The 72,089-nt window shown below is 47.3% G+C and overlaps 1 protein-coding gene across 1 annotated transcript; it reads right to left on the reverse strand.

Annotated features, from left to right (window-relative positions):
• Positions 1-7,706: 7,706 nt before the first annotated feature.
• Positions 7,707-46,647, reverse strand: TUBB1 (tubulin beta 1 class VI). The gene is made up of 4 exons (XM_069651052.1): positions 46,460-46,647; positions 36,114-36,222; positions 19,438-19,548; positions 7,707-9,285 (listed from the first exon to the last, which is right to left on the reverse strand). Exons 1-4 carry the CDS (start codon positions 46,514-46,516, stop codon positions 8,183-8,185), a joined length of 1,380 nt encoding a protein of 459 aa, XP_069507153.1. The 5' UTR covers positions 46,517-46,647; the 3' UTR covers positions 7,707-8,182.
• Positions 46,648-72,089: the final 25,442 nt, after the last annotated feature.

Raw genomic sequence — 72,089 nt, forward strand, 5'->3', positions numbered from 1 at the left:
GTAGTCTAAGTCGGAGAGGATGATGGAGTTGATGGCGTAGAAACAGTGAGGGTAGGTGAGGTAAGGGAAGATACGCCTGAGGATCCGTAGCTATAAGAAACAGGTTTTGGATGCGGAATTGATGTATTGGGAGAGGGATAAATCTGTGTCCAGTGTGCATCTGAGATTTTTACCGAGGTGGAGGTTGCCGGCTGCAGGCCTAGGGAATTGCGGCCATGCAATCGGTTGGGGGAGAGCACTGTTTTCCCACAAACTCAGATTTCGGTTTTCCGAGGATTGAGAATGAGGTGGTTGTTCATCATCCAGTAGTCAATATCCAAGAGGCATGAGGACAGATCTGGACGGTTGGAGCATGGCGATTTTCGGATTTTAAGGATGATCTGGGTGTCGTCTGCATAGTTGTAGCAGGTAAGATTGTGGGAGCGGATGAGTGTGGGCAGAGGGTTTAGGTAGATGGTGAAGAGCAGGGGGGATAGGGATGCTCCTTGTGCGACCCCTTTTGTTACTGGTCATGAGGTGGAGGTGAACGGGTGGAGGAGCAAGATTTGTGAGCAATTAGAGATGAAAGAGAAGTTCCAAGAGAGTGCAGTATCTTCGATTCCTAGTGTTTGTAGCCTGTCTAGTAGGATGGTGTGATCGATGGTATCAAAGGCAGCAGAGAGATCAAGAAGGATAAGTACAGTTAAGCCTTCTGCATCAGCTGTTCTTTTTAGGTCATCCCAGATGGACACTAGGGAGGATTCTGTTCCTCTGAGCGGTCTGAAGCCAGATTGCGCAGGGTCCTGGAGGTTGTTGGCTTCAGTGAAAAGGCTTAGCTGTTTGTAGGTTGTGCGGTCCTTGAGTTTGGCCATGAAGCGGGTATTGGAGATCGGCCATTAGTTCTGGGGGAGGAGTGGGTCCAGGGACGTCATTTTACCAAAATGCCAGAGTTAGCAGGAGTGAAATCCCATGACCCTTAACTTCTGATGACATCACATGAAGTGATGTCATTTGACCCCAACCCAAAGTGACATCACGGGAAGCGATGGAACACAACCTTTTACCCATTGATAAAACAGGAAGTGGTATCACATAGCATTGTTCCTAAGTACACTATGAAAAATATGGTTACAATATTGCTGTAACGTGATAAACATTTCATACAAGAATAAATCACCATATGTATTGGCAGAAAAAAACGTGCTATAACTGCAATTGGCGAAAAGCAAAATGCATAGTCTGAAATGGATCCTTATTCTACTCTCAATGCTTTTGGGAGTATTTTGTCTGCATTGTGAATTTGAGGTGTTTAAGAACAGACGAAATCAGTGACTCACCCCCTGAAGTGTGCCTGAAATAAACTTTTAATGAGTCTAGCAATTATCTAATAGAATTCCAGAAAGACAAATTATTTATATTCCTATTATTTCTTATTTAGGGTCACTGCTCAAAGTGTTACACTTGTGGAAACCACTGTGTTTTTAAGAAACCTGATCAAGAAAGCCAGCCACTCTAGAAACAAAGAGACACATGGCATTGGCCACAGCCCAGGATCTTCAATTTGTAAAAGAAATAAAAATAAAGGTAGCAAGGGAGACCGCAGGGGTAGCAAGGGAGATCTAAGGGGTCGCAAGTGCATAAATGTGGTCCCTGAGTGGGTCGAGTGTAGGTTTTTTGAGGAGGGGTTTGACGTTGGATGTTTTTAGGGCTTCAGGGAAGGATACCCATGTTAGGGAGTGGTTGAGGGTTGCGTGTGCGATACTGCCCACACAGGTTGATGCTAGGATGTTTTTGAGGAGGCTGGGCTGGCAGGGGTCCTCCAGGGACCCTACTTCCCGTAGAACTGAATGTACTCAGTGAACTTCATTCCGTTCCACCCTTTTTGGATGTTTTTAAGTCCAGAAAAAGACACACATGTCCATAACATAGGGCTGGGAAGCCAAAGACCTGTATAGATATCAGTGTGTTTATAATATGACTTCCAGTTATTGGGCATCAGAAATGTTGACGCTACTGCGATTATTTATTTTCCTTGAACATGTCCCAAAGTGCCTCCTTTCATTCCCTTTTGCCAGATTTGAGCTTTACAAATCCAATTGCTTTATTTGTATTTATTTTATTTCATAGTTCAATTGCTGATTTTTCTTCTGTGTTTTTCTCAGTCTTGAAAACAGGAAACAGGAGAATTCTACCTGTTTTCTTACCTAACTATCCACTTTAACATTTTGGCATGGAAGTAATTTACTCCCAAAACGAAGGCATGGAATTAGTTAGACTTCCAAAATCATGGATTGACGACCACATTTTGAGCCATGTAGTTTTCCTGTGTCGAGTATTGCCAGTAATCTCTTTTGTCGTTAATCATGGATGAAGGTTCTGGAATTACAAGGCGCTATCCTCGTTGGTAGTAAGCAAAGTCACCATGGCAGCTGGCTCGTTCCACTCTATAGTGCAGCTGAGCTCGTTGACACAACAACTAGTAAAATTTGTCAGGTTTTTGGTACGAGACACAAAATAGATGTTTGAAAAATGTACCTGCAATGGTAATGGTTGAAATGATTTGCAGGTTTCATGGCCAGTCCGAGAACACCTGAATGGATAACTTAGTGAGTCAAGTGCTTGCCTCAGCTTTATAGCCAACCTACAATTCTCAGGTTTGAATGCCAGCCTTACATCTTTCCGAAGTTTATACATTGAGGACCATTACATTGGGACCATTAAATAACATGAATGTGAAATTCCTGTGGGCCAATCAGGATCATCAGCTTCCGGCCAATAATAACTGGTAGCTGCCTCTCTCCATTCCTATGTGCCCCACTGCCCCCATCCTGCATTCCCGTCTCTTGCTCTGCCACTCGCCCCATAGCTTCTCAATTGCCCTTCTGCCATCTCTTTCCGAGCTGGCACCACTCTCCCTCGCTGTCTCCACTGCTGGCTCCTCCCACCAGTGCTTCATCAGCAGAAGACCTGCAAAATGGATGACAAACTGCAGAGCAACTGTTGCTTGGCGGCTATTTCCGAATGGTTTTTCTTTTCTTTTGTTTTTCTTCTGGCATTTGGGGCCCGCTTCAGGCACCCAGTCCTGCACCCCGGTGATAGTTGTAATACTGGCCAGACTCCCAGAGCCAGATCAGCATTGCCTGGAGGGACTATAGTCCAGTGTCTTTTGGTTCTAGCCACAGATAGACGCTCATGGGCTACAACCAAAGGCTAGGTAGCCCCGAGTCCCGACAGTCTCTACATTAGCGTAGCTTCTGATCTTTCCCAGCCTTAGCAATACCCCGGCCCAGAGCTGTGAGTCAATATAGGATCTTACTATCCCATAGCCCTGTTTATGCTCTCTTGCTTCACTCTGGCCCATACACGGGGCTTGAAGGCCCATATGTTCCTGCATTGTTTGCAGAGTCAGACAGTAATGCTTAATTATTACAGGAATCGGCATCATATACAATGCAATATTCTTCCTTGGGTCGATAAACCCAGCCTTATTGGCCACTCTCCAGGAGGAAAGGTGGGGGAAGGGAGGAGTGTGAGGAGCCAATCTTAAACTCTGTCATTCTTCTGGACCCCGTGGAAAGATGGGGTTGCATGTGAGATGTTACCTGCGTGCAACCGGCACCCTCAGTCTCGTCTTTGGACACAGGTGTACCAGTGTAATGAGCAAGTTCAAGCAAGCCGTTTGCAAAAGGACAGGTTTGCGCTAGCTAAGGACTCAAAAGCAATACATGACGTGGCATTGCAATGAGCATGCATGCCAACATTCTGAAGCACCTGGGAAGGAGATTTTGTCAGAGAAAGCCGCAGACAATAATTTTCCATCGGATTGCATTGCGGGGTTAGAATTATTTTAGGGATGAGAAAGTGAAAAATAGCAATATTTTTTATTGAAGAAATTGGAGTCCCTACTGCCTAAATCGGTGGTGGGGAGGGCAGGGGTTGGCATGTATGATTGGGTGTCGCAGTTCCTATGCTCTCAGTATAGCAGTGATGGATGAGGGTGTGGCCTACAAGCTACTATTGACAAAGATATTTTGAAATGTTTGTGAGCGTGCTCACTGAACACTTGGCGAGACCATTTACAAACCGTGCGCACTCAGTAGTTGGCCAGGCGGCCATGTTAGCAGTCCTCCTGGGACCGAGCCAGCCCATCCTACTTACAGGTCTGATACGGGCTTGTAAAATGCGTACCGTTGCATTGGGTTCCAGTAACACTGGCTATGTACAGCGCTAGAATTCTCCTAGTCAGGCAGCCAGAACTACATTAAAAACACACATCTTTAATATCGTTTTTATTTGAAAGCCCAGCACCTGGCAAGACTGGAGGCCAGAGAACAATCTACCCTGCAACACCCTCTACCCCCTTAGCACTTCTAGCCCCCAGCCTTAAGTTAATAAAAACATGCATAAAATCCACCAATGGTTTATATTAAATACACACTGTCCCAAGTTCATATACTCCACAGTATCGTCTACTAAAAGAAACAGAAAACAGCATCACACTTTACATAGTCAGCACCGAAATCATCCTATCTTTAAAATGTTCTTCTTTGACAAAAGCAACACACGTCCCATTCGAGACACGATCCTTTGAAGAAACATAGCATTCGCATGATCACAGTGCAACCATGAAGCACTGCCCACCCCCGGGAAAGGGCGATCCAAAACATGAAAAAAGGCATTCTCTTTTTTGTATAAAGGCACTACATTCCTGTACTATACATGACATTTTAAAAATATATATGTTTAAACCAAACGCATTACAAGGACACTCGGAGAAAATAACATCAAACCAATATAAACTTAGCCCATGAAAATGGGGTACTTGATTCCCCGCTTCAGAAGGGTGGGATTGGTGATGCTACAGAAGAATGGGGACAGGGAAGGAAAGGAATGAGTGTGATGTGTATGTGTTCGATGGCATGAGTTCTAAGCAGAGTGTGATACGCGGGAGGAGAAATTGAGGGGGCGCTAATGGTTCATGACCATAGGCGTAATTTTAGTGGGGGACAGGGGTGTTTGTCCCCCCCAACTTTCATGGCACACCATTTTGTCTACACTCCTTTTCTTCAGCTGTCATGTCCCACCCAACTTTTTCAGAAAAGTTACTCCACTGTTCATGACGCATTGTTTGGCGTCGGGCCGAAAAGGTGTCGGACATGACCTAAAAAGTGCGCATTGTTTAGGAACTTTTGCAAAAGCATCCTATTTATTGAAAGAAGAGGTCTCACTTACATGGTGGAGGTTCACATCTGTTCCCACATATACCGGGCAACAATGGGAGAAAAATATTTTAATAAATATAATCAGAAGTCAATCAAAATACAAATATTTACATTAAAGAAATCCAATAAGAATAGGTCAGTGCAGTATTCAATGCCCATAATATAGCTCAGGGAGTTAAAGTGCCAGCTGCAGGGACATGTTTGTTCCCTGAAGGCCAGAATTTACAATCCCAGTGAAATAAGTCAAGGGGTTAATGGCCTGCTGCAGAGATCTGGACTAATATGTAGGGCGCAACTCCCTCTTCCTGTGGTCTTGCTAAGCCCTGCCCCATGAAAAAAACCTCCACGTTGCTGCTCATGACCAAAAACATGTCAAGGTGCCTTCTCTGAATTGCTGCCTTGGTGTTTCAATGTATCCTGGGATTGAGGCTCCCCCTGCGCTTTAGGAGCAGTGTTTCTGGAGAGTCATAGGGAGTCTGGCTCAAACGTGAACTTCCAAGCCCGCTTGGCAGAGCCCCAGCAGGCCCTGGCCCACTTCAAGCCCTGTCTAACCTCAGCACCTGGCCACATTGTGTGATTCTGGCCGCGTAGCTTGAGCTTGTGTTCCTCTGTTCCTTTATTTGCCAAGGTTGGGAGCATGCGTGATCAGCCTAACCAGCTAGATTAGGCAAGTTAGAAACAGCTGGGCAGTATCCTTTTGTATTTAGGCCTCAAGCCTTATATAGCTCCCATTTTATGGCATTTATTTTTCATTTCCACCGGTATTCTTTTTTTTCGGCCATTGTATCTGTACTTATCCACATTTATTGCTTGTCATATAAAAAGATCATTTGCAACCAGTATTTGTTTTGCATTTTCCAAATAAAAAATGCATTTTTTTCAAACACACCCACACAGCATACAATTGGAAGTTATTCTGCATTAATGTGAGCAGCATTTTTATCATTACAGCCAATAGCTGCTCCAGTATTTGCTGCTGACCTAATATATGTGGTGTCGCAATTAGAAGAACTTTGAAACTATTTTGTACACAACGTTTACACTCCCCATGCTGCCACTCTGCAATACTATTGGCCTGCAGTTCTTGATTGACAGCATAGGGAACCAAGCAGAAAGAACTGTTTCCCTTTTTTTCCCATTTTTATAAACAAATACAGACAGAAAGCAGATTGACCCCTGTCTGTATTTGTGTGTACAAATCAGGACCGGAAGGATAGCTCAGGGGCAACGCGCTCGCCTTGGAAGCAATAGAAGCAGAGCAACACAGGTTCCAGTCACGGGTTCCGCTTAGAAACCTCTGGGTATTAAGTGCGTTATAAATAACCAATTAGAATAAAATCAGGAAACGGGGAGCTTGTGAATCAACAACGGAAATGCCTATGAATCCAACTTGTTGAACAGAAAAAACTGAGTATTATGGCCCAAACCAATCCATTGTCATGCTTCGCCCTGAGCAAGAGTGCAGACACCACAGTTTGGTAGTGGAGCATGGGGCAATTTTAAATGTCTACTTTCGATTACCCCCTACTTCGCTTCCATCCCTAGCCCCCTAGACACCACACGGAACCAAAAACCCTCTGGCGTTCTGTGGTCCTGCTCGGAGGCGGCATGGTTCGAGCCGCAGTGGGCGCGGAATTTTGGGCCAGCGGGTCAGGATAACTTGCCAGGCAGAGAGTCCATTTGCAGGCATTGCCCCGAGTTTCCATCGACTCTCTGCAGAGGCGTGAGTTCCAATTATGCATCCACATTCTGCCCCCTTTGTCATGCCCTCTCTTGCCAGGCAGTTCTCCCTCAGCCCTTGCACCCACCCAGGAGCAGTGGAGATGGCACACTCACTGGAGCACTGGATTTAGGCCCTGGAAACCCATGTAGTGCTCTTTCCTCTTATGCTCCAAGCATGCACCGAAAAAGAAAGGCGGATGACTTCGAGGATCTCTTGCACGACTTGTGCATTCATTCCTTTTCCAGTGAACTTCGTGGATTAGCCCTGCTCTCTTTCCCCATGGTGCCAGGCAACATTACATCGTGAAATGCCAGCTTGAGTGCGAGTGGCAGCTGGCACGCTGTAAAATCATATCAACTTTATTGCAGAGAGTCACAAGTTCTACTGTGCACAGAACTGCCCGAGAGCGGCCCTTGGTTTGTCGTTGGAGGTTGGGTTCATGGGTCATATTCAGCGTAAGGAGATCCTGGTTTCAGTCACAGCTCGTCCCTGGCCCAGATTACCATATTAAGAGATAGCTCGTTAGAGTCCTGGCATGACTGGAAACATGAGAAAGCAAGGAAGGACTGCGGCGTTATTTCAGCCGCAGGAGCACATCTCGGAAGTAGGCTGGCCATGAAGCGGCGTTGCCTCATCACACAGTGTTGCAGAGCCTAAGCATTTCCACAGCAAAACGCACACACTTCTTACAAAGCCACTGAAACCCAGGCTATCTAGGCTATAAATGGCGGAAGTACAGTGTTGCGCAAAACACATGTGGACTTGAACCCACAATTTGTTGAAAATTGTTTTTTTTGTGACACAAAACAAGGAAAATAAACGGCACTCTAAAGAGGATTCTAAACAAATGGAACATGAATAAAATGGAGGCAATGTAGGAAAATGCATTGGTCAATAAAGATGGATGCTGGAATACCATAAACACTAGACCAGAAGCCTTGGGATTAGAAACTGGTCTTTCTGCAGTGTCAGAATGCATTGGCTTGTAAATGGGAAGTGGTCCCCTGAAGCTGTCTGTTCTGGGTCACCCTAATTGAGAACACCACATTAACCCCTTAAGCGGTAAGGACGAGTATGCTCGTCCTTTTTGCATAGACTTGATTAAAGCTCAGCAGTAAGAGATTTTCTGTTTGAAAAAAATCGAGGCCCAGTTTGGATCCGAATTTTGCTCCTGTCTCATTTAGCACATTAATCCACGTTGACAAATTGCATGAGAAGAGATGGGAAAAACATTGTGTACACTGAAACTGCAAAGATTCTAAAACACTTTTTCAACAACTTCAGTTACGTGCTCAGTCTTTACGTGCTCTGTCTCCTCTTCCTCTTCTTCGAAATCCCCATCCACATCAGCCGTAGCTTCCTGGTATTGCTGGTACTCTGACACTAAGTCATTGCTGTTGCCTTCGGCTTCGGAGAACTCCATCTCATCCATGCCCTCCCCGGTGTACCAGTGCAGAAAGGCTTTCCTCTTGAACATCGCCGAGAACTGCTCACCAATTCGCCGGAAGATCTCTTGGATGGCTGTGTTGTTGCCGATGAAGGTGGAGGACAGCTTGAGGCCACGCGGAGGGATGTCGCAGACTGCCACTTTTACATTATTTGGGATCCACTCTACGAAGTAGGCACTGTTTTTCGTCTGGACAGCCAACATTTGCTCATCGACTTCCTTGGTGGACATCTGGCCTCTGAAGATTGCAGCCACAGTCAAGTAGCGCCCATGACGAGGGTCGCAGGCTGTCATCATATTGCGTGCCTCAAACATTTGCTGCGTAAGTTCGGGCACAGTGAGGGCTCTGTACTGCTGGCTCGCCCGAGATGTCAGTGGTACAAAACCGGGCATGAAGAAATGCAGGCGAGGGAATGGTACCATATTCACAGCCAGCTTCCGCAGATCTGCATTGAGCTGGCCCGGAAAACGGAGTGAAGTGGTGACACCGCTCATCGTCATTGACACCAAATGGTTGAGGTCACCGTATGTCGGGGTGGTCAGCTTCAAAGTCCTGAAGCATATGTCGTACAATGCTTCATTGTCGATGCAGAAGGTCTCATCTGCATTCTCAATCAGCTGATGGATGGAGAGGATGGCATTGTAGGGTTCGACCACAGTGTCGGAGACCTTGGGGGAAGGCATGACGCTGAAAGTGTTCATGATCCTATCAGGGTATTCTTCTCTAATTTTGTTCATGAGGAGGGTACCCATGCCGGATCCTGTTCCGCCACCCAGTGAGTGGACAAACTGAAAGCCTTGAAGGCAGTCGCAGCTCTCGCATTCGGTTCTAATAACATCCAGTACTGACTCCACCAATTCAGCTCCTTCTGTGTAGTGGCCCTTAGCCCAGTTGTTGCCGGCACCTGAGTTACCTGTAGATAGGAAACCGCAAAATATCAAAAGACATACTGTAACTAAAGTATTCAGACAGAAGAGGAAGACATATAAAAACAACCCTGTTTGATTCGCAAGCACACATCTTGAGATGCAGGCAAGGGTCTTGAAAGTGTCATTCAAACTTAGAGATGTTCACTTAAAAACAGATTTGTGAAGCTGATGCCTTTGGCCCTGTGCTAGTTGTGTGTGGTCCTCAGTCTGCAGGCTCGTTTAGTGTGGTAATCTTCACCATTAAATGGGCTACAGTGCTGCAGTTGGGACTCTTAAGGTCATATTATTATACTGTGTTACTTGAGTCTAAATATTAGGTTACAGAAGAGAAGCATTTGGTGGAAGATAGATGAGATCTCTAGAAGAGGACCTGGTGGGATGCCTTCTGTGGACATCCTATAATTCTTCCAAGATCACAAATGATTGGATTGCCCCAAGCATCTCTCAACAAGATGACACGGTTCAATTCAGGCTCTTGCGAAGAGTGTGCGAGATCCAGGATTGGAGAGGGACGGATGCAACTTACCACCAATATTGGAGCAAAGCCATTCTCTCTCCGGTATTTACACCGAGGAGGGGTGGTAGCGTGCCTTGATATTGTAATCCCATTGCAGTTGCTTGGTACCAGTGCAGCACTTGATTCCATTTGACTTGTAACTCAAAGGTGAAGGTTTAGCCAAAGCACTGGACTGATTGTGCTCTTTCACAGAAACAGTGGAGCCCTCAAACTAGTCTAAGCCGTCTGCAATAAGTTGACTGTGGCTGTATTGAACAAGTTAGACAACCTCCTGGGACGGCAAATGGTTATCCCTTCCAGCAAATGCCTTTGCTATTGTAATTGACAAATACGGCGGTTCAGCTCTGATGTTGGAGCTAATGCACTCATACGGATGTCACTGCAAGCAGAAGGACCTCCATGTTGGGGCTTACTGCTGTCCTTCAGACAAAACATGCTAATGCCACGGTTGGTGGCAGCCACACCCAACGGGAACCTGGATGCAAGTGGGTTAGTCTCCGTAGGAACCCTGTGGCAGTCTAACTCAAGATTAGTTTAAACCTACAGACCATCAGTGCTATCCCATCTCCTCACAGACTTTCAATGCAAAGGTATTAGCTGCACTTTGGAAATTCTGTGCTTCGTTAAGGGCTGGGGTAATTATATTAATAACGGAGCTGATCTGCTTGCGGCTGTAAGTAAATCGTGGCAGTATAGCTCCAGTATTGGAGTTACGCTGCTCTACTATATCATTTTAAATCAAGTTGATTTGATCTCTTGTTACTATTTTATATCTATTCAGAGTACACATGCAACCGTGTAGCCCCTGTATTTCTGTTTACTACTGTAATTCACCTGCAGTGGGTTAAGGCTTATACTGGAAGGAATCCCCTTCCTAATGTAATTCACCTGCAGTGGGTTAAGGCTAATACTGGAAGGACTCCCCTTACTATTGTAATTCACCTGCAGTGGGTTAAGGCTAATACTGGAAGGACTCCCCTTACTATTGTAATTCACCTGCAGTGGGTTAAGGCTTATACTGGAAGGACTCCCCTTACTATTGTAATTCACCTGCAGTGGTTTAAGGCTAATACTGGATGGACTCCCCTTACTATTGTAATTCACCTGCAGTGGGTTAAGGCTTATACTGGAAGGACTCCCCTTACTATTGTAATTCACCTGCAGTGGGTTAAGGCTAATACTGGAAGGACTCCCCTTACTATTGTAATTCACCTGCAGTGGTTTAAGGCTGATACTGGAAGGAATCCCCTTCCTAATGTAATTCGCATGCACTCTAGCAAGTCTAACATTGAGGTAAGCCCTTTTTCTACTGGAATTCAGCTACAGTTGGTTGAGTTTAATGTTGGAGCAAGCCCACTTACTATTTTGATTCACATACAGTGCATCAAGTCTAATATTGGGGTGAGCTCACCTCTTGTTGTTATTCACCCGTAGTTGGTTAAAACTAATATAGGAGTGAGCCCATTTACTATTGTAACTTACATGCAGTGCGTAAAGTCTAATATTGGGGTGAGTCTACATACTATTATAATTCACCTGTAGTTTGTTAGGTTTAATATTCAAATGACGCCACTTTCTATGGCGATGGACATGTAGTGGGATGTATCTAATCGCAGAGTGAGTCCACTTACTATTATAATTCAGATGCACTGTGTCACTACAATATTGGGGAGAGTCTACTTCCTATTCCTGTTCAGCCGGAGTTGGTTAAGTCTAATATTGGAGTCTACCCACTTACTACTGTACTTTACATGCAGTGTGTCAAGTCAATATTGGGGTGAGTATGCCTACTATTTGAATTCATCTGCAGTGGGTTAAACCTAATATTGGAGTGAGTCCACTTGCTATTGTAACTCACATGAGGTATGTCAAGTATATTTTGGGGGGATTACGCTTCTTATTGAAATTCGGGTATAGTGGGTCATGCCTAATATTGGGAGTGAGTCCACTTACTAATGTAATTCACACGAAGTGTGTCAAATATCATACTGTAGTGTGCATGATTCCTATTGTAATTCAACTGCACTGGGTTGAGCCGAACACTGCAGTGCGTCCACTTACGATTGTAATCTAAATGTACTGTATGAAGTATACAATTAGGGATGAGCACACTTACTATTGTAATTGTCCTGTAGTAGGTTAAGTCTAATATTGAAGTGAGTTCACTTCTTGTTGTAATTCACATGCAGTGTGGCAAGTCTAATATTGCGGTGAGCACGCTTACTACTGTAATTCTCCCATAGTGGGTTAAGTGTAATGTTGGAGTGAATCCACTTAGCAATGTAATTCACATGAAGTGTGCCACGTGTCATACTCAGGTGAGTATGCTTACTTTTGTAATTCTCCCGTAGTTTATTTAGTCTGATAATGGCATTCACTATGGAAGATATCCACTACAACTGTAGTTCTGCTAAGGAGGTTCCCCACGCAAACTACCCTCCACTAGCATTAGCTGAAGTAAGGAAATTACCAACTACACTGGCACACAAACAGCTCCATCTGCACAAATGTTTTTAAGTGGTGAATACCACCTTTTGGAGCTCACTAAAATATTCAAAGAACACTAGAGGGACTACCACTACCTTTATTTACAGCGAATAGGCCTCATTACAAGTCTGCCGGTCGGCAACAAGGGTGTCGATAGCAACGTACCGGCACCCTTTCCGGACCGCGGCTATGCCGGAGCAGATGCACCCGGGAGGTCTGACCGGCTGGGCACATCGGCCCCAATAGGCAGGGTTGCCACAGAAGCACCAGCACCGCTGACAACGGTACCAGTGCTCCCGTACACCAATTACCGTGGAGTCCTGGGAGACTCCTAGGGATGGGCAGAACATTTCCCGCCGCCTGATATCCCGTGCCGCTTGGATCTCGGGTATCGGAAACAGTGTTACAGGCTTGGCGGCCACTCACCGGTGGGTTACTGCCAAGCTCGTAATGAGGCCCAATGTTAAGAAATCAAAGCTTAGAGCAACCACCTGCAGTTAAACAGTCCAGGTATAGTATTGTGTGTGCATGTACTGAAGTATAATAATTGTTTTCCTACTCGCGTTCAAGTATGTATTCTTTCAGTGCAAGAAGTATCACCAGTGAACGCAACCATTAATTGCAGCCTCATCACAGAAATACATAACAACATCTAAAAGGGCCTGCCACTCACTGTACTTATTCACCCGATGCTTTTAATGTGGAACCATTCTCCTACTTAGCCAACTGTTTCAGACAAGCGCCATCTTGCAAGAGCCTCGTGAGACATTACATAAGGAATGGCGGGAAGACGATGGGCTAAATGGACATGTTTATAATGGGGATGTAAACAATGAGGCTAGTGATAGCCCATGGAGCTCCTTCACTGGCATGTTTGTCCACTTCGAGTCCCTTGGGATGCCTGCATTCTGCACAGTGGTGAAAGATCCCAGGGAGATTTGCCACAAAGCAGAATCAGCAGCAGCAGAGTGTGTGCCGCGGGACCGGCACAGCATCCCTGAGAACATCATCGATTCAGAGGGGTGCAGTCTAGGTCGCGACCCCCCATGCCCATGTTTCCCCTAATCCTGCTCCCCCTGTCTGCCCAGCCTCAGGCCTACAACAATAATATTCTCCAAACAGAAGCGCTCATGCTGGACTTGGTATGAATTGCAATGTGTTTTCACATTTCCACCTCTGAAAGCACATTGCTGGACTCTTTAAGTCATTTCAGGTCTATATCATTCCCGTATATGCCAAGGGCCATGAAGCACCACTCACATAGCAAAGCTTGATTGTTCAATCCCCATCAAGCCTAAAGAATGTACACAGGACAGACACACCCTGCACGTCCACTAAACATGGTGCCACTAATACTCTTGGTTATTGCACGAATATTTCGCAGGCCTCTTTATGGGAGATGTTTAACTGGAGATTATTGCGTCTTCCTTTGAGGTAGGATAGCGTGGCATGACTAGTCAGGATTAATAGAGGGTAGTAGAGATCTCCCTGTGAGCTGATTATGCAAGCCCATAGTCTTGCTTTGTTCCACGTTGTAATCATAAGTATGTGTCATGGTTTTGGTAATATTGGGGACAACTGGTGCTCTGCTTAGAAGCTGTTTCCTATCACCATAACCATTAAAAGGGAACGTTTGTTTTCTGCACAGGATCTTCTTGGCACTCTATGGATCTTCCGGCTCAATGTTCCGCAGACATACCATGTAGGACATACCATGTATGACTCCTCCTGCTCAATGTTCTGCAGACATACCATGTATGACTCCTCCTGCTAAATGTTCCACAGGCATACCATGTATGACTCTTCCTGCTCAATGTTCCGCAAATATACCATGTATGACTCTTCCTGCTTAATGTTCCGCAGACACTCCATGTATGACTCTTCCTGCTCAATGTTACTGCAGACATCCCATGTATGACTCTTCCTGCTCAATGTTCCCCAGACACACCATGTATGACTCTTCCTGCTCAATGTTCCGCAGACACACCATGTATGACTCTTTCTGCTCAATGTTACAGAGCACATACCATGTATGACTCTTCCTGCTCAATGTTACCGCAGACACACAATGTATGACTCTTCCTGCTCAATGTTACTGCAGACATCCCATGTATGACTCTTCCTGCTCAATGTTCCCAGACACACAATGTATGACTCTTCCTGCTCAATGTTACTGCAGACATCCCATGTATGACTCTTCCTGCTCAATGTTACCGCAGACACACAATGTATGACTCTTCCTGCTCAATGTTCCGCAGACACACCATGTATGACTCTCCCTGCTCAATGTTCCACAGACATACCATGTATGACTTTTCCTGTTCAATGTTCTGCAGACATACCAGTATGACTCTCCCTGCTCAATGTTCCACAGACATACCAGTTATGACTCTTCCTGTTCAATGTTCTGCAGACATACCAGTATGACTCTTCCTGCTTAATGTTCCGCAGACACGTCAGGTTTGACTCTCCCTGCTCAATGTTCCGCAGACACACCATGTATGACTCTCCCTGCTCAATGTTCTGCAGATTTACCATGTATGACTCTTCCTGCTCAATGTCCCACAGACATACTATATATGACTCTTCCTGCTCAATGTTCCACAGACACACGATGTATGACTCTTCCTGCTCAATGTTCCGCAAATATATCATCTATTACTCTTCCTGCTCAATGTTCTGCAGACACACCATGTATGACTCTTTCTGCTCAATGTTACCGAGGACATACCATGTATGACTGTATGACTCCTCCTGCTCAATGTTCCCGAGACACACCATGTATGACTCTTCCTGCTCAATGTTACCGCAGACATACCATGTATGACTCTTCCTGCTCAATGTTCCTCAGACACACCAGGTATGACTCTTCCTGCTCAATTTTCTGCAGACACACCATGTATGACTCTTCCTGCTCAATGTTCTGCAAATATACCATGTATGACTTTTCCTGCTCAATGTTCCACAGACACACCATGTATAACTCTTCCTGCTCAATGTTACCGCAGACACGCCATGTATGACTCTTCCTGCTCAATGTTACCGCAGACATACCATGTAGGACTCTTCCTGCTCAATGTTACCACAGACACACCATGTATGACTCTTCCTGCTCAATGTTCCACAGACACACCATGTATGACTCCTCCTGCTCAATGTTCCCCAGACACACCATGTATGAATCTTCATGCTTAATGTTCCGCAGGCACACATGTATGACTCTTCCTGCTCAATGTTCCACAGGCACACCATGTATGACTCTTCCTGCTCAATGTTCCGCAAATATACCATGTATGACTCTTCCTGCTCAATGTTCCGCAAACACACCATGTATGACTCTTCCTGCTGAATGTTACCATGGACATACCATGTATGACTCTTCCTGCTCAATCTTCCACAGATATACAATGTATGACTCTTCCTGCTCAATGTTCCGCAGACATACTATGCATGACTCTTCCTGCTCAATGTTCCGCAGACACACCATGTATGACTCTCCCTGCTCAATGTTCCACAGACATACCATGTATGACTCTTCCTGTTCAATGTTCTGCAGACATACCAGTATGACTCTCCCTGCTCAATGTTCCACAGACATACCATGTATGACTCTTCCTGTTCAATGTTCTGCAGACATACCAGTATGACTCTTCCTGCTTAATGTTCCGCAGACACGTCAGGTTTGACTCTCCCTGCTCAATGTTCCGCAGACACACCATGTATGACTCTCCCTGCTCAATGTTCTGCAGATTTACCATGTATGACTCTTCCTGCTCAATGTTCCACAGACATACTATATATGACTCTTCCTGCTCAATGTTCCGCAGACACACCTTGTATGGCTCTCCCTTCTCAATGTTCCACACACACACACCATGCATGACTCCTCCTGCTCAATGTTCCCCAGACACACCATGTATGACTCTTCCTGCTCAATGTTCCGCAGGCACACATGTATGACTCTTCCTGGTCAATGTTCCACAGACACACGATGTATGACTCTTTCTGCTCAATGTTCCGCAAATATATCATCTATTACTCTTCCTGCTCAATGTTCTGCAGACACACCATGTATGACTCTTTCTGCTCAATGTTACTGAGGACATACCATGTATGGCTCTTCCTGCTCAATTATACCGCAGACACACCATGTATGACTGTTCCTGCTCAATGTTACCGCAGACATACCATGTATGACCCTTCCTGCTCAATGTTCCCCAGACACACCATGTATGACTCTTCCTGCTCAATTTTCTGCAGACACACCATGTATGACTCTTCCTGCGCAATGTTCTGCAAATATACCATGTATGACTCTTCCTGCTCAATGTTCCACAGACACACCATGTATGACTCTTCCTGCTCAATGTTACCGCAGACACGCCATGTATGACTCTTCCTGCTCAATGTTACCGCAGACATACCATGTAGGACTCTTCCTGCTCAATGTTACCACAGACACACCATGTATGACTCTTCCTGCGCAATGTTCCACAGACACACCATGTATGACTCCTCCTGCTCAATGATCCCCAGACACACCATGTATGAATCTTCCTGCTCAATGTTCCGCAGGCACACATGTATGACTCTTCCTGCTCAATGTTCCACAGGCACACCATGTATGACTCTTCCTGCTCAATGTTCCGCAAATATACCATGTATGACTCTTCCTGCTCAATGTTCTGCAGACACACCATGTATGACTCTTCCTGCTCAATGTTACCGAGGACATACCATGTATGACTCTCCCTGCTCAATGTTCTGCAGATATACCATGTATGACTCTTCCTGCTCAATGTTCCACAAACATAATATGTATGACTCTTCCTGCTCAATGTTCCGCAGACACACCATGTATGACTCCTCCTGCTCAATGTTCCCGAGACACACCATGTCTGACACTTCCTGCTCAATGTTCCCGAGACACACCATGTATGACTCTCATTGCTCAATGTTCTGCAGATATACCATGTATGACTCTTCCTGCTCAATGTTCCACAAACATAATATGTATAACTCCTCCTGCTCAATGTTCCGCAGACACACCTTGTATGACTCTCCCTGCTCAATGTTCCACAGACACACCATGTATGACTCCTCCTGCTCAATGTTCCCGAGACACACCATGTATGACTCTTCCTGCTCAATGTTCTGCAGGCACACATGTATGACTCTTCCTGCTCAATGTTCCACAGACACACGATATATGACCCTGCCTGCTCAATGTTCCGCAAATATATCATCTATGATTCTTCCTGCTCAATGTTCCGCGGACACACCATGTATGACCCTTCCTGATAAATGTTACCGCAGACACACCATGTATGACTCTTCCTGCTCAATGTTCCCCAGACACACCATGTATGACTCTTCCTGCTCAATGTTCCGCAGACACACCATGTATGACTCTTCCTGCTCAATGTCCCGCAGACACACCATGTATGACTCTTCCTGCTCAATGTTACCGAGGACATACCATGTATGACTCTTCCTGCTCAATGTTACCGCAGACACACCATGTAGGAGTCTTCCTGCTCAATGTTACCACAGACACACCATGTATGATTCTTCCTGCTCAATGTTACCGCAGACACACCTTGTATGACTCTTCCTGCTCAATGTTACCACAGACACACCATGTATGAATCTTCCTGCTCAATGTTCCACAGGCACACCATGTATGACTCTTCCTGCTCAATGTTACCGCAGACACACCATGTATGAATCTTCCTGCTCAATGTTCCGCAGGCACACATGTATGACTCTTCCTGCTCAATGTTACCGCAGACACACCATGTATGAATCTTCCTGCTCAATGTTCCGCAGGCACACATGTATGACTCTTCCTGCTCAATGTTCCGCAGACACACCATGTATGACTCTTCCTGCTCAATGTTACCGAGGACATACCATGTATGACTCTCCCTGCTCAATGTTCTGCAGATATACCATGTATGACTCTTCCTGCTCAATGTTGCACAGACATACTATGTATGACTCTTCCTGCTCAATGTTCCGCAGACACACCTTGTATGGCTCCCCCTGCTCAATGTTCCACAGACACACCATGTATGACTCCTCCTGCTCAATGTTCCCGAGACACACCATGTATGACTCTTCCTGCTCAATGTTCCGCAGGCACACATGTATGACTCTTCCTGCTCAATGTTCCACAGACAAACAATATATGACTCTTCCTGCTCAATGTTCCGCAAATATATCATCTATGATTCTTCCTGCTCAATGTTCCGTGGACACACCATGTATGACTCTTCCTGCTCAATGTTACCGCAGACACACCATGTATGACTCTTCCTGCTCAATGTTCCGCAGACACACCTTGTATGGCTCCCCCTGCTCAATGTTCCACAGACACACCATGTATGACTCCTCCTGCTCAATGTTCCCGAGACACACCATGTATGACTCTTCCTGCTCAATGTTCCGCAGGCACACATGTATGACTCTTCCTGCTCAATGTTCCACAGACAAACGATATATGACTCTTCCTGCTCAATGTTCCGCAAATATATCATCTATGATTCTTCCTGCTCAATGTTCCGTGGACATACCATGTATGACTCTTCCTGCTCAATGTTACCGCAGACACACCATGTATGACTCTTCCTGCTCAATGTCCCGCAGACACACCATGTATGACTCTTCCTGCTCAATGTTACCGAGGACATACATGTAGGACTCTTCCTGCTCAATGTTACCGCAGACACACCATGTAGGAGTCTTCCTGCTCAATTTTACCACAGACACACCATGTATGACTCTTCCTGCTCAATGTCACGCAGACATACCATGTATGACTCTTCCTGCTCAATGTTACCGCAGACACACCATGTATGACTCTTCCTGCTCAATGTTACCGCAGACATACCATGTAGGACTCTTCCTTCTCAATGTTACCGCAGACACACCATGTATGACTCTTCCTGCTCAATGTTACCGCAGACATACCATGTAGGACTCTTCCTTCTCAATGTTACCACAGACACACCATGTATGACTCTTCCTGCTCAGTGTTACTGCAGACATTCCATGTAGGACTCTTCATGCTCAATGTTACCACAGACACACCATGTATGAATCTTCCTGCACAATACTCCTGCAGAAATACCATGTATGAAGTTATCAGGCCGGAATAGAGCTCCGATTCTGCTGGATCGCAAGCTGTCCATGGTTCCTGGCTCCAGATCCACCAAGACGGCCCGGGGAACATACTTGTGGGCTGAAAACGAGAAGAGGACTTTGTCAACAGCCATATGTTCAATGATCAGCGGGTGTATTCACGTTTTAGATTATGCCACACTATTTTAATTCATCATTTGTCTACTTTTAACATTTTCTTTATCGGCCACACCGACTGGGGTGTTCCTATTCTGTAGAACTGACACCATATTCAGAGCATGCATTACCCGATATCTAAAACCATCACTCCATGATCACCCTAGAAGATTGCCTGTTGGGATGTTCATCCAGCAAACACCACGATACAGTAGAGGAGCACCCCACATTTGCATACTGTCAACCCACAATGCATCTTTGGAGGAGTAGGTCATCCTGATTTTTTCATAATTGCTGTAATGTTTTAAATATCTGAGATGGTTGAAGTGCACGGGATAGTGTGCAAGAGGACCCGTGGCTAAGCGGTGAGGAGAGCAATTTTTCACATAGATACTACATTTCCACATGGAGTATGGGAACGCACTCACACATCCGCGTGTGCCGTGTTACCTGTGCATCACCCAGGGGCAGTCTGGTTTTATGCATTTTCAACATGTTATTTTATTGGGTGTTCTCCACTTTCTCTGAGTGAAGACCTAAATTAGTTCAGGGCCTTTGCATTCACATCACCCTTGCACAAGCACCAAAGAGACCACAGATGCGGTCCATTTAAGGCAAACCGCCACTTATCCCGAGACTCCATTTGCCTCTGTTTACCTTCTTTAATCACTATGATGTGATCCTCTACTTGACCCTGGGTATTGACAACAGGGTGGTCCACAGGGGCTGGGTGCCACCAGGAGCTAGTAGATACCAAGTTAAGATACAATGCCGGCTTGTGATTTTGATAAATGTTCTTCTCCGAGTGTTTATCGAGAAAGATTAACTTCAAATCAGAGTTCCTGATATTTGTATTCCAACAGCAATGCTTCTGACGAAATAACATGAGCAGAGCGTACAAATCAGCATGGTCTGTGGGGCCGGCGTGTATAGAGTTTATGACCAGATAAGGGCTAGTAAGACTGTAAGTGTGACCTGCAGGAACCATGCTGATGCTGTGTACCCCCCCTGTTGTTCCATGAGCCAAACTGGCATTGCAGGAGATACAAAGTGGCAAGGCTCTCCTGACTGAAGTTCTCAGACACAGAAAGTCTTCCCTGGCTCATATATGGGTTTACCAACTGCTGCTACACATACACGGGGTGCAGGGAGATTTAGACAGAAGAAGGCAGCCTCAGCAATGTTCCCAGGGGGGAAGACAACTGCTCCAATGCAAGGAGGCTCAGAGTGAAATCTCAGACCGGGCCCCCTCAGAGACTACAGGACCATAGGCACATGGTCCATTCACAGGCCAGGCCAGCCTCCTCTGCCCAGGTGAAACACGTTAACTGAGGCCCCCCCTTAGGGGAGGGGGAAGCAGAATACAAAAGCTGAGGTAGACAGTCTCCAGGTGCAAGGTGTTGGTGTAGTAGCTAGAGAGGAGTGTAAGGAGGAAAGTGGCATGCAAATGGAATATTAAGATGGAAGGATTGTAAAAGGCTGGGAGTAGGAGGTTGCTTTACCATCTAAGAAAGAGTTATTGGAAGGAGGGGGATTACCACCTGAGCAGAGACACTAATCAGAAAGAGATTGCTGGATTGAATGAGGGTTACTATCTGAGAAAGAGTTACCATCTTAGAGGAAGAAGGGTTGATTGGGGGGAGGGGGCAGGCGTTAGGAATATATAGCAGAAAAGAGGAACTTGCTGTGAGGGGACATAATCACCCTGAGCCTGAGAAGGAGGGTAGATATCAGGCTATACCCAAACCTCTAGTTCATAGGGTGGTTACGGCTGATCAGCCGGGTCTACGGCATATATCAGAGATGGGTGGAGGCACGGATAGGTGCAGCCTTAGCCATGGTCAGGCAGAGTATACTTGCACTTTTGGGAATGGGGTGAACCGTGGCGGTCCGACCAAAAGAGGAGGGAGGAGCTCAGGAGCCAGAACACCATTACACCCTTCCCAACACCAGGTCTGGAGGGTCATCCTCGTGATCAGAGGACATGGGCTGATGCCTGGAATGTCCAGCAGAGAGATGGAAACTGCACCAAGCGCTGGACCACCAACCCTAGAAGGATCCAGGATCATCAGGCCACTGAGCGCGGGAAAGTCCAGGGACCAGGCATCCCAGAAGGGCATTCTGGGTCCCCAAAACCTCCAATCCAAAGTGAAAGACAAGGTTGTTTCTTCCATCTTCTGCATTTGGACCGAAGACAGGACACCCCCCCCCCCCCCAGAGACTTGGCAAAACAAAACACCCTTATTATATATATATATATATATATATATATATATATATATATATATATATATATATATATTTATATATATATAGAGAGAGAGAAAGAGAGAAAGAGAGAGAGAGAGAAATACAAAAATTTAAAAAGCCCAAACTCGAGTTGTCAGAATTGTTGTGTTATCTCAAGTCTCATTCCTTCACTCTGGAAGAGTAAACCTAGTCCTGGGTGGGGAGAAGACAACACCCGAACAATGATGTAGTTATCCTAAACTACTTTCCGTTGCAACACTAACGCCACATTTTCAAAGAGCTGATGAGAAGCCTTCCTTGGCTGCTCCTGCATTCCTAAAACCTTGCCCAGAAATCCCTACTGGTGCTTTTCTGACACATTATTTTGGTTTAGTGTAATAAAACACTTTGAACCATACATGCCTAACACACCTTGTGTTAGCTTGGTGCGCCCGTGACATCACAAACACTGGGCTGGCTGATGGAATATAATTATGACTAAAAACTCTGTCACTCAGACATTATTGACAACACCAAGTACAGTTTATAATGCAAATGCTCTTCTTGTAAATAGTGATGCAGTGATGCAGAGAAAAGGTTCCTGATTATGGAGACGCTTGCGTCCTGTATGGAGTTTCCCTTATCCCACCAAATTCTCCCACTGATCATTTGACATTAAAATCTCGAGCCCAAGTGTTTAAAGCCAGAGGAGTTCTTTGCAGCTGTGTCCATCACCTACGGTTAGGTGATGGTGGAGATCTTAGCACTCGAACAGAAAGAGGCTCCTCTACCGCCTCTGATTACCACCAGTGTATTTCTCAATTGGCATAAACTGTACAGTACATCACAGACAAACTTGATTGCCACTTTATGAGATATTTCTTGCCCTTTCTTGATCAACTTATGCATGGGTATGTAAATCAATTCTCCACAAAGATACGAGGGTTCCAAGATACGATGGTTTAGTGCTGGAATCGGTGAATGATCACTAGTTCCCATGAATCTCCTCATCTAAGAGTCCCGCTGGCTTCACCCAATGAAATATATGCATAGGATCTTCACACACATAGACTCAACGAAAAAGAATGCCCATGTGCTTGAAAAACATTATTCTAGTCCAGGTTGAATTTATTTATTTATTTATTTATATAGCACTAAAGCCCGCAGGCATCAGAGCGCATTCCAAAAATACAGGACAGTGATTACAAAAACGGGACAAGAATAGACACACAGAAGATCGTATCATGGGGAGCTGAGAGAGGTCGCTAGTCCAGTTTATTTAAAGAGTAGGGTCTTTAACTTCTTTCTGAAGAGTATGTAGTTGGTTTCTAATTTCAAGGATACGGGCAGTTCATTCCATTTATGGATGCTTCTGTTTGGAAAGGCCTTGCCCAGGCCGTTTCGCTTTTTAGCTGGGGTTGTCTGGAGTAGGCCTTTGTTGGAGGATCTTAAATTTCTAGATGGTTCATGCGACTTGAAGTGTTTTTTCAAGTATGCTGGGGCTTTGCCATACAAGCATCGGTGGACCATTGTGAGGGATTTAAAAGTAATTCTCTCCTCCATGGCCAGCTAGTGTAGATCTTTCCTATCGCCTGTGATGTGTTCCATCCTTGGCCTACCCGTGATTGTCCTAACTGCATTATTCTGAATTACCTGGCATTGCTTCAGGCATTTCATATTAGCTCCCAGAAGCAAGGAGTTGCCGTAGTCCAGTCTTGACAGTATAGTTGCTAAGGCTCTGGTAATGCTGTTTTTTTGGTTGAGCAAGGGTCTAATTTTTCTCAGGAGTTTTTGGTGGTATTGACAGTTGCTTTTTAAATATGCTGTATGGGCCTCTGCTCCTAGTGAGGCTTGTAAGTAGACTCCCAGTGTCTATACTTTCTCGGATATTGGAATTAGGGCATTTTTTAAACTGAATGCGGAGTATGAAGGAGTTAGTTTTTTCCTGGCGTGTGTGGATCCAAAGATCATTAGTTCCGTTTTGGTCCCATTCAAACACATCCAGTTGTCTTTCATCCAGCCTTCGACGATGTTGTATATAGTCGTAAGTTTTTCACTGTCTTGATTATAGTCTCCACTAAGCTCGAATACCAATTGAGTATCATCGGCGAAATTAGTGAAGAATATTCCCAGTTGAGTTAGCATGGTACATAGGCATTGCATATACCTGTATATACAGGTTAAACATTAGGGGAGAGAAACTAGCTCCCTGCGGGACTCCACAGTCCACTAGTTTGGTTCCGGAGGCTTTATTTCCCCAGACAATCCTGGATTGACTGTCTTGTAGAAATGATGATATCCATTCTGTTGCCTCTAGTGAGCAGTTTCCTGAGAGTTCTAGGGCCTCTCAGAGCCTCTTGTGATCGAGCAGATCAAAGGTTGCCAAGAGGTCCAGTAATATCAGGAGACCTAATTTTCCCTTGTCCAATATACCTAGCATCTCGGTCTGCAGATCTAGTAAGGCTGATTCGGTGCTGTGGCCTGTCCTAAAGCCCGACTGTTGGGGGTGCAGCTGGTTGTTCTCGTCTACATAGGTCTGGAGCTGTTCAGTGGCTACTTTATCTAATATTTTCAACAGGAAGTTGCAATTTGTAATAGGTCTTAGATTTGCAGGGTCTTGTTGGTCTAGTTCAAGTTTCTTTGGCAATGGTGTAACCGTGACTGTTTTAATTATAGTAGGTACTGATTGATCCTGGAAAGATGCGTTTACCATTTTTCTAAGGAAGGGAGCGAAAATGTCTGGGTTTTCTAATATTAGTTTAGGTGACAGTACATTTTCTGAGCATGTAGTGCTTCTGATGTTAGAGAGCGTTTTCTTCATCTCTTCGATTGTTATAGGTCTAAACTGAAATTTGGTAGTTTCAGTTTCGGCCTTGCTTTCGTTAAGTTTGTCTTGGGTCGGTGGGCTGTAACTCTGGCAATTAAGGATATTCTCTGTGGGCTTAATGATTTTGTTTTGGAAGGCCGCTTGAACCTTCTCACAATCTAATTCTGTCGGCTGAAAGGGTGGGGTGAGTGCCTTAGGGTTATCAATGGATTTGAGAATTTGGAAGAGTTTGCCAGTGGAGTTGTAGGCGGTGTCAATAAGTTAATTGTAGTGATTTTTCTTAAGGTCTATGATTTTTGTCTTGTATCTGTGATCAGCATTCTTTCATTTCATTTTATTTGTTTCTGTTGGTTCTTTTAACCATTTCCTTTCTAGGTTCCGTTTTTCTTTTTTGAGTTTAATAGCTTCGTTGTTGAACCATTTTTGGTGATTTATATTTGACCTGACCTGTTTATTTTTTCAATGGGGCTTGGCGGTCGAGTAATTCTTTCATGCCTCGATTATATATCGATATGATATTTTCACTTGAATCATCATCTTTAATTTCAGTCACGATTTTGTCCATTTCTTCTGCTAGCAATTTACTGGTGATTTTTTTCAGATTCCTGTCGAGTACTATTTTGGGTGAGTTGTCTATTTTCACCGTTTTTTGTTTTAGAGTGAGGAGGATTTTGATTTTATAGTGGTCTGTCCATATGCATGGGTAGGTTCCTAGCAGCGCCACTTCTGCGTAATTTTTGATTATCCAATCAAGCTGATTCCCAGTGGTAGCGGTGGGACCATTGTTGATTACAGTAAAGGCACAATTAACTAGGTCTTTCTCTAGGGCGATGGCCTGTGGGTCATTGTGATTGCCCCTCCATCTATTAATGTCCCCCATGAGTATAGTCTCCATATTGGTGGATTTGAGATTATTAAGGATGGTGATTAGTTCATCATTGAATTCCGATAATAGGGACGGGTGTCTGTAGATGACTATTATGTTTGTGAAGTTATTGTGGGTAGGTGTCAATTTGAGGTGAATAACCTCACAGCCTGTGCACTGTATAGGGGCGGCAAAGAATTTGAGGGTTTGTTTAGCGATTATCGCCACTCCTCCACCTTTACCATTTTCTCTGCCTACACTGCTCGCCTAAAGTGAGTGGCCAACTTGATGGCATGCTTAATTGGAAGTTGAAGGTAAATACATCAAGGTGGACTGTATTGGGAATGGAAGACCCGCGTTCAGAGACGTGAATAGCACAGTTTCACGCTGTGCTCTAATAACAGCGACGATGAAACTGATGAGACTGTGGCTAAAGACAGGAATCCAACAGTTGATTCAGGGAGATCCGAACTTACTCAGACAATAACGTCTCTATCTTTACTTAGGCACAGGAAAAGCCTGGTCAATGAGGTTAAATGGAACATCATTGATAATATTGCAGTAATGACATGTCTGAATTATCAATAACTGAACAAAAGCCTAAGCTTATAGCAGATTCAAGGCAGCCTTGATCTATTCTGTTTTGCAACTTATATGTGGAAGATGAACCACAGGAACTATACCTTTGACGCGCATGTCAAAAAAGTATGTCAATAAGGGCCAAGCTGCATTAAGGTATCGCCTGATTATTCAATCTGTATGAACATTTTGAATACCAGCTTGAAGGTAATTGTTTGGGTCAGTAGAAGCTAACTTCTCATTATTTCGTGGAAGCCTTTAAGCATAGTTAACAGGACAATGAACCTAATGACCTTCACAAGAATAAAAATGTGGGATCCTGAGTTAATATTCGTCCCAATTTCTTGCTTGAGTCGGAGGCGAGGGAAATACATTGGGGAAGGGCATTACCTCAAGCGTCGAAGATTCTCCCACTATGGTGAATTTGGTTATTAATACCCCTCTCGCAAAAAAGAATGTCAAAAGAATGGCAGGATCTCAATCCAAGATGGTTGCTAAGCACATGATGCTCGACAGCTGAGGAACACAAGCCCAGCTCGCCCTGCTTTGTGGTTAATGGAGGAATGCATCCAGTGGATGCAGGCAGCGGACAACCAGAAGCAGCCATCAGGGTGTCACGCCTCTGGCGCAAGGTTAGCGGAGGGTGGAGAGTGGAGAGTGCAGATGCGGAAGGGTGGGGCAACAGTGGATGGCCAACTCAGAATGTGTCAGGAGTCAAAAACTGCACTCTGACCATTATAGAAAATGGCTCAGAATAAGGGTAAACAAGTTAACATTCAACAACAACTTCAGATTTAGCTGCCTTGAGCATCATTAGAGGTTCAACAATTTCAGTTAACATAGGTAACAAAAGTACAATAAGAGTGAATTAAACTGTAAGGGTTTGGCAGCCGTCACTTATCAACAGCATGTTATTGCAGGTCTAATAAGCATCCGTGAGCATGACTCTAAAGTGCTGTTTGAAAAGCACTGTGCAGGTCAGGCATAGTTGAGTCGCATTCTGCTAGGTTCTATATGAAGGCTCCAAGGCCCTAAACACCCTCACCTGAGACCTTAAACTAGACCTGGCGCATAGCTCACTTGATAACATGGCTGTTGATGCACTAGCACCTTCGCTCCACATGTATTCTAGTGTTCCTCAAAATGATAACCTGCTTGCAGGGTGTACATTTGGCAGGTCCACGATTCTTATCAGCAATGACTCGAAACCCTACTGACTCATAGGCTTAAGGGATACACACACAGTGTTACTGGTGAAATTCACCAGTCATTTTTATTTACATTATTCAATGTTCACATTCATAGAAACATTTTACAATGACTTTACAATATTCTGCAATGTCCTGGAAATATTGCTTGGTGATAATGCATCAATCAGAGGAATTTTCGAAATCTAGAAGAAATGCAGTAAGAGTAAATTATTCACTGAATCGTTTATGCTCCACCCCCTCACTCTCCCTGCACCAAAAGGGGCAGGCACTCATCCCAGTCCCTGTCTAGCGGACGCCCTGAGCCTGTCATTTCCTGATTCTATGGAATGGACACTTGCAAGGCAAGCCGTCTGGACCCTGTGTCATCAGTGGACTGTTCCTAGGATAGATTATGGTTTATGTATTTGTCTTGTCCGTGCCATCATGCCTACGAGTCCATTGCTGCGCATTATAAGTCCATTAAATTAAAGTAAAGTAAAGATATGCTTGTCTATGCGAAGAGTGCCCTCCCACCCAGGTTTTGCTCAAGACTCGGGAAAAAAGGGTCTTGGAGGGTGTATGACTTGACGTGGCACAGCAGTGGCCGAGGACTTCAGACTTTCCCTCCCCCTCTATCGTATTACTACTGAAGGTACTCCAACAAATCGAGGAGGCGGAGGAGGGCTTGGGTGTTACTGGTGGCTCCTTAGTGGCCTAGAAAGGGTTAGTCTGCTTACTTGGTTAGGATGTCCGCTCCCCCCACCCCGATCAGGAAATAAATTTGAAACGGAATATCGTGTCCCCAGTAGACGTGTACTGTTAGTATTTCAAAAGTCTAAAAGAATGTTCACCTCAGGCGTATTCTAATAGCTACATTGCTATACCCACTTGCATCTTTATTTGTCTTTATTTCTAGGTACTACTCTTATGGTCCTTAGTCATCCCACACATTGACGGATTGAGAAGAGTTTCCATTTGCTGGAAATGCTCCTTACCTTTTGGGTAAAACACAATATATAGTGTTTACTTTATCCCACTTTTCAGATTAGTGACAACCTAAACCAATATTCCATTCCATACTAAAAGGATATGGTCTCTTATCTCAGACTTTTGCCAGACCTGTATGAGGTGTTTTGATTGATCGAGTGATTCAGCCCTCCTCCTTTGGACCCTACATACATGGTGGTAAGAGACATGCTTCCATTCACTTCCCTTAAGTGATTGATACAGGTGGCTGATAAGACTTTATTCTGGTTTCTTCCAGATCATTGTCCACAGCAGATGGGACATATCTGGACATAGTCCTTGAATCAGATAAACGACCAGAGATGTTCTGTAATCTTTTACCTAGAAGGTAATTAATTAAACTTTAGGTGAATTTGATTTAATCTCACATCAGAATTTGTGTTTTAAGAATTGAGCAAATTGATATTTGTACATTTTTTTTTGTTAAATTACAGAATACCTCACATTAGAACACCCCTGATGAAGAGTTACTAACTCGAAATGCGTTGGGTTCCCTATTAAAGAAACAACAGTGAACATTTAAGCAATTTGAAAATTGTCTAGCTTATAATTATCACCAATAATTGCTTGCTGATTTTGTCGTCCTTTGAGTGTGCAGTGGATGGGAATTCCCACACCCTGGGAACTCTATTTTTTATAGTACAATTCGCAGCCTCCCCAGCCCTGTCTGTTCAGATTATTTCAATTTTTTGAGACATGGCATTTCTGAAATATACATTTACCATTCCTTAAATACAGCACTAAATGTGATGTGTATACAATAATTATTTAGATTTGTGTTTGGTAAAAATGTCCGATGATCCAAACGGGGCGAATGTGGTTGCCTACGACATAAGGCAGGACATGTGCTTGCTTCTGCCTGTCTTTAATATAAGATCCAGAGGAGGTGACAACAACATTCTGTTCACCCCTTCACAAAGTGTAGGGTATTAGTGTGCAACCTATGACTCTCCACATGTTATGGACTAGAACTCCCATGATCCTTCACCATTCACCATGCTGGCTAAGGCTAATGGAAGTTGGATTCCAAAGCCTCTGGTGAGTCAAAGGTCTGTAGGGTGGGTCTGAAACAGTAAGAACCGAAATATCTCAGAGAAGATAGATAGACATTAGGTCCACCTGCGTCCCCTGCTGATTCCATACTGGTAGAAAGAAGACACCCATGGTGCGGCAGAAGGACCGCAAGCTGATGCTTTATGGCACCGCCCGCCCCATCCACTACTCCTCTGATTCCACCCCGGCTGCAGAAAACTGGACATTTCAGTTGGGTTGCAGTCGTCTACCCACATGCACTTTCCCAAATTTAGTCAAAATAAGTCTACGCCAGAGTTTTCTTACTGAACCCCATATGGCAATAGTGCTAGGGTAATGGATAATGGGGGGTCAGGGGAGGGAGCTAAAGGGTATTAGAGCAAGGCAAGGGGGAAGGGGTGATACAAAGAAAAAAACTAGAGGGAGGTAGAAGTAGATAGAGGGTTAAGCCAAATATAATGGTACAAGAACGGGGCTGGGGAAGGAAACATCCTCAGGTGAGCAGTACACACAAACGCCTCATTGTTCCTTCACGCGCCCACTCATGCAGCTGTGGGAGTGTGGCAAGAAAGGAAAGGGACAGGAAGTTGGGAAAATGGGCAATGTCCTGTGTGCATGTGTGTTGATGAAACACCACTGGAAATGGAGGTGACGACCAAAAAAGATGGAGGAGGCGCCCGGATAGCGTTGTCAGGGTCCTCCTCCCTCCCCCCTGGGCAAGGGGGAGGGTGGTGGTAAGCCCGCCAAACTCAGGTGAAAGCCTGCGAAGGGCAACAAAAGAAGGGAGTGTGCCAAGTGGCATATAAACCGGCGGGCGTCTTGCTGCAGGAGTATCCAGCCCCGAGCAGAAGAATGCCCGCCGCACCAGAGGACTTGTTTTCATTTTGTTTGCCATGCACAAAGGAGTATCCAGCCCAGCAGTCCAGCAGCGAAGTCGAGCCGAATGGAGAAGAGGAAGCAGATGTTGGGCACGGCAGAAGCTCGAGTGCCGGAAAGGAGACTTACGGTGCGTGTGCCCTGAGGGCCGCAGCGTGGAGCTGTGGTCGGAGAAGGAAGAGAGGCATCAATGGAGGCAGCGCAGTATGGAGAGGGAGCAACGGCGGAGCCGGCGTTACCTGGAGCCAGAAACGGCGTCGGAGGAGACAGCGGGTCGAGGAGCAGGAAAAGCGGAGCAGACAGAGCCACTCCAACACGCAGCCAGAGCTGCTGCAATCAGTGCGAGGTAGGCAGACATTGACCCTCAGGCCCGTTGGGTGAAATTGTAAAAGTTAGTTGCCGCATTTTAAATTGGAATAACAATAGTATATTTTAAAACATTGTAAAGGCATCCGGGCCGCTGTGGGTCAAACTGTAAGAAGTCAAGGCTGCTGCAGTTGTAATCGAAATAACATTTAGACAGTTAAAACATTTATTTTTTAAAACACCCGGACTGCTTGGGGTGCAATTTAAAGAAGTAAAGCTGCCGCATTTAGACAAGAAAAAATTGTACCTTCGAGAGAGACCGGGGACAAGGCACAGGGTGAGAAGCCTCATTTTGGGAAATTCAGAGGGTTTTATTCGTTCCGGGGAAGGGGGTCCTTTCGCGGGCACTCCTCCTGGAACAGTCGTTCCAGTTACCAAGGGGAGCAGGCACCTTGCTGGAAATTTGCAGAGGGGTATTGCCCCTTTGGTAAAACATGTCGATTTAAGCACACAGGTGGCAGATGTTCAGGGGACCAGAACTCTTCTTCCAGCAAGGGGAAACAGAGGAGTGGTGCCAAACCCAAAGAAAAGGCTAAACGTAATTAAAACCCATTTGCCCACACCGGTTCTCCTGCATAAATTGATTCCTTTTCTAAATGTATATCACAACAGTGTGGATGCAAAGTTACTCTGGGAAGGTTTCATGTGGGGGTTCAGGATCCCCTACATGGGTGTGATTGTGAGCAGGGAAGCTGACAATTTGAAGTCAGCATTGGGTATGTCTGAGGTTGTTGCCCAAAAGGTTGCTAAAGAGATCAAGCTGGGGAGGGTGGCATGCCAATTCACCTCCCCACCACTGGAAAGTTTTGTAGTGTCACCTTTGGGATTGGTACCTAAGAAGGTGGAGGGTCAGTTCCACCTAATACAGCACCTTTCCTTCCCCGAATGGGAGTCGGTTAATGTCGGCATAGCCGAAGAGATGTGCATGGTCCCCTATTCATCATTTCACGATGCAGTGGAGCTGGTAAGGTCGTCAGGGAGAGGCACTCTCATGGGGAAGGCCGACATCGAGTCAGCCTTTAGGTTACTACCGATTCACAAAGAGAGCTATCATTTGCTGGGCTTCAAGGGGAAAGAGGAGTACTTTTATGACAAATGCTTACCAATGGGCTTTGCTATTTCATGTGCCTACTTTGAAAAGTTCAGTACCGTTTTGGAATTAGCTCTGAAACAAACGGCACAAGGGGGAGGGGTCCTGCACTCGATGATTTTTTGTTCATCTGGAAAGAGGGGATGGGAGAGTGCGGGTCGCTCATTGGCGTGTTTCAGGAATTGATGGAGGAAATGGAGGTCCCATTGGCCAAAGGTAAGACAGTTGGCCCTGTCACAAAGCTGACATTCCTGGGGATCGAGATCGACTTCGCATTGGCTTTCTTTGGAGCCTTTAGAGTAAGTGAGCTGGTTCCTGAAAACAGGGATGGTAGGGGCTTTTGGTTTCTAAGGTTGGAAGATGTACAGTTAACAGAAGGACGGGTATGCATTTATCTAAGAAGGTCCAAGACCGATCAGAAGGGGAAAGGGAGGACAGTTACACTCCATAACACCCAAGGGAGCACAGTGCGCCCAGTAGCGGACTTGGCGACATACCTCCAGAATAGCCAGCCGGCAGGTGCGGGGTCTCCTCTTTTCTTGCACAGGGACAGTTCGGCCATGAGCCGTTTCCAGTTCAGGAGGGTCATGCACATGGCATTAGAGAAGATGGGGGTAACAGAAGGTGTGTTTGGGACCCACTCCTTCAGGATAGGGATAGCCACATCGGCGGCTGAGGCAGGCCTGGGTCCGGAAGCAATCATGAGAATAGGGGGTTGGACGTCAGGGTGTTTCAGGAGAAACATCAGGTCGAAAAAATGTAGTGTTAACAGCTTCCTTCTCATCTCCTTCCAACTAACAGCAACACAGAGGAGGAGACGGTCCGTCTGGGTAGTAGGGCATTCATTTGTGTCAAGGGCTGTGGCAAGCTGGACGGCCGAGAGAGAGGATCGAACCGCTGGCGAGTACCGGATTTGGTGGCACGGGGTGCCCGGAATGAGATGGGATCAGCTGCATGGGCATATTAACAAATTGCTGGGTAAGCAGCAAAGGCTGGATGTCCTGATTATACACCTAGGTGGCAACAATTTGACAAGCCTGGGGAGGGGGGTTTTATTGAGGGAGATGATGTTTTAATTACAGGAGTTGTCTGTGCAGCTGGGCCAAACCGAGATTTTGTGGTCGGTGATCATTTCAAGGCAGGAATGGAGGGGCGCTGAGAGCCACTCAGTGGTGGAGAAGTCGAGAAGAAAATTGAATGGGGCGATGGCGAAATTTTGCAGGGGCAGAGGTTTCCCCCAGATCAGGCACGGCTTGATCAATTTGAAATCCCTGGAGTATTATTTGAAGGATGGAGTGCATTTGGGATGGATCTGTTTTACTGGAATGCATGCACAAAGCTCCTGGAATTGTAAAGTTGGAAAGGGGGAGCCGCTGTGGGTGGTAACCCACCTTTGGCGTGGCAGTGTTTTGGAGACCCGTGGCAAGATACAGACTCTGAATGAACCGTGGGAAAGCAGGAAGGGTCTTTGCTCTTCTCGGCACCATAGCTTTTTGGGGGCCTAAGCGGCGGGGGCATCTGGTGGTAGCAATGAGGGCTCAGCTTCCCCTGAATAAACGGCACTCCCCCAGCCCAGGAACACCTGCAAGGGCAGGCGGGGCTCAGACACGAAGGGTTGGGGGAGCTGGGCCTACTGTGGACTTTGTTCGGAAAAGGGGGAAGCAGGTTTTGGACACAGAGCAGTCGCCGCACCTTCGGAGCTATTTTCACAAAGTTGTTTGCAGTGTTTAGAATTTATTATGTTGTGAAAATAAATCTGCAGCCTTTTTATGCCAAAAAGAAGACATGTCTCATTCTGCGCCTTACTGGGAGGGAAAAGAAAGGGGCAAAGAGAATGAGCAAGTATGATGTATGATGGTACAAAGATGGAGAAATGCCCAGGTTATGTGATCAGGTTGGGAAAAGGCGAAAGAATGAATGTACAAGAAGCCCAAGACCAGGCTCGTCAGTTGCCTGCAGTGATGGGGTTCCCGCCAATATTTGAGAAACCTTGCGGGATATTTGGGGCATTTCCCATCCACACATGCACTGAGAAGTTCTACTGGGGCGACATGTTTAATAAACACGGCCTTCAGGCTATGATATTGGCATCTGAACATCATACAGTGAGCAGCAATACACGCTGTAAGTAATGGCAGTATGTTCAATCGTGCCACTCATGTCCCATTTCACACCGCGCAGCCTTAGCGGCACCCCACTTCTGCATTGCCCTGGGATGGTAATAATCGGGCAGCCCCCACGCTACTTGCGCACGGGGGTACTGGTGGCTGGAAAGCAGTCTCCTGCGTTCTGCAAATTGCACCCAAAGCCCCCGTTCACGGGGGGTCCCAGGCTGTCGGTATTGCATGTTGGGGTCGCTGTGCAAAGTGTCCTAAAATCGTGTATGCTTGGAATAAAACGTTATTTAGTGAAATGCCTCCCAATAGGAGGTTTTTTGGGGCGTGCGTTGAGTGCAGCTGTTGCATCCACGGCTGAGGGACCTGAACTTCACCGATTTTGATATAGTGAAACAAATAACATCCTGTACAGCAGCCTGTACAATTCAAGCAAAGTGGAAGTGTGCATTCTCAGGTGCACTGACTGACCAAAGTGTCAGGCCCATTGCGCATGCGACTGACTTTTCCCCAGTCCCCTTTCAGTTGCCATCGAGTTATTTGGAAAGCTTGTGACTACTCCGGTCCCAGCCTCACTCGACCTTCAGAGGCAAAGGCCAGTCTGGAAACCTCTTCACTGTGGGCATTTCTTTTGGCAGGATGAGCGTGTGACTTTCCTCCACAAACGGGGAACATAATGGCATCGCCACCCTAGGCGGGCATGAACCTTGCAGTCAGGTTGAGGATTCAGGGGCGATTCTGAATCCTTTTAGTGAATGGAGCAGGAGACTGGCTGGGGGACATGTCCCGGGAGTGCCCTTCCATCCGGTATGATTCTGTCAGGTGACCTGTGGTCAGGGGCGCAATGACACTTACATTTTCAGGGGTATTGGGGGGACTAACCCTTCAAATGTTAGGAGCAGTGTTAACTTCAGAGGCAGTGGGGGAGGGGCAAACGAATTTGTGTGGGGGCATCTAACTCCTCTACACATTCTAATGAAACTCTCCCAGCGCAGCTGAAATGTAACAAGCAGTTAATTCTCTCATGTAAGTCTGAAAGCCCCCACTTAAGGACTGCTGTGAGAATTAGGGGTCTCCTGTCCCCTCGCTACCCTTCCAATAACTCCCCTGGCATGCAAGTACTAAGCCCATATCACGATTTCAATTGCCTAATCATGTATGCATATGAGTGCAGGTACTAACAGTGAAATGTTTTGCATTAGTAATTGCTGGGCCCTTGTTAACAGTGATGCCCAGGTGCCATTTAACATCTGTGTCCGGTTCTGTCCAGCCATGGTCGAGTCAACAAAGCTCACATTTTCCGGGTGGGCTGAAGCCCAGCCAGCTGAATGGTGCTGCGCCACTGCCTGTGATGCGCAGTGCTGGCTACACACATGGATTGATCTTAGTTTAGTTTGTGTATTTGTACAGCGCAGCCAAACCCTCAGGTAACTGGGTGCATTGTTCTAGGAACAGCAGTGTTACAGAAAGTTGCACATACATGCAGCGTATAACATAGGATGGTGTAGCACAATAGTTAGTATGAAGGACCGGGTTACAGAGTGATCCATGCAGAAGTATAGTTACAATGGTGTATGTCGCCTAAATGATGATAGCTCTATAGAACATGGAGAGCATATATGCCAGATTTGGCGGGGAAATTATAAAGCGAACAGGGGGGAGTAGATCACCTTTGCACTCCGCCCCTTGAGCACATTGATGTAACGTCCTCTCTCTATGCACATCCCCCTGTCCCCTTTCTATTGTTGTAGTGGGCTGCCTCCCATTTCTTGAGGATGCACACCTGCCCCTGCAGCCTGATGTCGGCCATGTCGCAAAAGCTTTCCATCTAGCTTCGTGCGCGTGTCTTCTGCCTGCGATCTGCCTTGAACATGTCCGAGGCCGCACGTGACCACGACTGACCAAATTACAAATTCCCCCAGCTTTCAAACAGATGCGTGTTATGGAAAAGCGAAGTCCACATTGCCTGCACCTGGCTGGGACTCTGCTCGACCTCTTCTGATAGAGTGCTCCTGATTGGTCTGAAAGCAGTGTTTTAAACATATGGGGGTGCCCGCTGGGGTGAGCTGGGGAGATGCTGCGACTATGTGGGAGAATAGCGGCGCCCCTATGCAAAACTGAACCTGCCTTGGAGGTGAGACAACACGGGCGTCTGCCCAAGCAAAGCAGGTGGTCTGGAAGGCAGAAGGCAGCAGTGAAATGAAGGCAAATCAGATCCAGGCTTCTGGATGGAAATCTGCAGCAAGCAGGTGTCTGTGTGCACAGGCACGCCCCCTTTCATCCGCACACAAGCACAGCGGCGCATCAGTACTCACAGTAGGCCTCGTTGAAGTAGACGTTGATGCGCTCCAGCTGCAGGGCCGAATCGCCCCTGTAGTTCCCCGAGGTGTCGATGCCATGCTCGTCTATGATCACCTCCCAAAACTGAGAAGAAAACGACAGGGCAGTCAGGGGGCACCCATGGCATCCTAGGCAACCCATTGACCACAGGGTTCCAAGTCGAACCCGCTTTTTAATCCACTACTGGAGTTTGCCAACAGTGTAAAACACGCCGGATGAGTAATAATAATAATAATAATTTAGCATTTATATAGCGCTACGAACCCTCATGCATCTGAGCGCTGTGGTGTATGGTCCTCATTTATCGACCTGGGAAGGATGAAACAGATGTCAAAGCGAGCGCTGTACTCGCTATGCTATCGGACCGGCTATGTAGTTTCGCATTCGCCATTATGAGTATGGCCTGCCAGCTTTGGCTCTGCAGATGTTTTGGACTGCAGCTCCCATCAGCCCTATCCAGCAGAGACAATGAAGACTGATAATGGGAGTCGTAGGGCAGGTTACAGACCCCTGCACAGCAAGCCCCTGCATGCTAATCACTGATGACTAGACACCCAGATCCAGATGGTAGTGGCTCTGATGATGGGGGCCAGTCGGCAGCAGGGCAGTAGCCTTTGTTTCTGTGGCGCTCAGTACAAGATCAACCAAGCGGAGAATGGGCAGCGCATACAGTGTTACTTACCATCTTTGTACAGTATTGACCGCTACATATCACACCACAAACAGAATTCCTTCTTGGTCTTGTTACTACCCAACATATAACCCCCATACATGGCCCTACTATCATTCCCATCTGACATCACCTCCTCCCCTAATTGTTCAGTCCTTTTCCCTTCACATCTTCTGTTCCAAATCTGTAGGCAATGGTACCTCCCCCGCCACCCCTTGTGCCTTTCCTGTGATCATTGTCAGCCATGCACAGCCCCTGCTAGGCTGCTACTATGCTAAAGCCCCTTTTGTCCCCTCCTGTGGTCTGTAGATGGCTAGACCGGTAAGATCGGGAGCCGGGGAATAGAAAAGTGGGTGTGTGGGTTCCGTGCAGGGCCCCAGGAAGCTGGGTGCGCCATCCAGAGGGGTATTTGCAGGAATGTGAAGAGAAGCCTGCTGACAGTGAAAGAAAAGCCATGATGGGCAGCGGGAGGTTGGATGGGCAGTACCTGGGAGGATAGCTCAGCGGCAATGTGTTCGCCTTGGAAACAAGATGACACGAAGCAACACAGGTTCGATCTCCTGGTCCGCGCTTAGAAAACTCTGGGTGTTAAGCGCATTATAAATGGCAACTAAGAGGCATATTCCTGTAACAGCGCCTCGATGACCGCGGGCTGTGTGAGCGCTTTAAAAATGCAAAAAAATACAAATAGAAGCGCCCTTTTAAACGATACTCATTACTGCCAGAGCTTGTGGGAAAGGTCTGCGCAAAAGCGTAACAATGAACCATTGCAAAAGCAGAGATGCAGTATTCAGCCAGTGTTGGGTGCTGTTTTTAGTGGTAGAAGTGTACGAAAAGAAGTAGTGGAACTGTGGAAGTATCTTCCCTGCTGGCCTGCCCCCGCTTTCCACAAACGCCATTGCCTCGCCCCCTTCCACGCGCAATGCAAACCCCTAAACCAGTGCGCCTGCAGTTTAAGCGAATGCTCACTGCAGTGCACGTTTCATCTTCTTCCTACACTTTTATTTTAAAACGAAACCATTCCAGAACGGCTTCTTTTTAAAATCAAAGTATAGGAACGGTAAAACTTAATAATAATAAAAAAAAAGGTAGAGGAGCACCGCTCCTGCCCACTTCGCCCCCTGCCATGGATATTGAGGAGCCATCAAGGTTCATCGTGTGCACACGGTGTGCACTGTCCCCTTAGAGTTGTCCTGGAGCCAGGAAGGAATCGCCTCACCCACAAACTGATATGTTCACTGCAAAGGGGGCAAGAAGGGGGGAGGGTTCGTCTTTCTTGACGAAGGTGGGGTTGGCTGATTTTCTTTAGACAATTTGGTATTATTTCTAGGAGGAGTGTCAACATTGTGTTTCCAAGTTTTGAAGCTACTTCCAAACACTATGAAATGGCATTTTCTGGCCGTGTGCGCTCCTTTTGATCGCCATGTCCTTTTCTGCTTTCTTGTGACACGCTGTTACGCCACCGGGCAGTGCCCGCCCAGCACAGCATTTACCTTGGCAATGGCACCTGTACCCCCGGTGGTAGTCGCATTACTCAAGGCCCTGGGCGATGGTCGCCAACTCTTGATGGTTTCCCCCCAGTCCGCAGATGGTCTGCTTGTGAGCGCCACCCTGTTGCAATCACCATGCAGGTGTGGGGGAGCAGGCCCACTGAAGCAGTACCGCACATGCGTGGTTTCCTGTGCACTTCCCGGTCTTATTGCAACACATCAAAATGATGAGCTCCAGGCTTGCTCGAATGTGCCTGACCCACAGAGAATGGGTCTAATCTCCGCTTGGCCCCCGGACACCTGGTCGCGGCTTATCTTTATTGCTGGTCGAGTTCCTGTCTTGCCTCATCTTACATTCTAGTTCTGTCCTTGTCTAGGCCTCGTCTCTTCTTGCCTCACCTCCCTCTCCCTCTGACCTCCTTTTCTGCCTGCCTGGGTTTGACCCCCCTACTCTGTGGCAGAATTTAGCCATGTATGCCATACCTGCGTCGCTGCTCGCACCATCGTCATATCACGTGAATTGAGGGTGGTGTCAGTTTCATGTTGTGGGGAAGTGGGTGGGTCCATCGCAGGTTTTGGTCTTCAGTGTGAGCCAGGTTGTGCCCAGTTGCTCGCATTACCCACCACCTCTGTTGAAGCACCATCTAGCAGTGTGAACAAGCACACACAAGACTCCGGGGCACAGGTATGCTGCAGCACGACACATACCGTAACGCACACTGGCCCACCATGGTCTTCAGCTTTGCCCTTAACTGCCGATTGCTGGCCCATCCCTTCTGCATATTTCCTGCCTTCTCTTGACACACAGGCCCGGTATGGTGCCCAGCTTTACCCATGCCTGTTCAGTACCACCTCTTCCTCGTGTCTGTAGATGTTCTGCCCTCTTGTGACACGTGGGCCCCTTCATAGTGTCCAGCTTTGCCTTGGCCCGTACCATCTGCATACTTCCGGCCTATTCTTGATGTATAGGCCTTACATGTTCTCCAACTTTACCCTCACCTCTTCATTGCCCTTTCGACCTTTTGCCCGTACATGCCCTGCCTTCTTCTGACACTTGTGACCTTCATAATCTCCAATTTTAGCATTGCCTGCCTATTTCTGGCCCATCCCATTTGCATGCGTCATACCTTCTCTTGACTTACTGGTCCTACATGGTCTCCAGCTTTCCGCCTGCCTCTTCCGTACCATTTCTCTCTTTTTTCTGTACATGCCCTGCCTTCTTGTGACTTTGTTGTCTTGAATGTTCGTTTTAGCTGCCTATTGCTGGCCCATCCATTACATTTCCATACTTCTCTCAACACACAGGCCCTATATGGTCCCCAGCTTTACCCATGCCTGTTCAGTAGTGTTTCTCCCTTTTGTCTGTACATGCTCTGCCTTCCTGTGATATGTGGGCCCTTCATGGTTCCAGATTTGCCCTGACCTTCCTGGCCCATCCCGTCTGCATATTTCCGGACTTCTCTTGAATCACAGCATCCTCCTAAGGGTTTCCAGATTCACTCTTGCATCTTCAGGACCATTTCTCCCTTTTATCTGTTCATTCCCTGCCTTCGTGTGACACGCATTCATTCATAGTCTCCAGCTTTACCCATACATGCCCACTACCTATCCCGTCTGCATATTTTCAGCCAAATGTGAAGTAAACTAGTGTGACGTTATCCTTTAAGTAACATTTTGAGAGAGAGAGAGAGAGAGAGAGAGAGAGATCCTCCAACCACCATCTTCCCCGCCCGCCCTCCACCCCCTTTTTTTATTTACACCCCCCACCTCCCTACTTACATTATCCTGGTGGCGACGGGTGCCACTGCCGCCTCCGCTCCTTCCCCTTGCCTCTCACCGGCTGCCATGTAAAGGAAAGAGGGGCTCCCTACAGAGCCCCGCCTTCCCTTTCCATGGCGGCCATCTTTGTAAAGGATTTTCCTTTTTTCTTTTTTTTTAGCATCCCGGGTTACTGCCAAGGAGGCCATTGCAAAGGAGGGAGATCTCCCCCATCCCTACTGTCTGCCTGGAGAAACGTCTGACCCTCAAAGAGTTGGAGGTGGCTGAGCGAAGGGCTCGAGAAAGGTGTTTTGGCAGAGAGAGTTGGATGTAGTGCAGGCCCCAGGCCCCAGAAAGCCTTGTGGATGATGCAGAGGGTCTTAAACTTGATCCTTGCAGCCACGGGAGCCAGTGAAGAGATTTCAGGGCTGGAGAGATACGGTCTCAGGGCTTGAAGCCAAGGACAAGTCTCACAGTCCTGTTCTGGTTTTCTTGCAGAGAGTAGAAGAAGGCAGATTGAGAAAGAGGCTTTAGCAGTAGTCCAGCCTAGAGAGAACCAGGGCTCTGGAGACAGTGAGCTTCTGGGGGGAAGTGAGTATGGAAGGAGGTAGCATGAGGCTTGGAGAAGGTGTTGCTGCGGGTGCAGAGTAGGAAGACACCTGTGGAGGATGGGGTGTCACATATCCAATGTAGGTCTCTGTAGCATAGTTCACAGGGGCCCGGGCAGCGCATTTCCAGCAATGGAGCATTCACGCGCAATGGGTCGCCGCAGGTGGATGATTAACGTGCTGTCTGGGAATTTCTTCCTATAGAAGGGGGAGTTGCCAGGGGTGCAAGAAATAAATCACGGCAAGATGGCCCACATTTTTACATCAACATTAGCGTGGATTGGTGGTGTGGGGGAAAAATCTGGTGTGGATGTGCTTGCTGAGGTTGTGAGGGGCAGAGGTTGTGTGTTTGAAATAACAATATTAATGGTAGAACAGGGGTGTGCAACCTTCAGCTTTTCATATCTTCTGGCCTGTGATTCCCATGATGCATCACCAATTAATATGCTGGCTAGGGCTGATGGGAGTTGGAGTCCAAATCATCTGGAGAGGAAACCATTGGGAGATCCAGAGGTCGCAGACCCTTGTGGTAATGTATGTTCTGGTCGGTTTGGATAAGAACTGACCACAGGCATAGCCATCATGCTGGTGCTTGCAGTGGATATTACATAGCTGGGAGTTTGGCGAGTGGGAGCGGTGGGGGGGGGGGAGGGCGCAATTGAAATGGGAGGGCCAAAAGAGATCAAGGGTTTGGCAGCTCTTTGGCGAGCATTCTACTGCGTGTGATTGGCAGTGTAAGGGCCTGGGGATGGGTGGTCGTGGAAAACGTTCCTGGGTGGGGCAGGTGAGGGGCGGCAGCATGGTAAGTTACTGAAGGAGGGCTTTTAGAATTTGGAATGTGGACAGGGCGATACAGTGCTGTGAGGTAGAGGGTGATGCCCCCTTCTTGGGAAGTTAGAGAAATGTTGAGTTGGAAAGGGGAAGAGAGAAGGGCATTGATAGGAGAGGAAAAAAAAAGATTGAATGGAGTTGAAGGATAAATAAGTTACTTGCCCCCAACCAACCTCTGTTAAAAACCTTTTATGAGTCTCCTCTCAGCACCGTAGTGGTCTTATGGTGCAGACACTTGTCCAGATAGTGATGTATTGGGCCCACACCCAGAGTGCACCAGGCCTTGGTCTGCGGAGGAGGGAAATGGGAGAAAAGGGCACGAGCAGGATAGAAACAGAGAGACAACTAATGAAAAGTGAAAAGTAAAAGGGTCCAGTGCCTGGGGATGTGATGATACCACACACGGCTTTGGTGGGGAGCTGTGTTTCTGGCAAGACATACGTTTAGTTTGTTTGTAAGAGGTTGCTTATTTTTGCAGAAACCACCTGCAGGTGTATGGCACACAGGGCAGGGTTTGGAGGCACATTTCAGAAAGATGTCGCTCGGAGGGAGTAATGATCCACTCGTGGGGAAGGAATAATGCGGGTGTTGAGGATGCCTGGACCATGGTGTAGGACACCGTGAGAAAAGTCCTACGGTTTCTCCTCCGCCCTATTTCCTATGTCCTTGAGACACACTGTACATCATCAGGTTTGTGATGGAAAAACCATCCAGAAAATCGTAGTAAAAAGAAGAGCGATTCATGTGTGAGGAATTGTTGGGCACAGAAGGAAAGAGGAGAGTGGACCTCCTGGGGTGCATTTGGATGTTTTAAGGGAACACGGGAGCAAATCTGTGATGAGCCGATAGTGGCGGGGTAGTGGAGCAGCTGAGGGATGGCCAGTCCTGGTTGGTATCATAGTTTTTTTTAACTGGGCGGATGCAGGTTATTGCAGGATATAGGCTTGCCCTGGCTTCTGCAAAGGAGAGGCTGGTGGCACAGGACAAAGAAAGGGAAGTTTGGAGAGTGTATTGTTATAATGTAGATTTGGGGGCAAGAGAAGAGGGCAACAAAGTCGGGCAGCGAGAGTTAGTGCTCGGAGACGGTCCCCAAGTTCTGGGATTTTGTCAGTTAGAAATGGTGGAGTTGATGAGGAAGGGTTATGCCATTGCTAGTGGTTGTTAGCTGGGGGAGGAATAGAAGTGACTGCGCAAGCTATTTTTGTGGGCGGTTTGGTAGGAAAACTTAATTGGTGGAGGAAGTTCTGGAGTGTGGCGAGGGTAGGTGTTTCATCAGGCTGTACATAAACAGTTAATGCTACTTACTTTTGATTGGTGTAGTTAAAAAGAAGAGAATGGCTAGCAATATTCTGGGAGAGCTAAGCTGGCTCAGGAGAAAAGATGGACAGGTATGGGGACCAGTAGGTCCATGGCAATAAGCAGCAACAAGGCATACGTGCCAACCCTCCCGATTTAGGCGGGAGACTCCCGATGTTTCAGTGAAATATATTGCTATTTTTCACATCCTCCTGCCTAAAATCATTCTAGCCCCAGTTCATTCACTCCCAGGTGCCTCGGAATGTTGGCATGTATGAAAAGGGTGGAGCAAAAGTGCAAAGAAGGAATAGTAGGAGCACATTGGTGACAGCAGACCAGGAGATACCGGTTGCTAAGGAAGACTGCAAGGGACAGGACGGTCTTGGTTTGGATAAAGACCTGTAAAGAGAGTTGGCAAAGGGTGGTGAAAGCATATGTGAGCGGCAGGTGTGTGTTGGCAAGGACGTCCACGGGGGTCTTAAGTTTGGAAAAAAAGTGAGACTTTGTAAATGTTAGCAGGAAGAGATGTGGTAAGACGCAGGGAAGGAACTTTTCTAAATGTCAAGTTGTAATTAGTGGTGGGTCTGCTATGAGGTGGGATTTTCGGAGCGATTGTCTTGTTGCATTAGTGGGCTTGTTAGGATAGTCTGTATTCCGACTAGCCAAATTAGTCTGGTTTATGAGCTTACGCCTGGTCTCATTAAAGCAAACCTTTTTCGACTAATAGGCAGTCTGGCGTGGATGACGCCGTCTCACCAAAAGTTAACTATTTTGCCCATTTAAATGTCAACATCAATGTCAACCTCATGGAACAATAATGATAACACCCAAAAGCCACAGGGCCGACTTATCATACATAAGCAGTCATGCGTGCAGCCCTGCACTACCTTATCTGTGCTTTACAGAACAGTCGACGTGCGCGCTGCAGCCCCACCCAGCATGTACGCTCCAAGCCTGTGTGTAAATGGGACTTTAAAGATGGCGCCTGCGGAGCTGGATTCTGATCAGCGATGGTCCTGCTGCAGCTGTTTCCACACACTGCACTAAATTATGAATTAAACATAAATGAGTTCCCGGCTCAGCAGCCATGTTGTGCGCTGTCGTTTAAAGAGCTAAAGCGAACTGTTTGCGAGTCCAGAATCTCTACAGAAGTCGGAGCACAGTAGAAAATTGGTTAAATTGAAGTAAGGTGGCGCACTGGCCGAAAAGGTCAGAAACCAACTTGAGCTTTATTCCCATAGAGGAAACTCAATAAATCAACTTCTAAAAGCTACAAGACCTGAAAATGAGATCCTTACTGCATGTTCACCCTCAAACACTCTTATTTCACTGAAGAAGCTCAAAAGAATACTTTAGAGAAAGAAAAGGGCAAATACCTGGAAAGGGTTATTTCGAACATCCTGAAAAATTAAAGGGCCTAAACGTGTACCTGCCCCAAAATAATTTAGCATCAACACCAGCCACCATTTGCTTGAAGCAAAGTAGCAGCACAAAAATACTTACTTATCACCCTATTGACATGCCAATGGGGGTCACGTTTGATGTTTTGGTTGGTGATCCCATTGAAGTAAGTGGAAATGAAAAATATTTTGGATCTCAGTGAATGTTTGCTGCACGAGTGATGCCCTTGAAGCCAATGAAAGGCTTTGGACTTGCTGGGATGGTGAAAATGAGTCTAATCCAAGGAGGGCAATGCGCTCCAAGGGTGAGAGGCTCTCGACGGCACTCATTTTATCAACCATAGAAGCACTTTCAGGAATGATGTGCAGCTACACCCCAGCGATGCGAACTGAAAGAAGTGGTCTCAAAGTCCCATGACACAGTGACATGAGCAGAGCACAGGCAATGTCTTGGCTAATGTTGCCAGGCATTTCCCAGGAAAGGGGCCGGGTAGTTTGCACATCACAGTGCAGGCAAGTAAGTCTATGTGTTAATCCTATCGAGCCTTTGCTAAGGGAATAAGATCTTGCCTGTCAATACACAGATGCAAAAACCTATTCCCAGCTTGAGAGACAAAAGTTGAATAATGGGTGCAATCTGTTTAGATAGCTCAGTGGGTTAAGGCACCCATCGCTGAGTGTAAACAGGGTATGGCAGCAAAATGTCAACCAAAAAAACGAATTTACGTTTACTGCGTGAATGGCAGTAAATGAAAATGACGAAAACCCATTATACCGTACAAGCGAAGCAGAGGTTGCGGGGGTGTTCCCCTCTCCCATTGTACAGTATAATGGGTTCAGTGATTGCATTTTCACATTCTGAATTTCCATTTGTGAAGCTTTCGGCTGTGCAGTGATCCAAGGCAGGATCCTCTCCTCCATCTAGATTCTAGAGCCATGGAAACGAGTGCCATTGAGATGGGTAATAATAACATGCCAGGGGGCCATTTTAAATGGTGTAATATAGAGAATGTTCCAGAAGTATTGCGCTACTCCAATTCAATCCATCGATTGTGGTTTAATCCAAAGCGTAGGTCAGATTATGGCTTGAATCTCCCCCCCCCGTAGTGTTACAATATCATCACGTAATATTGCAATAAGCAAAATCCATATGCACAACCTATGCCGATCGCAGCTAGGATAATCCAAACAGGATATCCTTCAAATGAACTTACTCTGGAAGGAATGGCCCTATATAGCTATTGACATACAATAGACGCGGGAGTGGTGCTGTTCATGATGGCTCTACAAGCCATCACCAAGGTGGATATATATAGATCTGAAGGATTGCTGAGAGACAATCACCCGACTAGTACACACTGGGCTTAATATAGCATGATTTCCTGAATCCTCAATCAGAGAACTGTAGTGTTAATTCTTGCTATATGCCAAATAAGAGCCCCGATAACGACCTAACGAGGTCGAAACACGTGTCAGCTAGGGCAAACTTAGTTACTTTGAATGCAATAGGTTGTGCATTTGGATTTTGTTTATTGCAATTTTACGTGACGATGTTGTAACAGTATGGGGTAAAATTCAAGCAATAATCTGACCTATTCTTTGGATTAAACCACAATTGTTGGATTGAGTTGGAGTAGGGCAATCTTTCTGGAGCATTCTGGTTAGGGCACTGCCCATGTATTCCAGGAACTGCAGCCCTGCACATATGAAATACATTGTATTGATGCTTCGCCTCGAGCGCGCTGTATTGCGGGATTGCCCCTGTTGGTGTTTTTTAGCCATTTTAAATGAGCAGAGTGGTCGACCGAGGCGTAAGAGCAGGGCATGCATCCATGCTTTCCTGGCCAAGCACTTGGACACCCCATAGATAAAGATAAGTTACCATGAGTCTGTTTAGTAGTGGACATCCATCCGCACACCCCATTTCCACCAAGCAGACTCGGACTGGTCTATAAGGCAATAGGCCTGTGGACGAACCAGAAACACAAAATGCTGGTGTGGGGCAGCTTTTGTTGGTCAAAATGGGTCAGTTTGATGTGTTACTTCACTATACGCTAGTAGTTTTGACCATTGTTGCTGAATACGTATTCTTTAAAATGAACAATTTAAATCACATTTTATCAAAAAACTGCGCCTTTGGGTACTCTACTCAAACAGTGTCACAAGAGGAATGGATGGCCATGTGCAACTGAGGGCCACTTTTTACTTGGTGCCCGAGCCAATTGTATGGCCCAGTCCCACCCTGCCCCCAGTGTTTTGCGCGCTTACCTTGGCGCCAATTTGGTTACCGCACTGGCCGATCTGCAGGTGCACGATCTCGCGCATGTTGAAGCCGGGCTCTTGAGAGCTGGTCTCTGGTAAACCTTCTAGGCTGAGGAGGCACTTGGCGTCCAGTGACCAGGCACGGGGCGGAGCCCAGGCTTATATCGAGTGATGTCCCTGCTCCTGGGTCGTCAGAACTCTGCCCCGCCCTCCTCGCCCATCAGCAAAAAAACAAGAACTCTTCCCTTCACCTGTCTCCTTCTGCCACCATCGCGACATCATCTTGAGGAGATAAACAGTGGATCGGTACGTGATGACCCAGTCTCGCGATAAAATAGTTTCGACCTAAAGGTACACCAGTGGTGCCTACCTTTTATAAGTAAGAGTGAAATGCAGCTGTGTTGAACGTGTGTGCGATGGTGCTGCGCAGTAGAGGATATGAGTGCGTCATGCTATGAGGTTTGGTGGTGCCGTGCGTGTGTTCCCTCCTACCCACTGGAAGAGGCTTCTTCTGGCACGTGCAACCGCACTGCGATGATGGCGCACTTTCCATGTGCAAACAGCTGTGAGTACAGATAAGGCGGGGGTACAAACAGCGGAAAGGAAGCCAAGCGCCCAAGAGGCTCCGCGGAGGGATATTTGTAGCGAGCTTTGCATGAAAGGCAAAACGCACGGCTGAAAGGTTGAGGGTCCGAAGGGTGCACAGGGGGAACCAGACAGGTGAAAGAAAGTGTGAGAGGATAAGGGCCCCTTCCAACTGTACACATATGAGAGAATGTACGTAGCACAGGAGGTTTGTGCCCACATGTGCGGGTGGGTGACTCATGAGGACTCATAACTCTTAAGCTGACGTGTTGTACCAGTTGAACGCCCTTATTCTTTATAATATATGGGGTGTGCTGACCTCCAATCTAAACCACACACTTGCTTTATATACAGGGGCGGCTGGAGATTTTTTTTCTCTATGGGAGGGGGGCAAATATTACACAGGAATGTGTCTGAGCAACCAAGCCTAGCGAGGCAGCGCCAACCAGCCAAGTGGGATTGGGGGGTTGGAGGGTGGGGATTGGCCATCTAGTCGTCAAAGAAAAAAAAAGATTAGAATGGTACATTTTACAGCACACACTTTGCAATGGAAAAACAGCACACAACGGACAATTTTCAATAGGTTTTCGAGAGTAACACATGAAATAATGCCCCCCCTTTCTTTTGGTTCCCCTCCCTAGCTTTGTCGCAATTGTAACACTTCATGCACTTGCACTAGGAGAAATGCCTCAGACCTAGTATGCTAGTTTTTCTTTTAGATCATTCGTAAACTTCAAGGACTAAGATTAATTACAGCCAGTCAAGTGGCACAGGAGTAGAGCCCTCGCTTTGACACCCAGTGCAGAGCCTGCTAACGCAGGTTTGAATCCCAGGCAGGGCCAAACTCAGACTTCCACACCGTGGGTAATAATAAGCAGCACGCCATATAAATGCAAAATTATTATTACTGTATTCCCTTGTTCCCTTCCTACCCTTGTTCTAGAATAGCTCTCTCAGGTTTCAGAATTCTCAGGTTTGTGCCTGTAAGGCTTTCTGTGAGGCTTTCCCTCAGCCTTGCAATATTCAATAATATGCTTTCCTGGCCCCTGGCCTTCTCTGGTTTACATCAGGTCCCTTCTGGCCCAAGGATTTCCCAGAATTTACAACATGTCCCTCCTAGATCGTGGGTTTTTCAGGATTCACCCAACAGGTGATGTCATCAGAGGTCAAGGGTCACAAGGGGCAGGCCACTTTTTGGAGGCGAGGGGTGGGCCACTTTGTTTTTGGGTTACCAGGCCTATTTCTTCTCCCAGTCCGACCCTGTTCTCTCCATCTCAACTAATTTGAACATTTCATCAATCCAATCCTTCACATCTGGGGATACCCTTGATTTCCATCCTCTCAAAATCATTTTCTTCCCGACAGAGGCACCCCTAAATAACCATTTCTTTTGGCAGGTGTTCAAGACTTCCAATAGCTCATTATCCCCCATGATCAGGGTTTTAAAGTCATAAACAATCGTCTCACCTAGGACCTCATCTAATATTTCACAAATTTATATTCCCATAACATATCCAATGTACCAATCCAATGTGTACACCCCCAACAATCATTTGAGTCTGAAATACCCCTTTTGGGTACACGCTTCAGGGTCCAGTAAACTCTATTTAGAATTTGGATTTGACGTGAATGTTCATTCAAACTAATCGAGCACAAGTTGCCATTCTAACACATAGTCAACCACTGTTCTGAAGAGATTTCACACTGGAGTGTTCTAATCCAGTCCTCCTTTAATGACCCATTCTCCTTATGTCTTGAAACAATTTGTTTATAGAGGCGACTTGCCAATCCTCCTTTTCCCTTTTTGTTATTAACTGAAAATACGTCTAAATCTAACACATTCCCCAAATCAATCACTCCTATATCTTTTTTTAATCATCTGTAATCCAATGAAGAAACATTCTCCATGTCCCATTTATTCTTTACTTCATTCATCGTAAGCCATTTCCCATTTTTTTTGTGAATCCCCAATCCATCTAATCCCTCCAAAAATCATTGTGGCCAAACCATTTTCTTTAATCCCTGGGTTTGACCAAATGGAAGCATCAAGGCTCTTGAAAGCATCACCACCCAACAAACTTAAAAGTTCTCTCCAATAACATCACAAAAACTCAGTGATAGGATTCACCTTTCTTCCAGATCTAGACGTTGTTGATAAAATTGTCCTTGGGGTCAATGGCCCTACAAAACCAGCTTCTGCTGTCGCCCAATCATTTGGTACCTCCTCTAAGAACGAAATAAAGAATTGAGCCATGAACACTAAAAAAATAAACATAAAAGTTAAGGACATGTAAAAGTTAAGGACACCCAGTCTGCCTTTTTCAAGAGATAATTCAGGCCGATTCATGGAATTAATGTGCGCCGCGCAAGCGTGTGAAAGCGTGTGAATCACAGCGCAAGCACGAAAATCGCAGCGAAAGCGTGCGAAAGCCACGCACATCGATTCATGGAAGTCCGTGCGCGTGTAAATCATGGGATGTGCGCTAAAATCGTGCGTGGCGCACACGTCATCAAACGGCATGCGCTACGCGCACAGCGAAAGCGCACATAGTGCGGCACACACAACAAAAGTGGGCGTAACACGGGGCGTAACACGCGCAATGGGGAACAAGGCGTGAAAAAGAAGGCGTAACTGGGGGAAGTACTGCAGGGAACTACACGGAACGCCCACACGCACGCGAGCAACCCGTATTCATGGATTCGAATACGGGAAACCCACCCACAGCAAAAGACGTGCATAGGCGTCAATGCATCCGCCACACGAAGGCAGGCGGAAGTGTCCCCGCGCACAGTATAAAAGTGCGCGCAAACAACAAACACGTATATACAGCTACGATGAATGCCCCATTTGTCGCAGCACTGATCGTGGGACACCGCAGGAGAAGGAGAATAGCCAGGGCCCGCATTTTTTCACCCCGGACAAGCCTTTTTGGGATGCCTGACGACCAGGTCTATGGCATGTATAGGTTTCCACCTCGTATCATCCTAGACCTGGTCAGGGAGTGGGAAGATGACCTTACATCCCCCACCCTCTGCTCCCAAGCATTGAGCCCCTTGGAGAAGGTGCCCAATGTCCTGCATTTTTTGGCCACTGGGTCATTTCAGCGGATTACTGCCATAATGGGGGCGTCTCACAGGCCACGCAGTCACGCTGCCTACACCAGGTCTTGGCAATCATGACAGCGCGCCCCTCAGTCTGTAGGCACATATACATGCCCAGAACACCCGCAGAAAGGCAGGCCGTTGTCCAGGACTTTTACAGGGTGGCACACTTCCCCAAAGTGCTCAGTGCCATAGATTGCACCCATGTGTCCCTACATCCATCTAGGGCCACTGAGCACATCTACCGAAACCGCAAGCACTGGCATTCCATCAACGTACAGGTGGTATGCGATGCAAAGGGAATCATAACCTCTGTCTATGCAAACTACCCTGGCTCCACCCATAACAGTTTCATATACAGAATGTCCGCCCTGAGCTGGGCCCTGCAAGCTGGGCAGCATGGTGACACATTGCTCCTAGGTGAGTACAAATGCCCGTGCACATGCATGCATGTCACACACACACAAATACACAAACTCCAATAATCACAACCATTATCACCTCTCCAGGGGACAGTGCCTACCCTCTGAGCAACCACATGATGACGCCAATCAGGAATCCCACCACACCACCACAGGTAAGATACAACGCGGCCCATATTGCAACCAGGGCCATAGTTAAGCGCACATTCGGAGTGCTCAAGTCACGCTTCCGCTCCCTTGACCGCTCTGGCGGCCAGCTACTCTATGCACCCCCAGTAGTGTGCAGGATCATTGTGGCAGCATGTGTCCTGCACAATGTTGCAACACGGCAGGGCGTACCAGTGGACATGGTGGTGCCCCCACAAACCCAACCACAGGCACAGGCGCTGCCCGGACTGGGAGACCACAAATCATTTCCTTATATGCGGATGACACCCTACTATATACTAGGAACCCGGAGGTAAATCTAGCGCCAATTGTGGCTGAGGTTAAGAGGTCCTCTGAATACTCGGGGTAGAGGGTTAATGTTTCTAAGTCAGAACTGTTTCCGCTTACACCTAAAACTATAGATATGTCAGACACACAGGAATTCAAATGGTCACCGACACAAATCCGTAACTTGGGGATCAGGGTATCGAGAGACGGGAGTACATTGCTCGCAGAAAATCATGGTGCGCTCCTACAATCCCTAACAGTTAAACTACAAGTCTGAAACAAGCTCCCACTATCCCTGTATGGGTGAATATCGTTACTTAACATAATAGTGCTGCCCAAACTCCTATACCTTTTTTGCAGCATACCCATTTGGCCGGGCAGAATATTCTTCACCAAACTCAATACGCTCACCACTGCATTTGTATGGGGAGGGAAGACGCCCAGGTTGAAGTGGTCCAAAATGACAGAACCCTTTGCAAAAGGTGGGATTGCAGCACCAGACTTTGAGGTTTATTACCTAAGGTCACAGGCACACTTCGCGAGACACTGGTTCGACCCAGAGGACATGGCACCACACATTACCCTGGAAAGATTTGCGGCATCCCCCTCAGACCTGCGAGCAGTTATGTTTGACCTTAAGCGAAAAGACAAGTTAAAATATGATCCTGTAAGCACCACTGCGCGTGCCTGGTCCAAGATATATAAGAGACTTGCCATTACAACCCCTTATGACCCGGAGGTGCCATTGTGGAACTTCCAGGGCATAAACCCCACATTTGATAAGGCACTTCAGGGTACCTGGGACCCACAGAAGCAATTTAGAATGCGAGACATGTTCCCGGAAGGAAGATACTGTGCATTAGACGATTTTGTTGGGGCAGTGGGTGGAGATCACCTTAAGTGATTTTAGTTTCACAGGATGAAATCTGCCTTCGCCGCCAAATGGCCCTCCTTCCCAGAAGAGCCAACCACACACGGATGTATTGCAGCCATGACGGAACCAGGGAGACACAGGAAAAGTCTGTCTGCACTATACAGCCTTGTTCATATGCACTCCAAGCCATGCAATAACATTAAAGGGACCTGGGAACGAGATCTGAGTGTGGAGCTGTGTAAAACCACATGGTTGAGATATTACCAGTTGACTAAATGTGTATCCATGAACTCAGGGCTACGTCTCATTCAGTTTAAAGTTCTCAACCAGTTGCACTACACCCCAGCCAAGTTAGCTAAGTTTGTGCAGGGCCACACGAGAAAATGCCCTAAATGTGATGCCCCTAAAGCAGACTCCTATCATATGTATTGGGCTTGCCCGCCGATAACTAAATTCTGGGGGGAGGTGGTGTAGATTCTGGAAGACATGACGGCAATACCTGCTACACCTTCCCCACTGAAATACCTTTTTGGGGATATTGGTAAGGCTGCAACTACCACTAGATGATTGTTCAATTTAGCATGTGTGGTTGCGAAACGAAATATACTGAAATGTTGGAAGTCCATAGATCCTCCCAGGCGACTGGACTTTTTGAAAGACCTATCGATGGTCAATGAACTTGAAGAACAATTTATTATTACATTGCCATCGAGATGCCGCCCCAAAGACATATGGACGCTGTTCAGACTCTTTATGTAATATGTTATCTGATGAAGAGGACAATCCAGCGTCACCGCTCTAGTACTGTCAAACAATGTGCAAATGTATAGTGTATACTGTAAATGTTCATCTGTGTTGTTATATCATGCTGGGATTCGCTAGTCCCTCGCCAGTTTGGTCTTGTTGTACCTCTCTCTGAACAAAAATAAAAAAATAAAATAAAAAAAAGAGCCATTATTGGATCAAGGATATTTGATGGACAATTCCATTTTCTTAATTTGTTCCAATCGAAAGCCTGCTTGATGTCAATAAATGCTAGGAAGATGTTATGCCTGGCTTTCTAAGCTTCAGATTTCAGGAGTGTGAGAATCAAAAGGTTGATATCGACACCCACACCTTTTGTGAAGCCAGTTTGCCATACGTCAGGAATACCAGCTAAATACGCCCATTGAACAAGCTTCAAGCGCAGCTGAGAGCCAAAGATCTTCCCGATTGTATCTAGGAGAGCAATCGGTCGGTAATTATCCGGGCAATCCCAGCTGCCTTTCTTATGGATGGGAACTATAATGGCTGTTAACCATGACACAGGTAGACATTTTTGCAAGGCAATACTGGCAAATAATCGTTCAATAAAGATGGCCCAGACTGTTAGATTCTCTTTGAGCATCACAATGCTAATCAGGTTAGGGCACGAGAGTTTTTTAGACTCTTGATTGCTAGTTTAATATCATCGAGCGGGGTGTCAAAAGCCCAAGAACCATGACATGCAACCGGGTAACACTCAAAAGGGTTAGTTGAACTGGCAAAAACACCAGAGAAATGTCTGGACCATCTATCACCCGAGATGGTGTTTTGAGGTGTAGTTGAACCGTCAATTGTGCCCGTGTTTAATATCTGCCAAATTTCCCGAGTGTTCTTGGTGATTATAAGCTTCATCATCAACTCAGCACAATCTTGTTCAATGATAGCTTTGTGCGAGGTGACCCAATTCCTAAAAATGGCTCTTCTAACTCTCATAGCATCTGATACCAGGCTCTTTGGTGAATTCTTTTTCATGAGGGGTAATTCTTGATGCAAAGCTTTTTTTTTTCTTGTGCAAGATTAGACTGAACGCATGGTTATGTTGGGTGTGCTTTTGACCCTGAGCCTTAGTGACAATCTGATGGTCAATCAATAGTGAAGGGTAATCAACGCCATTCAATAAGCCGGTAAATCTGTCAGTCATGCGGCTGATCTGCGGGGCATTTATGCGAAGACAGTTACCCCCACTATTAGATTCAACTGGAAGATTGTATACTTGACCAGAACTAGAGGTGTCTAATAGACAGCTAAGTTTCAGGAGCTTGTGGTCACTATTGGGCATGTTTTGGATTTGAAGGCTTAAAAGCTTCAACTCAAAGTTCCTTGAAACCCAAAAATAATCAATGATGCTGTGCTGGGGCTCGCGGTGCCAGGTTGGCTGGGCAGGGATATCGCCATTGACAGCACCATTTAACATAACGCAGTCACGTGATTTCATTGCGTCGGCCCACATTTGCCCTCTGGCACCCACATCCTTTAATGGACGTCGCTTATACCAACTGGTTGACTGATCAACTTACCCTCCATACTGAATCTGTTGGTTGTCTCCATGACCATCAGTCTGGCCTTAGAGCATGAAGAGGCACGCAAACTGCTCTTCTGAACACCCGTGAAGACCACCTCTCAAATCTTGACTCCAACTCTCCCTCTGTCCTCATTCTTCTCGACCTCCCTTCTGCATTCGATACGGTAAACCACAACATACTGATTACCCATCTCTGGGATACTCTGGGCATCACTGATCAGGCTCTGGCTTGGCTCGCCTCTTTCCTCTCTGACCAGCCCTCCCAGGTAGAACTTAGGCCCTTTATCTACTCTACCACTCTCTCTACTTGTGGTGTCCCCCAGGGATCTAACCTTTCCCCCTGGTTCTTCAATACCTACATGGCCCCCTTGGCCCACATGATCTCTACCTTTACTTCTAACTTTCAGTGTTATGCGGATGACATGCAGATCTCTTTCAGGCTACCCTCGGCCACCTCCTCCTTGCTCATCCCTGACTGTCTATCCGCAATTCAGGCTTGGTGTGCTGCTAACGATCTATGCCTGAATTCCAGTAAGACAGAGATCGTCCTCATTGGAACCACTGCTCCTTCTTTCCCACTTTCTCACTGGCCTGCCTCCCTTGGCCCTCCACCCTCACCTACCAAGGAGCAGAGACGACTCCAAACCCGGGACCTCCGGCTTCGGCCTTGGTTTGGCAGTGAGGGGGAGGAGTGGCTGGAAGCCTGGCACCGAGCGAGCCCGCCGGCGCCCCGCATGCCGGCACACTGAGAAAGCACGGCAGAGGACGCCGAGGGGCAAGAGAACTGCTGCGGTGTACACCTGGACCCTCCTGCGAGCCGTAGCGAGGCAGTGGACCTGTGAGCGGAGGCGGGCCGTCTCCTGCTGCGGACGACTCGAGCAGCCCATAACGCGCGCCTGCTGCCCTTGAGTCGGGCGGCGACGGAGGCCCCCTGCCCTGCCCGAGGATCGGCAGATGCAAGCTGAAGGGACCTGGTAGCCCTCGTACACGTGAGAGGACGCCGGAGGGGATCAGAGGTACGTGGCACGCCCCGCGCGTCTGAGGCCCACTACGGGAGACACTACGCGCAGGAGGGCTGGGACCCGGTGACTTCTGAACACAACCTGCTGTGGTCCCCCACACAACAGCGAACGACCCAGGACTGGGACATCACCTGCTGCAGAAACTTGGTGGGTCACACAACTTGAAATAAGGCACTGGGGGCAGCGCACTGAGACGCACCGCAACCTACATCACACTGGGGACGAAACACCCTGCGCAGATACAAGGGCACCAGAGCTTAGATCCTGGGGCAGCAGCCCATAACCTCTGCAGACCGTGAGAGGTTGCACAAACTGGGCGCTGCATCACAGCACGCCATGACAGGGACGGCGTGAGACATGGTACTCTGAGGAACCCCCAAGCATGAGGGCCTGCTGCACAAACGACACAGAGCACCTGGCCTGTCTTACGGCGCGATCCCTGCCCCCCGAGGTGAACATTACACTTAGTCTTGGAGACGGTCCCCGGTGCCTGGTAGTGACAGGGCCCACTAGTGGACGCCAGACACAGAGCCACACCTTCTAACCACGAGGCTGACTAACAGGGCCCCAGGTGAAGACGGCAGCACGCCATGGGTGGTGCTGGGCAGCATTAGGGCACCACACCAACTGAGCGGAGAGGACCACGGCCTGCAGGGCAGCGGGTGACATGGCATTGTCATCACAGAGCCAGGGCGCCACACACAGCATTGCCACATCAGTGTCGACTAACCGCCCAGTGTAAACCCAGCACCCCAGGCACAATACTGCAACAGAAGGAACTGCCAGACGGAAACGAACCAGGGACCCTCACGAGAGCACCACACTGCTGCATGGCTGACAGGGGGCACGACAACAGAGAAGAACCGATACCCTCTGCACTCTCAACCATCACTGGGGCCATGCCATCCACGAAACAGAAAAAGGAAACAACGATCATGGACTCCTTCAACGTTGCCAAACAGAAAGGGCAACCATAGACCACCCCAGAGACACAAGCACAACCTGCAGAGGGCCCCTTTAGCAATGACAATCAGGTGCACGAAACAATCGCAGCCCTACGTGCCTTCATTGACACCAGGATCGGGGAGATCAAGTCGGACATGCAATTGATGAGACAAGACATGAGAAACCTCACGGAAAGAGTCACCACGGCCGAATCGAACCTGAAGGAAACAGCAGGAACTGCCAACGATCTGGAGAGGCGACTGACAGAGCTTGAAAGGAAGAACGCAGCGCTGGAAGCCCGAGCAGAAGATGCAGAAGGGCGAGCCCGGCGCAATAACGTAAGAGTTTTGTGGGTTCCAAAGGGAATGCAAGGGTCCCACCCAACGGACTTCATCGAAAACATGATACTCCAGGAGATCGGAGCGGAGAAGTTGTCCCAGGGGTTCACAGTCGAACGGGCCCACAGATCACTCCAAAAACGTCCGCCCCCGGGCTCACACTCACAACCCATGATAGCTAGAATACTGAACTTCTGCGACAGGGAAATAATTCTGAAGTTCTCCAGAGAGGGGGGAGAGATCCGCCGGGATAACGCCAACATAGCCATATATCCGGACTACACCCCGGTGGTGCAAAGAGTGTGGAACTCCTTCGTGCCAGTTAAGCTGAAACTCAGGAAACTGAATCTCAAATACATGCTCATGTACCCATCCCGCCTTAAGGTCCTTTACAAAGGGTGTGCAGTCTTACTTGAAACGCCCACTGCGGCCAACATGTGGCTGGAGCATAACAACCTGGACGATGGCCGCAAAGCTGTCACTTGAGAAACATTGACCCGGTCAGCTACGGGGGCTGGGGGGTGGAACGCACTAAGTGAAGCTTGTATGGGCGCAAATGAAAACTGAGGAGGCCGCCATAGTATCTTATGAGGCAGGAGCGAAGCGGGAGCCTCCGACTGTGCAAAAACACACACCCCACGAACCGTTCAGTGTCAGCCGGTTCCTGACACACCATAGCCCACACGCCTTGGCCCTGGAGGGCCAGTCAGTTGCAGTGTGCTAGAGCGCCACGCATGGACACAAGGTGGTTGCTGAGTGCCGTTACCCAGTTTGGGTTTGGTTACAATGTTGTTTGGTTTTGATTTGTTTTTATTACGCAAGCGGTGAGAATTTAGTGCAAAAGAGGTTTGTAACACGAGGAGCGCGAGTGCTATTGAAAGTTATCTGGTGGGGGGTGAGCTTGGCCGGGGCAAGGGCTTGGCCCATCAGTTGGGGCGAGATAAATGGCTGGGTAGCCCTGGAGCCAGCCAGTGGGGCTGCACATACTGGAATAGCCAACGACATTAGAATCCTAACATGGAATGTCCGGGGCCTCGGCACCTACATACGTAGGAATAGAATTAAATCTTTCCTTAACAGGAAGAAGGTGTCCATAGCTCTGCTTCAGGAGACCCACCTGACCCAACAAACCCTGGGGGTGCTGTGCGACCACTGGGATGGGCAGTGCTACAGGGCTCCCTATTCCAAATATGCCCGGGGAGTGCTTGTCTGGATTAGCCCTTTGGTCCCGTTCAAAGTGTCAAGCTGGGAGGCGGACTGGGAGTGTCGCTACTTGCTGGTACGGGGATGGATTGAACAGACTGAAGTCTGCATAATAAACTCATATTTTCCCAACTACTGAATCCCAAAACACCTAGACACACTGGGAGCCAAACTAGCTAGCTGCCAGGACAGCCTCTGCATCTGGGGGGGGGGGGGCGATTTTAACTGTGTAAGGGACTGGGAACTGGACAGATCTAGATCACCAGTAATCAGAAACGACACAGCGACCGGGGTGCTTAACACGCTGATAGGATCCTTGGACCTGGTTGACGTGTGGCGAGAACTTCACCCAATGGACCCAAACAGAGAGTACTCGTACTTCACTGCCCCCGACGCCCTGCGCACCAGGATAGACTACATATTTGTATCCAAGCATTATCAGCCACAAATGGACTCTGCTCAATACTTGGGCAGGTCATCTGACCACTCCCCGTTGCAGGTGCTGTGGAAAGTGAGGGGCCGCAGACCACCCATACCACTATGGTGCATGTCCTCAGACACTCTGATGGACCAGGCCTTCGCGGAGGGGTTACGGGACAAGCTGGAAGAGTACTTGGAAACAAACGTGGGCAGTGTCGAACAATGGAGCACTGTGTGGGAAGCAATGAAAGTGGTTGTCAGAGGGGAGGCCATCACGGGAGCCGGAGGCATACGGAAAACATTAAGGGCGGAACTTGAAAAAGTTGAGGAGGAAATAAAACACAGGGAAACCAATACCCTAGGAACACAGGGGGAGGAGACAGAACTAGCATTGCTGCGAGGGAGTTGTTTAGAGGCAAGGGGCAGGCTCTCCAAATTTGATTTCACAGTTAAAACAGCCAAATCACACGCCGAAGGTGATAAACCAGGCAGGCTGTTAGCATGGCTGTGCCGAAGGGAACACCCATGCCATCAAATTGCCAAAAATCAAGGACGAAACAGGCACGACATACAAAACACAGCAAGACATAAATGACACATTCCGGGACTTTTACTCCCGCTTATACAGCCACGATCACCAAGTGGCAAACTCGGACATATTAGACACTCTAGATGAAATAGGCCTTCACAAAATAGAGGACACGCACAGAGAGGCCCTAGATGCTGAAATAACGGGTGAAGACATCACTGAAGCAATCAGGTCCCTCGCCTCTGGCAAAACACCGGGTAGCGACGGACTCCCCCCAGAGTTCTACAAAGCATATGCCGACATCATCACGCCGGTTCTGCTCGAGGTCTACCAAGAAGCGTTCACCAATGGGGTACTACCGGGGACTATGAGAGAAACACTAATTGTCCCAATACCGAAACCCAGTAAACCGGCCGAAAGCTGCGACTCCTACCGCCCCTTGGCGATGCTAAATTATGATGTTAAAATCCTCACCAAAGTCCTTGCCAAACAAAATAATTGGGGACATAATACACAGTGATCAAACCGGCTTCATACCTGGGCGTAGCACCGCCCTAAATCTCCCCAGACTGCAACACATTCTGGCGCAGACTGAGGGCTCCCAAAAAGAATACGCCATACTCCCTTTGGACGCAATTAAGGCGTTTGATTCAATCTACTGGGAATGGCTGTTGGCGACATTGAGGGGGTTTGGATTTGGGGAGGCCTTTATCCTCTGGGTCCGCATCTTGTATACTAATCCCAAGGCAAGGGTTAAAATCGGGAGACTGGCGTCTGCAATCTGGGACATTGAGAGGGGGACTAGGCAGGGCTGCCCGCTCTCCCCAATGCTGTATGTCCTGGGCCTTGAACCCGTAGCGATATACCTTAGGAAGCAATACTTAGACGCGGGCATCTGGGTTTGGGGGAGCGGGGCACCTACTATCGCTCTATGCAAACGATGTTCTTCTATATGTCAGGGACCCACACTTAAACATCCCGGCAATCCTAGATATTCTGGACAACTATGCCAAGGTTTCCGGAATTAGCTTCAGTAGATCCAAATCCTGCATATTCCCAATCGCTGGCCTAATAGGAAGGGACCCCAGTACGCTGCCCGCAGTTGGCCTCAGATGGGAGAATGTCTCGTTTAAATACCTGGGGGTCAACATCAAACACACGCCTGAACGGATACATGATAACAACACGGCTAGGGTGCTGCATGGCATGAGGAACTCCATGAAGTTCTGGGCCAAGCTACCGCTATCATTACTAGGCAGGGTGGCTATTACCAAGATGATCATCCTCCCGAGGTTCCTATACTTCTTTAATAACGTGCACTACTACGTCAAGGCCTCCTTCTACCGCACACTGGAAGGGCTGATCCGGGGGTTCCCCAGGGGTTCCTGTGGGGCGCCTCTCGCCACAGACTCTCACTGAAGACCCTCTACTTGCCATATGATCGGGGGGGCGTGAAACTGCCAAATCTAGAAAATTATTACCTGGCGGCCCAACTTAGCCACGTGGTCAAATGGCTGTCTGATGACCCCACCTCAGAGTCTGCCTTGCTACAACAGCTGGTCGCGCCCGCCACACTAAAAGAAATACTTTGGATAACTCTTGGGGCGGCAGAACACACACCAATGGTGGTAACGCTGTGGCGAAAGATATGGAAAAGGACGCAAGCGGTACTGGGTGTCACACACCCTTATGCCCCAGATATACCGATAGCGGCAGGCGCATGTCAGGACAGCACGGACCTGGCGGCGCTGTGCAGATGGGAAGGGCATTGGATATACACTTGGGGTGATATGTATGACGAAGGGGTATTTAGGGAATTCAGCTCAATAAGGGAGCGGGAAGGGGTCCCCGGCGGGCAGTTCCTGTGGTGCCAACTGTTCCTAAAGGTGGCTAGAGATGGCTGGGAGGGCTAGCCGGATGAACCGCAGGCTGAACCAATTCTCACCCTAATGTATAACCTTGACGGTGGCTGACGCCCAGTCTCTAGCCTATATAGCACGCTCATAGACATGCCCAACCCCAAGAGCACAGCGCTGAAAGAACAATGGGAGGTGAACCTGGGTACGACATTAACAGAACGGGACTGGGAGAGGGCGCTGAGCTACCCCAAAGCAGTTTCACGGAATCACTGGTTCAAACTGATACAGCTAAATGTGCTATACCGTACTTACATGACCCCACACAGGATAGCCATCTTCAATAGGAATGCCAGCACAGGTTGCCCGTGGACCGGTAGGGAAGAGTCAGATTTGATACATATGTTCTGAGGGATCTCTGGTCACAAATAGAACAAGCCTGCAGAGCTGCTTGTGTTGCCCGGTATGAGTGGTCACCGAAAGAGTGCCTGCTTGGTACTTACCCCAGGATCAGCAAACATAAGCATGTGCATAAATTCATGGACCTCACATGTATCCTCGCCAAGAGAACCATTGCCATGTCATGGAAGAGGGCTGGGGGGCCACGGTACCAACACTGGCACAGGGAATTCGAGAGGTGGTTGGAGGCTGAGACCAAGGTATGGATGGAGGCGGCAAATAGATCTGAACTGGATGGTAACGATAAGTGGGTTGCTTGGAAAACGCTGGTATGGGACATGTTTCATCCATCCGATGACAAGCCCCCATGAACGAACTGCACACCATGAAGAGGACCCCCCACCCACGCCTGGGCGGCAAACTGCCCACCCCTGCCACGCGTGAACTGGTGGGGTTGCCTCCAAGAAGGGCAGGAACTGCACCCTGGGCGAGGAGACGCCCGCTCGCTCTCGTGCTTTTGCATGCCAAGACTCTAGCAAGAACCGCTTGCTTTGCTTTTTGTTTTTGTCTGTTTGTTTGCCGGTTACTATTTAAAACTGGCATTACTACATGATCCTAATCAACATCATGCAACGCAAATGTCTTTCTTTATCTTTTCTCTTTTAACAAATGCCAATAAAAACATGTACAAATTAAATAGCTGGCAAGGGTATGAATGTGCAGGAATTTAATGTCATTTCCTTACCAAGGGGTGAACACCTGTTCATTTGAGATCAATGCAATGTCAAGGGATGAGCGCCTTAGCATTTAATAGCCAGCGCTTGGAATGGGTTGAGTAACTGGATATTTTATGGACATTTCTGGCAACAGAGTGAGTGCCTTGGCTTGTTATGTTGAAGCCACCTTCTAAGCTATGGTTTAACAATGAGTCTCTTTTTGCTAGGTACTAACAGAGAAAGTGGTATGCAGATCATTCGGGGATGACATTTCAAGAGCCATGTATTTAAGTTGGATCCTATAGAGCAATGATCGACAATAATGCAGCCGCTCAGAGATAGCGCTGGGGATCCAGTGTCCTATGCTTTTCCAACAATAACTAAAGACTGCCAGGAAACTTGCTGAACTAGATGTAAGGATCTGGGAACAGGAATTCTTCTGTATCTTGCCCAGAAAGAAAAGAGGTCCATGAGCTTGCATGGCCTTATAAACTGTACAGAATACCTTGAAATGTATTGCTCTGTAAACGTACAGTGAATGCAGTTGGCACAAGATAGAAGAGAAATGCTTACGGCTCCTCAAACCAAGAATTCCATGCAATGCGGCATTCAGAACTTCTTGTGGCCACTAAATAAATAAGGGGGGGGGGTACATAGGTACAAGGAGCTGCAGTGGTCCAATGTAGAGTCTTTTATAACCTTCACCACCAAGTTCAAGTGGTAATGGGAAGAGCAGTTTTAAAAAAAGTAAAATACTTAAAAGATGCTAAAACCAGGAGCTGGGAGCATGAGAATGCCGGGTCAATCTTAACCCTGATGTTTTTGAACTAGGGTGACTAGGGAGGATAAGCGCAGGTTTTTAAATACCAGTACGTGGCATCCCAGGGATCTTCATTCTCCCTACCAAGAGAGCTTCGGCCAATTGCGTGTCAGTCACTGATCATTGGCCACCAGGCAGCACCAATCAAATATGAAGATGTGGGTGTCATCAGCATACAGAAAAAAAACCTAAGCAGAAAGCGGTGGATGAGCTCCACCAAAAGCCAGGTGAAGATGCTATTATTTTATTTGAATTATAGTTTAGCGCTGGCCCCACCCAGAGCGTCTTGGACCACCTTACATGGGTCAAAGTATGAAAAGGTGGGAGGTGAAAAAAGAAGTTACAAAATGTTTTCAGGAAAGGATAGTAAGATTAGGATAGACAGGTGACAGCAGTGGAGGAGGGAAGGGTTATGGGTGGGGGAAACAGGTATGATTTGAGGCTTTTTCTGCTAGTGTTGTAGGGGGGGCATCTATACTAAGCAAAGGTGAGTGCACTGTGGTGGTAGATGGATGCTCCGTAGAACACATAATCCCGTGAACGTATTGAAATATAAGGTGCCATCTTCTTAAAACTGCTTCTGCTCACGAGAAAGAGAGGACAGAGTCTGTGAGCCTCCTGAGGTGTAGAAAACATGAGCAGACTTGATCCGGGACTCCTCTCTGGAATACGTTTGTTTGTATTTACATCAGAGGAATTGAGGAATAAGAGCTTTTTTCCAGGCATCACAGTTACCAGTATGAAGTGACAAAGATTCTTGAACAATCATGCAACAACTAAGTGTTGGTTTCCATACAACTCCCAGAATTTCAAGGGATTGGCTTCTCACTCTGAGTTTCTGGGAAATTAAGAAATTGCAAACACCATTGAATATGCTTGTGCAGCCTAATCACATGGCCACACCTTGGAAGTGGAGCAGCATGGTCCTGCTGCTAAGAGCATAATTCTACAGCTCTATTTGTACAATTTCTTCACATGCTCCTCGCTTTGGAAATGTATTGTGGTCCTCCTTCGCCAGTTGCTGTGCCTCATGCATTTTTGAGATCCTGCGTTGCGCCTCTGGGCAGTTTCCAATTCTGGCTCGTCCTTACAAGTCTTCAGTCTGACTCCACTCTCATAACAGCAGTTTCCTTAGGCCCAAAGGCAGGTGTTGGCTTCTAATATGTTCCCACTGTTGACCTAGAGCCTGACTCCCAGTGCTTCTGATCCCTTGCCTTGGTAGTTTTGCACCGTGTTTTTCTGTCCTTGGCTTCTTATCACGCTTTCTCTGTTCACCTATGCCCTGACTCCTTGTGCTTAGGATCCCTTGACGTTCTAGTTTTGGACCCTGAGCTTATGTCCTTGGCTTCTAATAACATTCTTCCTGTTCACCTGCACCATGACTCCCTGTGCTTCTGATCCCTTGCCTTGGTAGTTTAGCACCCTGTGCTTCTGTCCTTGGCTTCTAATCACGCTCTCTGTTCGCCTATGGCCTGACTCCCTGTGAATGGCAGGACTCGGGGCCAGCTAGCCTTTTGGTTGTAGCCACTGAGTTTCTATCCGGGGCTGCAACCAAAAGACCCAGGGCTATAGCCCCTCCAGCTGCCTGTCATGATGCCTACCCCCGGGCATCCGGATTGTGTCCATCAGCCCCGGGAGCAGGCATCCAGATACTCATTAAAACCCCAACAGCCCCGGCTGGGGGCTGTTTGCATTCAGTCCTGGCGCCTTAGGCGCCAGGCTCATCATAGAAAACAGTACTGGCGCCATAGGCGACAGGCTCATAGACTTTACTTACCTTATGCAGACCATGCTGCAAATGAGTCCAAGCCAACGTGAGGCCTGGATGGGACTACTTTATTACAGGGACTATTTTTCACTCGGGTGTGGTTCTGGGGAACTTCTTACCTGGGACTACTTTGCAGGCTATTTAAACCACGCCCGAACAGCAGCCCATGCTTCGCGTTATTCTGCATCCAGCAGCATGACGCTCACCGTGTCTGCAAGTCAGCATCCAGTCTTCTGCCACGCCCGCCTCGAATCCGGAGCTCCTAGACAAAAGGAAAAGAAAGGAGAAGAGGTTAGATCACGGATGATTCCAGACCCAGCACATCTCCGAGCCTGGAAAGGACATTATTTCAGCACGCGTCGCTTCACCAGCAGCAGCGCCGCGTTATACTCACCAGTCCACCACATCTTTCGACTCGGCGCTGCCTCCATCATTTTCTTCGTCGAAATCCAGCACCTGGGGGGAAAACAAAAGGAATAACAAGGTGAGCCGAGAAAACTGACAAAGACAATCTCTTTGCCACTATAGGCTTACCTGCTTTACCACCGGAGGTATTATTCTTTAATTCGCCGCATCTTCCTATGCCGCACCTATAAAGGGAGAGAAAACAGCAAGTAAAACTCATGCAACTTTTACCGGACAGTGTTTGGTAATACAGACACTTACATGAACGCCATCGGCTGCCTCCAGACAATATTCTTTTGGACCCAGCTGCAACTTAACGAGGGAATGGAACAAGAGTGAACATCGGACATATTGAACTCTTTGAACTTTATAGACACTGGAGTTAATATTCTCCAGAACTCCTCGAGTACCTTCAACCCAGTGAAGTAACTGGTATCTACGCGCCCCTGCATGCCATGCAGGATGGAGAGCTCATCATTTAAAAACATAAGGTGAGATTACCAAAAGGGGATATCGGAGGTGATTAGTGGGGAGAACGAGAACTGTTGGGGGGGCCATCACTAAAGTCCACGGGTGGCTAAATCCCTTTCTCCACTTGCAGGAGAATACTTCTATGAGTCTAGCAGACAAGATTAGGCTGGCCAGTCCAGACTATCATCTCTTCACTACGCATCACGTTGGTGGAGACCGCAGCTGTCTGGGTCCGATCGAAGGCCCTGTGGGAACCAGGTGAGCGTAACACTGCCCCCCCAGCAACACCTCTGGTTTTGGACCCTGTGCTTATGTCCTTGGCTTCTAATCACGTTCTCTCTGTTCAATAACAACACAACATCAAGATCCATGCGAGAAAGCGACAACTAATAACCGCTAATTTAAAGTAGAAGGACAAACAGAATAGAACAAGTGAAGTAGATCAAAGCAGTGAAGGGATAAAAAAAGAATAAATCGTACGAAAACAGTAATGAGGTTCAAACTAATGAAATGGATGTAATAAGTACAATGGACAAAATGAACAAAATGGGTGAAACGATTAAAGAGAAGAGGATGGAAAGATGAATACAAGAGACTGCAATGAGTGTAATGAACAAAATGGGTGAAAGGAATAAAGAGAAGAGGATGGAAAGATGAATACAAGAGTCTAATGAGCACACAGACAGATGACACCGACTGTATGACTGAATGGCATAAATGGAAAATACAGAATAGACGATTCAAGTACATGAGACGAATGTAGTGCATGAAACAGATAGAGAGCACTTCAAGGATCCAGTGCGTATGACGAGTGACATGGCCTGAAATCAATAATGCACGATGAATGAATGAAGTGAATGGAATGGACGAAATCGTGAGAATGAATGAAGCACGTGTAAGAGATGATTGTGCTGAGCGGATGAATGCGTTGTGCAGATGAGTGTTGATCAGATGAGTGTATAGAATGCATGAGTAAGCTATGCAGATGAGTGTATTGAGCGGATGGGGTGTAGAGTGGATGGGGTGTAGAACGGATGAATGTGTAGAGCAGATGAGTGTGTAGAGCAGATGAGTACGTAAGTGCGGAGGAGTGTGTAGAACGCAGGAGTGCATAGAGCGGATGAGTGTATAGAGCAGATGAGTGTATAGAGCAGATGATGAGTGTATAGAGCAGATGATGTGTATAGAGCAGATGATGTGTATAGAGCAGATGAGTGTATAGAGCAGATGATGAGTGTCTAGAGCACATGAGTGTACAGAGCGGATGAGTGTACAGAGCAGATGAGTGTACAGAGCGGATGAGTGTATAGAGCGGATGAGTGTATAGAAGGATGAGTGCATATGAGCGAATGACCTTGTAGAACGGATGAGTGCATATAGCAGATGAATGCGTGAAAAGAACGACTGCATAGAGCGAATGAGTGCAGGGAACGGATGAGTGCAGGGAACGGATGGGTGAGCAGAGCGGATGAATGCGCAGAACGTGATAGGGGCCCAGAGTGTGATAGGTGCACAGAACGGAAGAGTGCACAGAGTTGAAGAGTGAGCAGAGTGGAAGAGTGCGCAGAGTGGAAGAGTGTGTAGAGTGGATGAATCCGTAGAACAGACTAGTGAGTAAAGCAGACAAATGTATGGAGCAGGCGAGTACGTAGAGTGAATGAATGCGTGAGAGTGCTGGGGTGCGTGAGAGCGGAGGGGTGCGTGAGAGCGGGTGAGTGCGTAGAGCGGGTAAGTGCATAGAGCGGGTGAGTGCATAGAGCGGGTGAGTGCCTAGAGTGGGTGAGTGCGTAGTGCGGGTGAGTGCGTAGAGTGCGAGAGGGCATAAAGCAGACAAGTGCCTTGAGCGGACAAGTGCATAGAGCAGACGAGTCCGTAGGGCGGATGACTGTGTAGGGCGAATTACTGCATAGGGCGGATGAGTGCTTAGAGCAGATGAATGCATAGAGCAAATGAGTGTGTAGAGCATGAGTGCCAGAGCGGATGAGTGCCAGAGGGGATGAGTGCCTAGAGCAGATGACTATGTAGAGCCGCTGAATGCCTATAGCGGACGGAACGGGTGAAGTTTTAAGGATGGAATGGGTGATGTATGTCAATGGAACGGGTGACGTATGTTGATGAAACGGGTGACGTATGCGGATGGAACGGGTGACGTATGTGGATGGAACGAGTGACGTATGGGGATGAGCAGGTGAAACATGTGGATGGAAGGGGTGAAATACGTGGGTGCAACGGATTATGTTTGTGGAAGGTACCAGTGTAATATGTGAAAGGTACCAGGAAGTATGTGGATGGTATGGATGAAATACGTGGATCGATTGCATAAAACAACTTAGAAATAAACTGAACGGATCCAAGTGCGTGGAACGGATTGGAGTGCGTGGAACGGATTGGAGTGCGTAGAGCGGACTGGAGTGCGTGGTGCGGACTGGAGTGCGTGGAGCGGACTGGAATGCATGAACCGGACTGGAATGCATGGAGCGGACTAGAATGGATGAACCGGACTGGAGTGCATGGTGTGAACTGGAGTGCATAGAATTGCGCGACTTACATGGAATGATTTGGAATGCAGGGAACGTTTGAAGAGCATGTAACCCACCATATCACATCACCACGCTTACTCTCTTCCTTACAACACCATTCAACTAGAACACAGAGATACTATGACACCATTCGGTATAACTGTTCTCATATCAACATCTGCCTCATACTCCCCATCACTCAAACTAAACACTGCTGGTTACACACCCCCCAGCCAGGCGTTCTCATCAGGCCTAACGCAGCCACAATCGGACTGGATAAATCCTGCCAGAACGAACACATACCCTTGATCGCTCAACCACCACACCTACCACTAAGAAGCAGCTATTACACGAATACCACACCAGATGCACACATATCCGGTGCTCACACGCATCTTTGACTCTCTCTACTGTCTCTACTGACCTGAACTTTGGTTCCCAAGGGCGTTCAACCTACCAGCGCCTTCAGACCATACCAATGGTATATAAGGCGCTATATAAATGCAAAGTAACATAACACAACCTATGTCGTGACTCCCTGTGCTTCCTATCCCTTGCTTTCCTAGTTCTGCATGCTGTACCTCTGTCTTTAGCTTCTAATCATGCTTTCTCTTTACCCCTATACCCTGACTCCATGTGCTTATGATCCCTTGCCTTCATAGTGTTGCACCCTGTGCTTTTGTCCTTGGCTTCTAATAACATTCTCATTTATTTATTTAGAAATTCTGTTTATTGATAGTTTTTCAACATAACCAGCAGAGATGTGCTGGCATTACAGAAAAGTAAGAAACAATATCAAGAGAGCACAGTAAGTCTGAGTTCATTGTTCCTAGTACAGTTCGTTGGAGCCTTCCCAGCCGCAGTCCATATCCCAGTGTACTGAGCTAAGATGAGAAGAACGTATGAGCATCGCAGTAACTTTCCAACATTGAATCATCACATACATCACAGGGGTCGATGGTTCACATATTAATGTCAGCATTCGCATCACTCTGGGTCTGTATCGGGGCCTCTCGCAGTGTTGCGAGACTGAGTGATCAGATAGTGAATGTACGGGTCTTAAATGCCCTTGGGGTTGGCTTAGTGGTACAGTAGTCTGCCATATCTTGTCTCCATATCGTTACAATGCAGGGCATCAACGCACCACTGATCTAACCTTGGGTGTTGGGTGCCTCCCCATACCATCGCCACCCTCCTTTTGGCCAAGAGTAGGAGCAATCCCAATAGTTTCCTCCTGCCTCTGGGGAAGGATTTGATGTAACCCAATAGCACGGTTATCGGATTTGGGTCTTTAGTCTCTCTCCTATTATTGGGCAGAGTATCCCAAATACCCCCTCCCAGAAGACTAAGATTTGTGGGCATTTCCATGCAAGGTGTAGGAAATCAGCGGTTATACCACTGCATCTCGTGCACGTCTGTGGGGCATCTAGGAAGAATCTATGTAGCAGGGCTGGCATGTAGTAGAATTGGTGTAGATATTTAAAGTGAATTAATTTAAATCTAGCATTGAGATCTACTCTCCTGGTCTCTGCACAACAATATTTCCACATCTCCTCCAATATTTCCTGCCACATCGAGACCTCTGATTTTACTCGAGAAGAGTTGCCTGCTTTTCTCTTGGCATTAAGACTCATGCCTTATATGAAAGAGCCCACTCTCACAATGTGATCTCCATGAACTATTTTATCAAGGATCGGGGCTATCAGCGGTTCTTTGGGGAAGTACGAGAACACCTGTTTTATTGAATTTTTCAGCCTGAAGTATAAAAACACGTCCAGAGGGGTGAGCTCCCCTCTGTTCCGCATTTCCTCCAGTGTAATGAATTCGCCATTTGGGAAGAGATCCCGAAAGCAGGACACCCTTGTTCGTTTAATGAAGGTAACATCACTTATTTCACTGGTTAGTGGTATTCCAAGAATATAAACAACTGGCAGATCCAGGGAGTAAATGGCGTCCCGTTTGTGTTTGCGCTCGATTTGAGACGTCACCCTGCAGGTCAATTCCAGAATATCTTTTGCCCTGGAGGATCTACCGGGGGCTGTCAGGATAATTGAGCGCAAGAGGAATAGTGCCGCCAACTCCCTCTCCACCTCTACATGTCTCTGTCCACCTGGCCCCGGAACCAGTAAAGGAGGAACCTTGCTTGAGCCACATCATTATTAGTTTCAAAATCTGGCAGCGCTAGACCACCCTCACTCAAAGGCATAACCAGTTTTTACCATGATTTTCTGGCCTGTTTCTCTGCCCAAATGAATCCCAGTACCATGCATCTCAGGTCCAGGAAGTATTCTCCGGGAAGTGCCAGAGGGACATAGAATAACAGATATAGAAACCATTTTGACTAGGGAGACTCTAACGTAGAGATTAAGATTAAGGGGTAGATTGTTCCACCGTCCCACCACCTCCCTTGCTTGTTCTATTACTCCCCAATAATTGTGCTCATACCGGATAGTTGGGACTCAGACAATATTTATCCCTAGGTAGCGGGTATATACCTCATGCCACTGAAACCCCCATCTATCTGTATAAGCTTGGCGCTGTCCGTCAGCAGAAAAAGGACTGATTTGGCAGTGTTGATAAAGAGCCCTGAGAAACCCCAAACGTCAACACATCATGCATAACTGGGTCGAGGTTTTACTAAGGTTCACTGTGGAAGAGCACCATGCCGTCCGCATATTGGGAGATTACCACTCTTTGTTTGGAAAGTTGAACCCCCCTATGCAAATGGCGCTCCCTGATTATTTCCCCCAATGGTTCTATTGCCAATGTGAATATTTACTGGCGACAGGGGGCATCCCTCCAGTGCCTCTTTCCAGCGCTATGTTCGGAGTGCATTGGTTATTCACCCTGATCTTGGCCAAGGGTAATGTATACAATAATGAGATAAACTGTTCCCCCAACCCCATCCTACATAGTATTGTGAACGTGAAGGGCTATTCTACTGAATCAAAGGCGTTCGTAGCGTCTAAGAGCACAGCCACAGCTGGGATATTCTGTGGTACCGCTGATATCAGCTCGAACATTCTGCGCAACCCATACAAAGTGGATCATCCTGGAATAAACCTGGATTGGTCTGCCTTCACCACTCTCTGCATCAGTGGAGCCAGTCTGGATGGCAATATTTTGGCCAGGATATTTTTATCCAGCTTAATGAGGTGAGATAGGTTGATAGGAGGAGCAGTCGTCTGCTTTTTTTGTCTGGTTTGAGCAAGACCACCACCACCGCCTCCCTCAGGGAGTCTGGCAGGTGGCCATCCCTTCAGGCTCTGGTGGTACATTAGCAATAGATGTGGGGCTCGTTTTGCAGCATATTATTTATAGAACTCGGCTGTGTACCCATCTGGCCCTGGGGATTTCCCCAATAGGAGAGACCTGATAGCTGCCAGGAGCTTTCTCCAATGACACAGGGTGACCCAATCACTCCCTTTCCTCGTCCGTGCACGAATATTGAACGACCTGATCTAGATAATCATTCATCTCTTGTTGGGAGACCTGTATTTGGGGTCAATATAGCCGACCATAGAATTTGCAGAACTCTTGAACTATCTCTGTATCAGCAAATCTTTCCACCCCTTGCGTGTCTTTGATGGATAGGACCCAATTTCTGGTGCCCCCAGGTCTTGCAGCCCTTGCCAATACTCTCCCTGGCCGTTGTCCCTCCCCATATTGTCATAACGCTACCTTCCCCTGGAGAAACCTCACCTCTCTATGCGCCAATTCAGTAAACACCTGTAGCTGTTCCCTTTTATCAGCTTGTTCTAGAAGTTTCGGTGTGGGTGTCTTCGACTATATGCTACGTATGCGATTTTCCGTGTCTCAGAGTTCACTACGGATTTGCTTAAGTATCCCTGCCTCTTTGGGGATACATTCTCCTCGGATTACGCATTTGAAACATTCCCACATGGTTGCATTTGACTCCACAGTTCCTACATTTATTTTGAAAAAGGCATCTATAGCCTTTGTTAGCCCCTCTCTGAATACCTGTCAACCCATCGCTTTTAAACATCCAAGGAGGCCTCCCCCTTTCCTGACCCGCCAATTCCATGGTCAACAGTACTGGGGTGGGATCCGAAAGGGTGCATGCGAGGAAAGAGTCCTTGGATGCCCTCCCCATCAGAGAGTGGGAGAACAAGAATGAATCCAAGTGGGACGCTAAATTATGGACAGAGGAATGAAACGTGTATTATACTATTTCATAGTTTTGAGTATTCCAGACATCTTGGACCTCCCAGGTCCAGCCCATGCCCTGTGGTGTGCATGTTGCTTTTGGTGTTGCACGATGAGCCTCCTCGGAATGATCCAGAGGGGGCTTCATGACCACGTTAAAATCCCCAGCCCATATTATCCCCCCCCCTCGGGTAGTTCCTCTAATTGACGACCTATCCATTCAAGGGTCTCCACTGAATATTGGTTGGGACCGTAATAGTTCATCAGTGTGTATAACTGACCCTGTATGATTCCTTGCACTATTGGGCTCCTTC

This window comes from Ambystoma mexicanum, chromosome 3p, assembly GCF_040938575.1.
Source record: "Ambystoma mexicanum isolate Mex_15411 chromosome 3p, UKY_AmexF1_1, whole genome shotgun sequence".
Classification (NCBI taxonomy): Eukaryota; Metazoa; Chordata; class Amphibia; order Caudata; family Ambystomatidae; genus Ambystoma; species Ambystoma mexicanum.

What these genes read in the sequence shown, in the direction of transcription:
- TUBB1 (XM_069651052.1), bottom strand. Translation starts at nt 46,516, where the DNA reads ATGCGCGAGATCGTGCACCTGCAGATCGGCCAGTGCGGTAACCAAATT. An exon ending in CTACTTCAACGAGGCCTACT is followed by an intron (nt 19,549 to 36,113) that starts GTGAGTACTGAT and finishes TCTCGTTTTCAG; the next exon opens with CCCACAAGTATGTTCCCCGG. An exon ending in GCCTGATAACTTCATACATG is followed by an intron (nt 9,286 to 19,437) that starts GTATTTCTGCAG and finishes TCCTATCTACAG; the next exon opens with GTAACTCAGGTGCCGGCAAC.